Source organism: Arachis hypogaea, chromosome 14 (assembly GCF_003086295.3).
Source record: "Arachis hypogaea cultivar Tifrunner chromosome 14, arahy.Tifrunner.gnm2.J5K5, whole genome shotgun sequence".
Classification (NCBI taxonomy): domain Eukaryota; kingdom Viridiplantae; phylum Streptophyta; class Magnoliopsida; order Fabales; family Fabaceae; genus Arachis; species Arachis hypogaea.
In genome coordinates, this window is record NC_092049.1 from 36825813 (window position 1) to 36897901 (window position 72089).

The 72089-nt window shown below is 38.6% G+C and overlaps 4 non-coding genes across 4 annotated transcripts; 3 read left to right on the forward strand and 1 right to left on the reverse strand.

The window, feature by feature from the left end:
• Positions 1-8734: 8734 nt before the first annotated feature.
• LOC112745299 (small nucleolar RNA R71) lies at positions 8735-8842 on the forward strand. Its single transcript, XR_003173236.1, has one exon. It is a non-coding gene; the product is annotated as a small nucleolar RNA R71 (small nucleolar RNA).
• Positions 8843-19692: 10850 nt separating this feature from the next.
• LOC112746550 (small nucleolar RNA R71) lies at positions 19693-19800 on the forward strand. Its single transcript, XR_003174429.1, has one exon. It is a non-coding gene; the product is annotated as a small nucleolar RNA R71 (small nucleolar RNA).
• Positions 19801-31646: 11846 nt separating this feature from the next.
• On the forward strand, positions 31647-31754 carry LOC112745409 (small nucleolar RNA R71). Its single transcript, XR_003173340.1, has one exon. It is a non-coding gene; the product is annotated as a small nucleolar RNA R71 (small nucleolar RNA).
• A 23258-nt stretch (positions 31755-55012) lies between these two features.
• Positions 55013-55120, reverse strand: LOC112745678 (small nucleolar RNA R71). Its single transcript, XR_003173593.1, has one exon. It is a non-coding gene; the product is annotated as a small nucleolar RNA R71 (small nucleolar RNA).
• Between the last annotated feature and the right edge of the window lie 16969 nt (positions 55121-72089).

Sequence of the window (72089 nt, forward strand, 5' to 3'; positions counted from 1 at the left end):
GGTAGGAATTGCTTCCACCTATTTGGAAACATAATCTACAGCTAACAGTACATATAAGAAACCATCAGAGTTTGAAAATGGACCCATGAAGTCAATGCCCTAAACATAAAAAATTTCACAGAACAGCATAAGCTGTTAGGGCATCTCATCCCTCTTGGATATATTACCAAACCTCTGGTATGGAAAACAAGATTTACAGAAAGCAGTAACGTCTTTAAAAAAAGTGGGCCACCAGAATCCACAGTCTAAGATTTTTCTAGCTGTCCTTTGAGGAACAAAATGGCCACCACTCTCAGAGGAGTGGCATGCCTCTAAAATGGACTGGAATTCTGATTGAGGCACACACCTTTGAATTATCTGGTCAGCACCATACCTCCATAAATATGGGTCATCCCATCTATAATATTTGGACTCATTTTTCAGCTTGTCTTTTTTATGCTTAGTAAAATTGGGGGAGAAGGTATGACTGACTAGATAATTAGCTATAGGTGCATACCAAGGAACTATTTCAGATATTGCATGCAAGCTATCAAATGGAAAAGCATCATTGATAGGAGTGGAGTCATCCTTAATGTGCTCAAGGTGACTCAAGTGGTCTGCCACTAAATTCTGGGAACCACTCCTATCCTTAATTTCTAAATCAAATTCTTTCATCAACAATATCCAACGTATTAGCCTTAGTTTGGACTCTTTTTTAGCTAATAAATATTTTAGAGCTGCATGGTCTGAGTACACTACCACCTTAGTACCAAGTAAATAGGCTTGGAATTCATCCAGAGCAAAAACAATAGCCAGAAGCTCTTTTTTAGTGGTGGTGTAACTAGACTGAGCAGCATCTAATGTCTTAAAAGCATAAGCAATCACAAAAGGATCCTTACCTTCGCGCTGGGCCAGCGCTGCTCTTACTCAGCTTATCAAACGCTTCCATGCAGTCCTCGCTCAGCTTATCAAGGCGATCTTCAGCTTATCAAATGCTTCCATGCAGTCCTCACTCAGCTCGAACTCAACATCCTTCTGCAGCAGTCTGGATAAAGGTAGTGCTACCTTACTGAAGTCGTTGATAAATCTCTGGTAGAAACCTGCATGGCCAAGGAACGAACGGACTTTCCTCACGGAGGAGGGGTAAGGTAAACTAGAAATGACATTAACCTTTGCTGGATCTACAGAAATACCAGTATTAGAAACAACGTGTCCTAGAACAATACTTTGTTTAACCATAAAATGACATTTTTCAAAATTTAATACAAGGTTTGAACTAACACACCTGTCTAATACTCTAGCTAAACTATCCAAGCAAAGGTTGAAAGAATCACCATACACACTAAAATCATCCATAAAAACTTCCATACAGTTCTCAAGAAAATCTGAGAAAATACTCATCATGCATCTTTGAAACGTAGCCGGTGCAATACATAAGCCAAAAGGCATCCTCATGTATGCATACGTTCCAAAGGGACATGTAAAAGTAGTTTTCTCCTGATCTTCAGGAGCTATATGAATTTGAAAATATCTTGTGTAACCATTTAAAAAGCAGTAGTGTGATTTACCTGACAAACAATCAAGCATTTGATCAATGAATGGCAGGGGGTAGTGATCCTTTCGAGTGGCCTGGTTGAGGCGCCTGTAGTCAATGCAGACCCTCCAGGCGTTCTGCACTCTAGTTGCTATGAGCTCTCTTTGCTCATTCTTCACTGTAGTGACTCAAGACTTCTTGGGCACCATGATAAACTACTATTTTATGGTTTATCTTGTGCTCAATTTGAGTGGTTTTTATCAAGTTTTTGCACACTTATTCATACTAATTGCATGATTTTATATTTTTCTTCCTAATCTTGTGCTATGATTGAAAACTTGTTTCCCAAGCCTTTAAATTACCAAAAATTAATTCTCCTTTATACCATTCGATGCCTTGATATGTGTGTTAAGTGATTTCATAGTTTATAGGGCAGAAATGGCTTAGAGGATGGAAAGGAAGCATGCAAAAGTGGAAGGAATACAAGAAACTAAAGGAACTGCTAAAGCTGTCTAGCCTGACCTCTTGGTACTAAATTGACAATAACTTGAGCAACAAAGATCCAAATGAAGTGGTTCTAGTTGTGTTGGAAAGCTAACATCCAGGGCTTCGCAACGATATATAATTTGCCATAGCTTCCTAATGCACAAAATCGTGATTGTTCATTCCTTGGTAACGGCGCTAAAACTTAATACGCACGTTCATAATTTTAGTTCTCTTCACAATTTCGATACAACTAACCAGCAAGTACACTGGGTCGTCCAAGTAATAAACCTTACGTGAGTAAGGGTCGATCCCACGGAGATTGTTGGCTTGAAGCAAGCTATGGTCACCTTGTAAATCTCAGTCAGGCGGATTCAAAAGGTTATAGAGTTTTAATAATTAAAAGATAAATAAAACATAAACTAGGATAGAGATACTTATGTAATTCATTGGTGAGAATTTCAGATAAGCATATAGAGATGCTTTCGTTCCTCTGAACCTCTGCTTTCCTGCTGTCTTCATCCAATCATTCCTACTCCCTTCCACGGCAAGCTTTATGTAGGGTATCACCGTTGTCAATGGCTACATCCCATTCTCTCTGTGAAAATGGTCCAATGCGCTATCACTGCATGGCTAATCATCTGTCGGTTCTCGATCATACTGGAATAGGATTTACTATCCTTTTGCATCTGTCACTACGCCCAGCACTCGTGAGTTTGAAGCTCGTCACAGCCATCCCTTCCCAGATCCTACTCGGAATACCACAGACAAGGTTTAGACTTTCCGGATCTCAAGAATGGCCATCCATGGGTTCTAACTTATACCACGAAGACTCTAATATCTCGGACTCGGTCCCCTGTATTAGATATCTAAGAGATACTCATTCTAGCTTGTTTGCATGTAGAACGGAAGTGTTTGTCAGGCACGCGTTCATAGGTGAGAATGATGATGAGCGTCACATAATCATCACATTCATCATGTTCTTGGGTGCGAATGGATATCTTAGAATAAGAATAAGCTTGAATTGAATAGAAAAACAATAGTACTTTGCATTAATTCATGAGGAACAGCAGAGCTCCACACCTTAATCTATGGTGTGTAGAAACTCTACCGTTGAAAATACATAAGTGATAAGGTCCAGGCATGACCGAATGGCTAGCCCCCTAAACAGGATCAAAGGATCAAAAGATAATCCAAAGATGTAAATACAATAGTAAAAAGTCCTATTTATACTAAACTAGTTACTAGGGTTTACAGAAATGAGTAAATGATGCAGAAATCTACTTCTGGGGCCCACTTGGTGTGTGCTTGGGCTGAGCATTGAGCTTTACACGTGTAGAGGCTTCTCTTGGAGTTGAACGCCAGTTTGTAACCTGTTTTTGGCGTTTAACTCCACTTTGCAACCTGTTTCTGGCGTTTAACTCCAGAATGCAGCATGGAACTGGCGTTCAACGCCAGTTTGCGTCCTCTAAAATCTGGCAAAGTATAGACTATTATATATTGCTGGAAAGCCCTGGATGTCTACTTTCCAACGCAATTGAGAGCGCACCATTTGGAGTTTTGTAGCTCCAGAAAATCCACTTTGAGTGCAGGGAGGTCAGAATCCAACAGCATCTGCAGTCCTTCTTCAACCTCTGAATCTGATTTTTGCTCAGGTCCCTCAATTTCAGCCAGAAAATACCTGAAATCACAGAAAAACACACAAACTCATAGTAAAGTCAAGAAATATGAATTTTAATTAAAAACTAATAAAAATATACTAAAAACTAACTAAATCATACTAAAACTATGTAAAAATAATGCCAAAAAGCGTATAAATTATCCGCTCATCACAACACCAAACTTAAATTGTTGCTTGTCCCCAAGCAACTGAAAATCAAATAGGATAAAAAGAAGAGAATATACTATAAATTCCAAAATATCAATGAAACTTAGCTCCAATCAGATGAGCGGGACTTGTAGCTTTTTGCTTCTTGAATAGTTTTGCCATCTCACTTTATCCATTGAGGTTCAAAATGATTGGCATCTATAGGAACTTAGAATTCAGATAGTGTTATTGATTCTCCTAGTTCAGTATATTGATTCTTGAACACAGCTACTTTATGAGTCTTGGCCGTGGCCCTAAGCACTTTGTTTTCTAGTATTACCACCGGATACATAAATGCCACAGACACATAACTGGGTGAACCTTTTCAGATTGTGACTCAGCTTTGCTAAAGTCCCCAATTCGAGGTGTCCAGGGTTCTTAAGCACACTCTGTTTTTGCTTTGGACCTTGACTTTAACCGCCCAGTCTCAAGTTTTCACTTGACACCTTCACGCCACAAGCACATGGTTAGGGACAGCTTGGTTTAGCCGCTTAGGCCATGATTTTATTCCTTTAGGCCCTCCTATCCACTGATGCTCAAAGCCTTGGATCCTTTTTATTACCTTTGCCTTTTGGTTTTAAGGGCTATTGGCTTTTTGCTCTTGCCTTTTGGTTTAAAGAGCTTTTGGCTTTTTTTGCTTGCTTTTTCTTTTTCTTTTTTTTCGCCATTTTTCTTTTCTCTTTTTTTTTCTGCAAGCTTTTGTATTCACTACTTTTTCTTGCTTCAAGAATTATTTTTATGATTTTTCAGATTATCAAATAACATTTCTCTTTTTTTCATCATTCTTTCAAGAGCCAATATATTTAACATTCATAAACAACAACTTCAAAAGATATATGCACTGTTCAAGCATTCATTCAGAAAACAAAAAGTGTTACCACAACATCAAAATAATTAAACTAGTTTCAAGGATGAATTCGAAACCATGTACTTCTTGTTCTTTTGTAGTTAAAACATTTTTCATTCAGAGGGGTGATGGATTCATATTCATAACTTTAAGGCATAGACACTTAGACACTAAGGATCATGTAATAAGACACAAATATAAATAAACATAAAGCTCAAAAATCGAAAACAGGAAAATAAATAAACAAGGAGATTAAGGAATGAGTCCACCTTAGTGAGGGTGGCGTCTTCCTCTTCTTGAAGAACCAATGGTGCTCTTGAGCTCCTCTATGTCTCTTCCTTGTCTTTCTTGCTCCTCCCTCATAGCTCTTTGATCTTCTCTAATTTCATGGAGGATGATGGAGTGCTCTTGGTGCTCCACCCTTAGTTGTCCCATGTTGGAACTTAATTCTCCTAGGGAGGTGTTGATTTGCTCCCAATAATTCTGTGGAGGAAAGTGCATCCCTTGAGGCATCTCAGGGATATCATGGTGAGGAATCTCCTCATGCTCATGTTGAGGTCCATGATCTCTTGTTTGCTCCATCTTTTTCTTAGTGATGGGCTTATCCTCTTTAATGAGGATGTCTCCCTCTATGTCAATTCCAGCCGAATTGCAGAGGTGGCATATGAGGTGAGGAAAGGCTAACCTTGCCCAAGTGGAGGACTTGTCAGCCTCCTTGTAGAGTTCTTGAGGTATAATCTCATGAACTTCCACCTCCTCTCTAATCATGATACTATGGATCATGATGGCCCGATCTATAGTAACTTCAGACCGGTTGCTAGTAGGAATGATTGAGCGTTGAATGAACTCTAACCATCCCCTAGCCACTGGTTTGAGGTCATGCCTTCTTAGTTGAACCGGCTTGCCTCTTGAGTCAATTTTCTATTGAGCTCCTTCCTCACATATGTCTATGAGGACTTGGTCCAATCTTTGATCAAAGTTGACCCTTCTTGTGTAGGGGAGTGCGTTCTCTTCCATCATTGGCAAGTTGAACGCCAGCCTTACATTTTCCGGACTGAAATCTAAGTATTTCCCCCGAACCATAGTAAGCCAATGCTTTGGATTCGGGTTCACACTTTGATCATCGTTCCTAGTGATCCATGCGTTTACATAGAACTCTTGAACTATTAGGATCCCGACTTGTTGAATGGGGTTGGTGAGAACTTCCCAACCTCTTCTCTGGATCTCAAGTCGGATCTCCAGATACTCATTCTTTTTGAGCTTGAAAGAAACCTCAGGGATCACTTTCTTCTTGGCCACAACTTCATAGAAGTGGTCTTGATGGACCTTTGAGATGAATCTCTCCATCTCCCATGACTCAGAGGTGGAAGCAATTGCCTTTTCTTTCCTCTTTCTAGAGGTTTCTCTGGCCTTAGGTGCCGTTAATGGTTATGAAAAATAAAAAGCTATGCTTTTTACCACACCAAACTTAAAATATTTGCTCGTCCCCGAGCAAAAGAAGAAAGAAAAATAGTAGAAGAAGAAGAAAATGGAGGAGATGGAGGGTGAGGTGTGTTCGGCCAAGGGTGAATTTAGGGTTGTGTTGTGTGAAAATGAAGAAGGAATGAGGGGTTTATATAGGAGTGGGGGGAGGGTGAAGTTTCGGCCGTTAGGGTTGGGTTTGGGAGGGAAATTAGTTTGAATTTGAAGGTAGGTGGGGTTTTTGGGGAAGAGAGGATGGATGTGAGTGGTGAAGAGGTAATGGGGAAGTGTGATTGAGTTGATTTGTGAAGGATATTTGGGGAAGAGAGTCATGAAAAGGTGTGAAGAGGAGAGAAGAAGGGTAGGTGGGGGTCCTGTGAGGTCCACAGATCCTGTGGTGATCATGTGGGGTCCACAGATCCTAAGGTGTCAAGGGTTTTTCATCCCTGCACCTTTTAGACGTGTAAAACGCCCTATACATGCAATCCTGGCGTTTAACGCCAGACTGCTGCTTATTTCTGGCGGTAAACGCCACTTCCATGCTCTGTTCTGGCGTTTAACGCCAGGTAGATGCTGGTTTCTGGCGTTAAACGCCAGCTTGGTGCCTGTTTCTGGCGTTAAACACCAGACAGATGCTTGTTTCTGGCGTTTAAATGCCAAACTGCTCTCCTCCAGGGTGTGCTATTTTTTTCTGCTGTTTTTCATTTTGTTTTTGATTTTTAAGTAGTTTTTGTGACTCCACATGATCATCAACCTAATAAAACACGAAATAACAATAGAAGATAAATAAATATAATTAGATAACATTGGGTTGCCTCCCAACAAGCGCTTCTTTAATGTCAATAGCTTGATAGTGAGCTCTCATGGAGCCTCACAGATGTTCAGAGCATTGTTGGAACCTCCCAACACCAAACTTAGAGTTTGAATGTGGGGGTTCAACACCAAATTTAGAGTTTGGTTGTGGCCTCCCAACACCAAACTTAGAGTTTGACTTTGGGGGATTTGGTTGATTCTGCAGTGAGAGAAGCTTTTCATGCTTCCTCTCTATGGTTACAGAAGGAGATTCTTGAGTTTTAAACACAAGGCTGTCCTCATTCAGTTGAATGATCAATTCTCCTCTGTCCACATCAATCACAGCTCTTGCTGTGACTAGGAAGGGTCTTCCAAGGATGATGGATTCATCCTCATCCTTCCCAGTGTCTAGGATTATGAAATCAGCAGGGATGTAAAGGCCTTTAACCTTTACTAGCACGTCCTCTACTTGTCCATAAGCCTGTTTTCTTGAGTTGTCTGCCATCTCTAATGAGATTCTGGCAGCTTACATCTCAAAGATTCCCAGTTTCTCCATTACAGAGAGTGGCATGAGGTTTATCCCTGACCCAAGGTCACATAGAGCCTTCTCAAAGGTCATGGTGCCTATGGTACAAGGTATTAAGAATTTTCCAGGATCCTGTTTCTTCTGAGGCAATGTCAGTTGATCCAGATCACTCAGTTCATTGATGAGCAAGGGAAGTTCATCTTCCCAAGTCTCATTACCAAATAATTTGGCATTCAGCTTCATGATTGCACCAAGGTACTTGGCAACTTACTCTTTAGTGACATCTTCATTCTCTTCAGAAGAAGAATACTCATCAGAGCTCATGAATGGCATAAGGAGGTTCAATGGAATCTCTATGGTCTCTAGATGAGCCTCAAATTCCTTTGGTTCCTCAGAGAGAAACTCCTTGTTGATCACTGGACGTCCCAGGAGGTCTTCCTCACTGGGATTCACATCCTCTCCCTCCCTTGTAGGTTCGGCCATGATGGTTAAATCAATGGCCTTGCACTCTCTTTTTGGATTCTCTTCTGTATTGCTTGGGAGAGTACTAAGAGGAGTTTCAGTGACTCTTTTACTCAGCTGGCCCACTTGTGCCTCCAAATTTCTAATGGAGGACCTTATTTCATTCATGAAACTTAAAGTGGCCTTAGATAGATCAGAGACTATATTTGCTAAGCTAGATGGATTATGCTCAGAATTCTCTGTCTGTTGCTGAGTGGATGATGGAAAAGGCTTGATATTGCTGAACCTGTTTCTTCCACCATTATTAAAGCCTTGTTGAGGCTTTTGTTGATCATTCCATGAGAAATTTGGATGATTCCTCCATGAGAGATTATAGGTGTTTCCATAGGGTTCACCCATGTAATTCACCTCTACTATAGCAGGGTTCTCAGGATCATAAGCTTCTTCTTCAGAAGATGCCTTTTTAGTACTGTTGGATGATTCCTTCAATCCATTCAGACTCTGAGAGATCATATTGACTTGCTGAGTCAATATTTTATTCTGAGCCAATATGGCATTCAGAGTATCAATTTCAAGAACTCCCTTCCTCATAGGCGTCCTATTATTCATCGAATTCCTTTCAGAAGTGTACATGAACTGGTTATTTGCAACCATGTTAATGAGTTCTTGAGCTTCTGCAGGCGTTTTCTTTAGGTGAATGGATCCACCTGCAGAATGGTCCAGTAACATCTTTGATAGCTCAGACAGACCATCATAGAATATATCCAGGATGGTCCATTCTGAAAGCATGTCAGAAGGACACTTTTTGGTCAGTTCCTTGTATCTCTCCCAAGCTTCATAGAGGGATTCACCTTCTTTCTGTTTGAAGGTTTGAACATCCACTCTAAGCTTACTAAGCTTTTGAGGAGGAAAGAACTTGGCTAAGAAAGCCGTGACCAGCTTATCCCAAGAGTTCAGGCTATCCTTAGGTTGAGAGTCCAACCATATTCTAGCTCTATCTCTTACAGCAAATGGGAAAAGCATAAGCCTGTAGACCTCGGGATCAACCCCATTGGTCTTAACAGTATCACAGATCTGCAAGAATTCAGTTAAGAACTGAAAAGGATCTTCAGATGGAAGTTCATGAAACTTGCAGTTCTGTTGCATCAGAGAAACTAATTGAGGTTTAAGCTCAAAGTTGTTTGCTCCAATGGCAGGAATTGAGATGCTTCTTCCATATAAATTGGAATTTGGTGCAGTAAAGTCACCAAGCATCTTCCTTGCATTGTTATTATTTTCGGCCATGTCTCCCTCTTTTTCGAAAATTTCTGTCAGATTTTCTCCAGAGAGTTGTGCTTTAGCTTCCCTTAGCTTCTTCTTCAGAGTCCTTTCAGGTTCAGGATCAGCCTCAACAAGAATGTTCTTATCCTTGTTCCTGCTCATATGAAAAAGAAGAAAACAGAAAAGAAAATATGGAATCCTCTATGTCACAGTATAGAGATTCCTTATGCAAGTATAAGAAGAGAAGAATGTAAGGAGAAGAGGTAAAATTCGAACATGGAGAGGAAGATGGGGTTCGAATTTTGGGTGGAAGAGAAGTGTTAGTAGATGAATAAATAAATAGAAGGAGATGAGAGAGAGGGAATTTCAAAAATTAATTAAATTAAAAAATAAAATTTAAAGTTAAATTTCGAAGATTAAAATTGAAATCAAATTAAATTAAAAATTAAAACAATTAGTTAAAAAAAAGGGAATTTTGAAAAAGAGGGAAGGGATTTTAGAAAATTAGAGAGAGGGAATTAGTTAGGTAGTTTTGAAAAAGATAAGAATCAATCAAAAAGTTAAGTGGTTAATTGAAAAAGATTTGAAAATCAAATTTGAAAAGATAAGAAGTTAGAAAAGATTTTGAAATTGATTTTGAAAAAGATGTGATTGAAATTTATTTTGAAAAAGATTTGAAGAAGAAATTTAGAAAGAATTGATTTTGAAAATTAAAGTTGATTACTTGACTAACAAGAAACTAAAAGATATGATTTTAAAATTTAAAGATTGAACCTTTCTTAATAGGCAAGTAACAACTTAATATTTTTGAATCAATCACATTAATTGTTAGTATTAAATTCGAAAATATGAAATAGAAATAAAAAAAGATTTTTGAAAATCAATTTGAAATTTTCGAAAATTATGAAAGAAAAATAAAAAAGATTTGATTTTTTTGAAAAATATTTGAAAAAGATAGAGTTTTTAAAATGAAAATTTGATTTGACTCATAAGAAACAACTAATTTTGAAAAATTTTTGAAAAAGTCAACCCAAATTTTTGAAATTTTATGTAGAATAAGGGAAAGATATTTTTTTATTTTTTGAATTTTTAATGATGAAAGAGAAAAACATCAAAAAGACTCAATGCATGAAAATTTTGGATCAAAACATGTGATGCATGCAAGAACACTATGAATGTCAAGATGAACACCAAGAACACTTTGAATGTCAAAATGAACACCAAGAACTTATTTTTGAAAAGTTTTCAAGAAAAGAAAACATGCAAGACACCAAACTTAAAAATTTTTATTCTTTAGGCATTAATGTTTCAAGAATGCATATGAAAAACAAGAAAAGACACAAAACAAGAAAATATGAAGATCAAACAAGAAGACTGGCCAAGAACAACTTGAAGATCATGAAGAATGCAATGCATGAAATTTTCGAAAATAATTTTTTTTAGAAAATTAAAAAGATGAAATTGACACCAAACTTAAAACTTGACTCTAGACTCAAACAAGAAACATCAAATTATTTTTGGTTTTATGATTTTGTTAATTTTTTTGGTTTTTTCGAAAATGATTTTGGGAAAAACGAAAAAGAAGAAATATTTTTTTTGAAAATTTTTCGAAAATAAAAAGAATAAAAACAAAGACTTAAATTTAAAATAAAATTACCTAATCTGAGCAACAAGATGAACCGTCAGTTGTCCAAACTCGAACAATCCCTGGCAACGGCGCCAAAAACTTGGTGCACGAAATCGTGATTGTTCATTCCTTGGTAACGGCGCTAAAAACTTAATACGCACGTTCATAATTTTAGTTCTCTTCACAATTTCGATACAACTAACCAGCAAGTGCACTGGGTCGTCCAAGTAATAAACCTTACGTGAGTAAGGGTCGATCCCACGGAGATTGTCGGCTTGAAGCAAGCTATGGTCACCTTGTAAATCTCAGTCAGGCGGATTCAAAAGGTTATAGAGTTTTAATAATTAAAAGATAAATAAAACATAAACTAGGATAGAGATACTTATGTAATTCATTGGTGAGAATTTCAGATAAGCATATAGAGATGCTTCCGTTCCTCTGAACCTCTGCTTTCCTGCTGTCTTCATCCAATCATTCCTACTCCCTTCCACGGCAAGCTTTATGTAGGGCATCACCATTGTCAATGGCTACATCCCATCCTCTCTATGAAAATGGTCCAATGCGCTGTCACTGCATGGCTAATCATCTGTCGGTTCTCAATCATACTGGAATAGGATTTACTATCCTTTTGCGTCTGTCACTACGCCCAGCACTCGTGAGTTTGAAGCTCGTCACAGCCATCCCTTCCCAGATCCTACTCGGAATATACAGACAAGGTTTAGACTTTCCGGATCTTAAGAATGGCCATCCATGGGTTCTAACTTATACCACGAAGACTCTAATATCTCGGGCTCGGTCCCCTGTATTAGATATTTAAGAGATACTCATTCTAGCTTGTTTGCATGTAGAACGGAAGTGTTTGTCAGGCACGCGTTCATAGGTGAGAATGATGATGAGCGTCACATAATCATTACATTCATCATGTTCTTGGGTGCGAATGGATATCTTAGAATAGGAATAAGCTTGAATTGAATAGAAAAATAATAGTACTTTGCATTAATTCATGAGGAACAGCAGAGCTCCACACCTTAATCTATGGTGTGTAGAAACTCTACCGTTGAAAATACATAAGTGATAAGGTCCAGGCATGGCCGAATGGCCAGCCCCCTAAATATGATCAAAGGATCAAAAGATAATCCAAAGATGTAAATACAATAGTAAAAAGTTCGATTTATACTAAACTAGTTACTAGGGTTTACAGAAATGAGTAAATGATGCAGAAATCCACTTCTGAGGCCCACTTGGTGTGTGCTTGGGCTGAGAATTGAGCTTTACACGTGTAGAGGCTTCTCTTGGAGTTGAACGCCAGTTTGTAACCTGTTTCTGGCATTTAACTCCACTTTGTAACCTGTTTCTGGCGTTTAACTCTAGAATGCAGCATGGAACTGGCGTTCAACGCCAATTTGCGTCGTCTAAACTCGGGCAAAGTATGAAATATTATATATTGCTGGAAAGCCCTGGATGTCTACTTTCCAACGCAATTGAGAGCGCCTCATTTGGAGTTCTGTAGCTCCAGAAAATCCACTTTGAGTGCAGGGAGGTCAGAATCCAACAGCATGTGCAGTCCTTCTTCAACCTCTGAATCTGATTTTTGCTCAAGTCCCTAAATTTCAGCCAGAAAATACCTGAAATCACAGAAAAATACACAAACTCATAGTAAATTCCAGAAATGTGAATTTTAATTAAAAACTAATAAAAATATACTAAAAACTAACTAAATCATACTAAAAACTATGTAAAAACAATGCCAAAAAGCGTATAAATTATCCGCACATCACAACACCAAACTTAAATTGTTGCTTGTCCCTAAGCAACTAAAAATCAAATAGGATAAAAAGAAGAGAATATACTATAAATTCTAAAATATCAATGAAACTAAGCTCCAATCAGATGAGCGGGACTTGTAGCTTTTTGCCTCTTGAATAGTTTTGCCATCTCACTTTATCCATTGAGGTTCAAAATGATTGGCATCTATAGGAACTTAGAATTCAGATAGTGTTATTGATTCTCCTAGTTCAGTATGTTGATTCTTGAACACAGCTACTTTATGAGTCTTGGCCGTGGCCCTAAGCACTTTGTTTTCTAGTATTACCACCGGATACATAAATGCCACAGACACATAACTGGGTGAACCTTTTCAGATTGTGACTCAGCTTTGCTAAAGTCCCCAATTAGAGGTGTCCAGGGTTCTTAAGCACACTCTGTTTTTGCTTTGGACCTTGACTTTAACCGCTCAGTCTCAAGTTTTCACTTGACACCTTCACGCCACAAGCACATGGTTAGGGACAGCTTGGTTTAGCCGCTTAGGCCAGGATTTTATTCCTTTAGGCCCTCCTATCCACTGAAGCTCAAAGCTTTGGATCCTTTTTATTACCTTTGCCTTTTGGTTTTAAGGGCTATTGGCTTTTTGCTCTTGCCTTTTGGTTTAAAGAGCTTTTGGCTTTTTCTGCTTGGTTTTTCTTTTTCTTTTTTTTTCGCCATTTTTCTTTTCTCTTTTTTTTCTGCAAGCTTTTGTATTCACTGCTTTTTCTTGCTTTAAGAATCATTTTTATGATTTTTCAGATTATCAAATAACATTTCTCTTTTTTTCATCATTATTTCAAGAGCCAATATATTTAACATTCATAAACAACAACTTCAAAAGACATATGCACTGTTCAAGCATTCATTCAGAAAATAAAATGTGTTGCCACCACATTAAAATAATTAAACTAGTTTCAAGGATGAATTCGAAACCATGTACTTCTTGTTCTTTTGTAATTAAAACATTTTTCATTCAGAGAGGTGATGGATTCATATTCATAACTTTAAGGCATAGACACTTAGACACTAATGATCATGTAATAAGACACAAATATAAATAAACATAAAGCTCAAAAATCGAAAACAGGAAAATAAATAAACAAGAAGATTAAGGAATGAGTCCACCTTAGTGGGGGTGGCGTCTTCCTCTTCTTGAAGAACCAATGGTGCTCTTGAGCTCCTCTATATCTCTTCCTTGTCTTTCTTGCTCCTCCCTCATAGCTCTTTGATCTTCTCTAATTTCATGGAGGATGATGGAGTGCTCTTGGTGCTCCACCCTTAGTTGTCCCATGTTGGAACTTAATTCTCCTAGGGAGGTGTTGATTCGCTCCCAATAATTCTGTGGAGGAAAGTGCATCCCTTGAGGCATCTCAGGGATTTCATGGTGAGGAATCTCCTCATGCTCATGTTGAGGTCCATGATCTCTTGTTTGCTCCATCCTTTTCTTAGTGGTGGGCTTATCCTCTTCGATGAAGATGTCTCCCTCTATGTCAATTCCAGCCGAATTGCAGAGGTGGCATATGAGGTGAGGAAAGGCTAACCTTGCCCAAGTGGAGGACTTGTTAGCCACCTTGTAGAGTTCTTGAGGTATAATCTCATGAACTTCCACCTCCTCTCCAATCATGATACTATGGATCATGATGGCCCGGTCTATAGTAACTTCAGACCGGTTGCTAGTAGGAATGATTGAGCGTTGAATGAACTCTAACCATCCCCTAGCCACTGGTTTGAGGTCATGCCTTCTTAGTTGAACCGGCTTGCCTCTTGAGTCAATTTTCCATTGAGCTCCTTCCTCACATATGTCGATGAGGACTTGGTCCAACCTTTGAATAAAGTTGACCCTTCTTGTGTAGGGGCGTGCGTTCTCTTCCATCATTGGCAAGTTGAACGCCAGCCTTACATTTTCCGGACTGAAATCTAAGTATTTCCCCCGAACCATAGTAAGCCAATGCTTTGGATTCGGGTTCACACTTTGATCATGGTTCCTAGTGATCCATGCATTTGCATAGAACTCTTGAACCATTAGGATCCCGACTTGTTGAATGGGGTTGGTGAGAACTGATGACAAGTCATCTTAGCCTAGTTTCACTTGTCTTTTTCTTTGATTTTATTAGGTTTTATGCACTTTCTTGCATTCTAAGAAAGTAATTTGGATTAAAAATGCATAACTTTTTTGAATCAGACAACCACCGTATAATTGATACTAAATCATGAGGTTTAAGCTAAATTTAATTGATTTTTAATGATTTATAAACCTTGTGAATTTGGTAATACTTTGATTGGTTGTCTTGATTACTTGTAGGTGAGGAAAGAAGAAAAGAAGAAAAGCGTGGCCTAAGGAATGTGTCCAAAGGAAGCAGCAAGCGTGTCCAAGAGAGGAAAAGCGTGGAAAAATCAAAGAAGAATGAAAGTCAAGTTGAGAAAGCAAACTGAGCTTCACAAGAAAAAATGGGAGAAAGTAAGGCACCAAGCTAAGTTCAAATAGTTAACTGAGCACTAAAGAAAGCAAGGAAATGGCATGAAGCTTAGTTCACTAATTGAGCTTTATCGGGGGATCTCAAGAATTAATTCAAAGCAAAATTCCAAGGAATGAAGCCACCAAGTTTCGAACTCATGACCCAAGGGAAGCAAGGAACGCTCCTTGCAAGGAAAACAAGAAAAATTGGCCAAAAAGCATTCACCAAGGCTTGAAACTTGCACCTGAGGGATGAGAGGAAGGCGCTACTCCAAGGAAGCAAGGGCACTCAGTTAGTTAATTTACTTAACTGAGCGCTACATTATATTGCTATGCATAAGGAAAATTTGTTCCAAAATGCTTCCTCTAGGATTCGAACTTGGGAATTCTTTGAAACACAAGGGAGGAACGCCATTCAGCTTGCAAGGAAATGAACTAAAATGCTTGAGCCAAGTTTCGAACTTGAGAATTCTTTAAAACATAAGGAGGAGCGCCCACTCATCCAAGGAAATTAGCTTCAAGATTCCCTCCACTTGCTCCCACCAGGATTTGAACCTGGGACCTTGAGGCTAAAAGCAAGGCACCACCAAGGAAAGCTCAGTTGGTTTTTCCAACTGAGCATTACTCTCCCCAAGCCTTCCACTCTTTGGCACAACAAATGCTCACAAGAGAGCTTGTCATGCGCACCATGACACGGCCAAGGCTGGGACGCGCGCACCAAATGACACGGGCAGCACACTTGAGTGCTCAGTTGGTTTTTCCAACTGAGCTTACCCTTGGGAGGTGAAAACTTGGGCTGAAAATTGAATTAAAAATCCAACTTAATTCATTTCTTCACTAAATCAAAAGCCCATCCAAATTCCAAAATCCAAGAATAGAAAGTATATAAATAGGAGTTAGTTTGATGTAATTAGGACCTTTTTTTACCTTTTGACACCTCTAGATTTTACTTTGAATTTTTCTTTTAACTTTCATTTTCATTTTAAGCTATTATTTTTGAATTTAGATCTTAGAGAATTGGGAAGGAGAATTGATCTCTTTTCTTCCTTGTTCTTGCTTGAGCACTCTTTACTTTTCTTGCTTTGGATCTTGGGTGGAGAATTGAAGAACTTCTGTTTCAATCTCACCTTGAGATCTTGTTTAATTTTTCTGCATAATTGAATTCCAATTTCCATTTACTGCTTCATTTTCTACTCTTTCTACAATTTACTTTTCAGTTTCTTTTGCAATTGTTCTTGTTGGATCAAGGAAGGATTTGAGATCTAGACTTGTTATCTAGTCTCTTCCACTCCTGAGATCTTCAACCTCTTTTACTTTGCTACAAATTAAGCATTGCTTTCTCTGTTTTTAAATTCTCAAAGCATTTTACTCTTCTGTTTAAGATCTACTTCACTGCAATTCAATTTTCTCTTTTCTGTTTATTGCAATTTACCTTTGCTTGTTTAAATTCTACAATCTCAATTCCCAATTCCTTTTACAATTCAAGCAATTTACATTTCTTGCACTTTAAGATTCAGCCATTTACCTTTCTTGCAATCTAAGTTTCTACAATTTACATTACTTGTTCTTTAAGATTCAGCATATTTACTTTCCTGCTCTTTAATTTCCTGCAATTTCCCCTTCTCCCTTTACAATTCATGCAATTTAATTTCTGCAAATTACAAACCACTCAACCAATACTTGATTCGCTTGACTAAATCAACCACTAGACTAAAATTGCTCAATCCTTCAATCCCTGTGGGATCGACCTCACTCATGTGAGTTATTATTACTTGATGCGACCCGGTACACTTGCCGGTGAGTTTTGTGTTGGATCGTTTTCCACACATCAAGAACTTCCCAACCTCTTCTCTGGATCTCAAGTCGGATCTCCGGATACTCATTCTTTTTGAGCTTGAAAGGAACCTCAGGGATCACTTTCTTCTTGGCCACAACTTCATAGAAGTGGTCTTGATGGACCTTTGAGATGAATCTTTCCATCTCCCATGACTCAGAGGTAGAAGCAATTGCCTTCCCTTTCCTCTTTCTAGAGGTTTCTCTAGCCTTAGGTGCCATTAATGGTTATGAAAAAATAAAAAGCTATGCTTTTTACCACACCAAACTTAAAATATTTGCTCGTCCCCGAGCAAAAGAAGAAAGAAAAATAGTAGAAAAAGAAGAAAATGGAGGAGATGGAGGGTGAGGTGTGTTCGGCCAAGGGTGAATTTAGGGTTGTGTTGCGTGAAAATGAAGAAGGAATAAAAGGTTTATATAGGAATAGGGGGAGGGTGAAGTTTCGGCCATTAGGGTTGGGTTTGGGAGGGAAATTAGTTTGAATTTGAAGGTAGGTGGGGTTTTTGGGGAAGAGAGGATGGATGTGAGTGGTGAAGAGGTGATGGGGAAGAGTGATTGAGTTGATTGGTGAAGGGTATTTGGGGAAGAGAGTCATGAAAAGGTGTGAAGAGGAGAGAAGAAGGGTAGGTGGGGGTCCTGTGGGGTCCACAGATCCTGAGGTGTCAAGGGTTTTTCATCCCTGCACCTTTTAGACGTGTAAAACGCCCTATACATGCAATCCTGGCGTTTAACGCCAGACTGCTGCTTGTTTTTGGCGTTAAACGCCACTTCCATGCTCTGTTATGGCGTTTAACACCAGGTAGATGCTGGTTTCTAGCGTTAAATGCCAGCTTGGTGCCTGTTTCTGGCGTTAAACGCCAGACAGATGCTTGTTTCTGGCGTTTAAATGCCAGACTGCTCTCCTCCAGGGTGTGCTATTTTTTTCTGCTATTTTTCATTTTGTTTTTGATTTTTCAGTAGTTTTTGTGACTCCACATGATCATCAACCTAATAAAACACGAAATAACAATAGAAGATAAATAAATATAATTAGATAACATTGGGTTGCCTCCCAACAAGCGCTTCTTTAATGTCAATAGCTTGACAGTGAGCTCTCATGGAGTCTCACAGATGTTCAGAGCATTGTTGGAACCTCCCAACACCAAACTTAGAGTTTGAATATGGGGGTTCAACACCAAACTTAGAGTTTGACTTTGGGGAATTTGGTTGACTCTGCAGTAAGAGAAGCTTTTCATGCTTCCTTTCCATGGTTACAGAAGGAGATTCTTGAGTTTTAAACACAAGGCTGTCCTCATTCAGTTGAAGGATCAATTCTCCTCTGTCCACATCAATCACAGCTCTTGCTGTGGCTAGGAAGGGTCTTCCAAGGATGATGGATTCATCCTCATCCTTTCCAGTGTCTAGGATTATGAAATCAGTAGGGATGTAAAGGCCTTTAACCTTTACTAGCACGTCCTCTACTTGTCCATAAGCCTGTTTTCTTGAGTTGTCTACCATCTCTAATGAGATTCTGGCAGCTTACATCTTAAAGATTCCCAGTTTCTCCATTACAGAGAATGGCATGAGGTTTATCCCTGACCCAAGGTCACATAGAGCCTTCTCAAAGGTCATGGTGCCTATGGTACAAGGTATTAAGAACTTTCCAGGATCCTGTTTCTTCTGAGGCAATGTCAGTTGATCCAGATCACTTAGTTCATTGATGAGCAAGGGAGGTTCATCTTCCCAAGGCTCATTACCAAATAATTTGGCATTCAGCTTCATGATTGCACCAAGGTACTTGGAAACTTGCTCTTCAGTGACATCTTCATTCTCTTCAGAAGAAGAATACTCATCAGAGCTCATAAATGGCATAAGGAGGTTCAATGGAATCTCTATAGTCTCTAGATGAGCCTCAGATTCCTTTGGTTCCTCAGAGAGAAATTCCTTGTTGATCACTGGACGTCCCAGGAGGTCTTCCTCACTGGGATTCACGTCCTCTCCCTCCCTTGTAGGTTCGGCCATGATGGTTAAATCAATGGCCTTGCACTCTCTTTTTGGATTCTCTTCTGTATTGCTTGGGAGAGTACTAAGAGGAGTTTTAGTGACTCTTTTACTCAGCTGGCCCACTTGTGCCTCCAAATTTCTAATGGAGGACCTTGTTTCATTCATGAAACTTAAAGTGGCCTTAGATAGATCAGAGACTATATTTTCTAAGCTAGATGGATTCTGCTCAGAATTCTCTGTCTGTTACTGAGTGGATGATGGAAAAGGCTTGCTATTGCTGAACCTGTTTCTTCCACCATTATTAAAGCCTTGTTGAGGCTTTTGTTGATCCTTCCATGAGAAATTTGGATGATTCCTCCATGAGGGATTATAGGTGTTTCCATAGGGTTCACCCATGTAATTCACCTCTGCTATTGCAGGGTTCTCAGGATCATAAACTTCTTCTTCAGAAGATGCCTCTTTAGTACTGTTGGATGATTCCTTCAATCCATTCAGACTCTGAGAGATCATATTGACTTACTGAGTCAATATTTTATTCTGAGCCAATATGGCATTCAGAGTATCAATTTCAAGAACTCCCTTCCTTATAGGCATCCTATTATTCACAGGATTCCTTTCAGAAGTATACATGAACTGGTTATTTGCAACCATGTCAATGAGTTCTTGAGCTTCTGCAGGCGTTTTCTTTAGGTGAATGGATCCACCTGCAGAATGGTCCAGTGACATCTTTGATAGCTCAGACAGACCATCATAGAATATATCCAGGATGGTCCATTCTGAAAGCATGTCAGAAGGACACTTTTTGGTCAGTTCCTTGTATCTCTCCCAAGCTTCATAGAGGGATTCACCTTCTTTTTATTTAAAGGTTTGAACATCCACTCTAAGCTTACTAAGCTTTTGAGGAGGAAAGAACTTGGCTAAGAAAGCCGTGACCAGCTTATCCCAAGAGTTCAGGCTATCCTTAGGTTGAGAGTCCAACCATATTCTAGCTCTGTCTCTTACAGCAAATGGGAAAAGCATAAGCCTGTAGACCTCGGGATCAACCCCATTGGTCTTAATAGTATCACAGATCTGCAAGAATTCAGTTAAGAACTGAAAAGGATCTTCAGATGGAAGTCCATGAAACTTGCAGTTCTGTTGCATCAGAGAAACTAATTGAGGTTTAAGCTCAAAGTTGTTTGCTTCAATGGCAGGAATTGAGATGCTTCTTCCATGTAAATTGGAATTTGGTGCAGTAAAGTCACCAAGTATCTTCCTTGCATTGTTATTATTTTCGGCCATGTCTCCTTCTTTTTCGAAAATTTCTGTCAGATTTTCTCCAGAGAGTTGTGCTTTAGCTTCCCTTAGCTTTTTCTTTAAAGTCCTTTCAGGTTCAGGATCAGCTTCAACAAGAATGTTCTTATCCTTGTTCCTGCTCATATGAAAAAGAAGAAAACAAAAAAGAAAATATGGAATCCTCTATGTCACAGTATAGAGATTCCTTATGCAAGTATAAGAAGAGAAGAATGTAAGAAGGAGAAGAGGTAAAATTCGAACACGGAGAGGAAGATGGGGTTCGAATTTTGGGTGGAAGAGAAGTGTTAGTAGATGAATAAATAAATAGACGGAGATGAGAGAAAGGGAATTTCAAAAATTAATTAAATTAAGAAAAATAAAATTTAAAGTTAAATTTCGAAGATTAAAATTGAAATCAAATTAAATTAAAAATTAAAACAATTAGTTAAAAAAAGGGAATTTTGAAAAAGAGGGAAGGGATTTTCGAAAATTAGAGAGAAGGAATTAGTTAGGTAGTTTTGAAAAAGATAAGAATCAATCAAAAAGTTAATTGGTTAATTGAAAAAGATTTGAAAATCAAATTTGAAAAGATAAGAAGTTAGAAAAGATATTGAAATTGATTTTGAAAAAGATGTGATTGAAATTTATTTTGAAAAAGATTTGAAGAAGAAATTTAAAAAGAATTGATTTTGAAAATTAAAGTTGATTACTTGACTAACAAGAAACTAAAAGATATGATTTTAAAATTTAAATATTGAACCTTTCTTAATAGGCAAGTAACAACTTAATATTTTTGAATCAATCACATTAATTGTTAGTATTAAATTCGAAAATATGAAATAGAAATAAAAAAAGATTTTTGAAAATCAATTTGAAATTTTCGAAAATTATGAAAGAAAAATAAAAAAGATTTGATTTTTTTGAAAAAGATTTGAAAAAGATAGAGTTTTTAAAATGAAAATTTGATTTGACTCATAAGAAACAACTAATTTTGAAAAATTTTTGAAAAAGTCAACCCAAATTTTCGAAATTTTATAATAGAATAAGGGAAAGATATTTTTTTATTTTTTGAATTTTTAATGATGAAAGAGAAAAACATTAAAAAGACTCAATGCATGAAAATTTTGGATCAAAATATGTGATGCATGCATGAACACTCTGAATGTCAAGATGAACACCAAGAACACTTTGAATGTCAAGATGAACACCAAGAACTTATTTTTGAAAAGTTTTCAAGAAAAGAAAACATGCAAGACACTAAACCTAAAAAATTTTATTCTTTAGGCATTAATGTTTCAAGAATGCATATGAAAAACAAGAAAAGATACAAAACAAGAAAATATGAAGATCAAACAAGAAGACTGGCCAAGAACAACTTGAAGATCATGAAGAATGCAATGCATGAAATTTTCGAAAATAATTTTTTTTAGAAAATTAAAAAGATGCAATTGACACCAAACTTAAAACTTGACTCTAGACTCAAACAAGAAATATCAAATTATTTTTGATTTTATGATTTTGTTAATTTTTTTGGTTTTTTCGAAAATTATTTTGGGAAAAACGAAAAAGAAGAAATATTTTTTTTTTGAAAAGTTTTCGAAAATAAAAAGAATAAAAACAAAGACTTAAATTTAAAATAAAATTACCTAATCTGAGCAACAAGATGAACCGTCAGTTGTCCAAACTCGAACAATCCCTGGCAACGGCGCCAAAAACTTGGTGCACGAAATCGTGATTGTTCATTCCTTGGTAACGGCGCTAAAAACTTAATACGCACGTTCATAATTTTAGTTCTCTTCACAATTTCAATACAACTAACCAGCAAGTGCACTGGGTCGTCCAAGTAATAAACCTTATGTGAGTAAGGGTCGATCTCACGGAGATTGTTGGCTTGAAGCAAGCTATGGTCACCTTATAAATCTCAGTCAGGCGGATTCAAAAGGTTATAGAGTTTTAATAATTAAAAGATAAATAAAACATAAACTAGGATAGAGATACTTATGTAATTCATTGGTGAGAATTTTAGATAAGCATATAGAGATGCTTTCGTTCCTCTGAACCTCTACTTTCCTGCTGTCTTCATCCAATCATTCCTACTCCCTTCCATGGCAAGCTTTATGTAGGGCATCACCGTTGTCAATGGCTACATCCCATCCTCTCTGTGAAAATGGTCCAATGCGCTGTCACTGCATGGCTAATCATTTGTCGGTTCTCGATCATACTGGAATAGGATTTACTATCCTTTTGCGTCTGTCACTACGCCCAGCACTCGCGAGTTTGAAGCTCGTCACAGCCATCCCTTCCCAGATCCTACTCGGAATACCACATACAAGGTTTAGACTTTTCAGATCTCAAGAATGGCCATCCATGGGTTCTAACTTATACCACGAAGACTCTAATATCTCGGACTCGGTCCCCTGTATTAGATATCTAAGAGATACTCATTCTAGCTTGTTTGCATGTAGAACGGAAGTGTTTGTCAGGCACGCGTTCATAGGTGAGAATGATGATGAGCGTCACATAATCATCACCATTCATCATGTTCTTGGGTTCTCCAGAAAATCCACTTTGAGTGCAGGGAGGTCAGAATCCAACAGCATCTGCAGTCCTTCTTCAACCTCTAAATCTGATTTTTGCTCAGGTCCCTCAATTTCAGCCAGAAAATACCTAAAATCATAGAAAAACACACAAACTCATAGTAAAGTCCAGAAATATGAATTTTAATTAAAAACTAATAAAAATATACTAAAAACTAACTAAATCATACTAAAAACTATGTAAAAATAATGCCAAAAAACGTATAAATTATCCGCTCATCACTTCCCCGAAGATAGGTGACACGCACGCGTGGATTACTTCTTCTCAAGTTTCAGGTTCAATGTTCCTTTAATTTATGTTTCTCTTCTACTTTTATTTATTCTAATGATTTGGTTTCTCTATTTCACTTGGTAATTACTTAGCCAAATTGGCTTATGAACTCTTCATGTTAGATTTGAATATTCTATTTAATGCAATTTGAGGTATTTCAGATTTATGATTACTTTCCTCCATTTATGATATAAATAATTTAGATTTTTCTCCCTTTTGGCTTTGGTTGAGTAATTGGTGACACTTGAGTTGTCAAATTCAGCTGTTGATTGAAAATTGGAATTCTTGCTGGTTGATTTGAATCCCTCTAAAGCTAGTCTTTCCATAGGAGTTGACTAAGACTTGAGGAATCAAATTGATTAGTCCAATTGAATTTTCTTTTTTTAGTAAGGGTTAACTAAGTGGGAGCAATAACAATTCTCATCACACTTGATAAGGATAACTAGGATGGGATTTCCAGTTCTCATATCTTGCCAAGAGTTTTTATAATTATTAATTTATTTTTCTTGCCATTTAAATTACTTGTTTCTTATTTCAAAAACCCAAAAACATACCTTATTCCATAACCAATAATAAATCATACTTCCCTGCAATTCCTTGAGAAGACGACCCGATGTTTTAAATACTTCGGTTATAAATTTTATTGGGTTTTGTTACTTATGACAACCAAAACTTTTGTACGAAAGGATTCTTTGTTGGTTTAGAAACTATACTTACAACGGAAATTTATTTGTGAAAATTCTTTACTAGCAAGAGTCCTCTTGTCAAAATGGCATCGTTGTCGGGGAATTATAAACGTGTGCCTTATTATTGGTTATTGTAAATAATTTTGCTTTTTCGTTTCTTTGTTAGTGTTTCTAGTTTTAGGAGTTTATTTTCATTAATTTTTATTAATTTTTGTCTTTAATTGCTACTATGAGTTCTCACCCCTCTAGCTGTAAGTTTGGTTCCAATGTTGTTGTAAGGAATGGAAGCTATAACAGGAACATGCATCAAGGTCAAAACAATCAAAGATGGAAGGAGCCACGAGGATCTGATCAACCCTTTCGGCAACAACACCTTCCAAGGTACCATGGACAATGACCATCCTACAATGCATGCCAAGACAATAGTTATGGTGGACCTTTTCGTGACAACCAACCTCTACCAAATTACTATGGTCAAGAACCATTCCGAGGTACGTACCAAGATGATAGATATGGTGGACCCCCTTGTAGTTACCAACAAGCCCTATCATATGCCTATGAACCACCTCCTCAACATAGCTTCAAACCACCATACTCACAAGCCAATCACAACCATTCACCTCCATATGACCCTAACCCTTATCCACCCCAATTTCAATCCAATTACCCCCAAGAACCACCACTTCCATATGCACCATGTCCATATCCATCGACCCAAGAATCACAGGCTCGCCTCAAGGAAACAGTAGATCAATTTCATGCAACCCTTCATCAACTGGAGCAAGCGATAAATCAATCAGCTTCCCGACATTCGGACACTCAAGGAACCCCCATGGCTTCATGTGGAGAATCTAATGAAGAACGTAGCATGAAGGAGACACTAGAAACTCCGGTGGACAGTAAAGAGCATGACTTTGTATTGGAACAAGTGGAGGAAGCCGGAATTATCGAAGAAGAAGAAGTGGTCGAAGACTTAGGAGATGCGGAACGTCCATGGGAAAGCCCAGTCATAGAGCCCCCTTCTAAGGAGTTTGAATTTGATGTTGAGGAGGGTGTACAACCTCCAAGGCATATCATGGTTAAAGACTTTGAAGGGGATGATCAAGAGATGGATTCAATCATTGATGAATTCTTATCTACATTTGAATCCTCTCCCATTGGACTTGACATGGAGATTAAAGAAGAAGAAGCACAACCTCCCATGCCCTTGGTAAACAATGAAGAAGAGATCAAATTGGAAGAAGGCTACCAAGAGGAAGAGGTTAAAATTGAAGAATCTTGCAAGGAGGTGGAAGTTGTCAAGGAAGAGCTGGTGCACGAAATTGTGATGTCCAGGCTCAAACAATCCCTGGCAACGTGAGCAACTTGGTACGCGCAATCGTGATTACGCTTTGGTTATGTAGAATTCATGGCTCTTTCTTTCCCTGGCAATGGCACCAAGAACATGGTGCCAATACCATGGTTCACAACTTCGATACAACTAACCAGCAAGTGCACCGGGTCGTCCAAGTAATACCTTACGTGAGTAAGGGTCGAATCCCACGGAGATTGTCGGTATGAAGCAAGCTATGGTCACCTTGCAAATCTCAGTCAGGCGGATATAAAGTGATAATGGTGTTTTCGAATATTATATAATAGAATAGGGATAGAGATAGTTATGTAATTCATTGGTAGGAATTTCAGATAAGCGAATGGAGATGCTTTCGTTCCTCTGAACCTCTGTTTTCCTGCTATCTTCATCCAATCAGTCTTACTCCTTTCCATGGCTGGCTTTATGTGATACATCACCACTGTCAATGGCTACTTTCGGTCATCTCTCGGGAAAATGATCCAATGTCCTGTCACGGCACGGCTAATCGTCTGGAGGCATCACCCTTATCAATGGCTTCATCTTATCCTCTCAGTGAATAATATGCTCACGCACCCTGTCACGGCACGGCTATTCATCTGTCGGTTCTCGATCATGCTGGAATAGGATTTACTATCCTTTTGCGTTTGTCACTAACGCCCTGCAATCGCGAGTTAGGAGCTCGTCACAGTCATTCAATCATTGAATCCTACTCGGAATACCACAGACAAGGTTTAGACCTTTCGGATTCTCTTGAATGCCGCCATCATTCTAGCTTACGCCACGAAGATTCTGGTTGGGAGATCTAAGAGATATTCATTCTAGCTTATTTCATGTAGAACGGAAGTGTTTGTCAGGCACGCGTTCATAAGGGAGAAGGATGATGAGCGTCACACATAATCATCACCTTCATCACGTTCTTGGGTGCGAATGGATATCTTAGAAGCGAAATAAGAAGAATTGAATAGAAAACAGTAGTACTTTGCATTAATCTTTGAGGAACAGCAGAGCTCCACACCTTAATCTATGGAGTGTAGAAACTCTACCGTTAAAAATACATAAGTGAAGGTCCAGGCATGGCCGAGATGGCCAGCCCCCTAAAACGTGATCAAAGGATCATAAGGTAATCCAAAGATGCCAAATACAATAGTAAAAGGTCCTATTTATAATAAACTAGCTACTAGGGTTTACATGAGTAAGTAATTGATGCATAAACCCACTTCCTGGGCCCACTTGGTGTGTGTTTGGGCTGAGCCTGAGTTTTGCACGTGTAGAGGTCCTTCTTGGAGTTGAACGCCAGCTTTTGTGCCAGTTTGGGCGTTCAACTCTGGTTTTGGCTCCTTTTCTGGCGCTGGACGCCAGATTTGGGTAGAAAGCTGGCGTTGAACGCCAGTTTACGTCGTCTATTCTTGGCCAAAGTATAGACTATTATATATTGCGGGAAAGCCCTGGATGTCTACTTTCCAACGCAATTGGAAGCGCGCCATTTGGAGTTCTGTAGCTCCAGAAAATCTACTTTGAGTGCAGGGAGGTCAGAATCCAACAGCATCAGCAGTCCTTTTTCAACCTCTGAATCTGATTTTTGCTCAAGTCCCTCAATTTCAGCCAGAAAATACCTGAAATCACAGAAAAACACACAAACTCATAGTAAAGTCCAGAAATGTGAATTTAACATAAAAACTAATGAAAACATCCCTAAAAGTAACTAGATCCTACTAAAAATATACTAAAAATAATGTCAAAAAGCGTATAAATTATCCGCTCATCACAACACCAAACTTAAATTGTTGCTTGTCCCTAAGCAACTGAAAATCAAATAGGATAAAAAGAAGAGAATATACTATAAATTCCAAACTATCAATGAAACAGAGCTTTAATCATATGAGCGGGACTTATAGCTTTTTTGCCTCTTGAATAGTTTTGGCATCTCACTTTATCCATTGAGGTTCAGAATGATTGGCATCTATAGGAACTTCAGATTTCGAATAGTGTTATTGACTCTCCTAGTTCAGTATGATGATTCTTGAACACAGCTTCTTTATGAGTCTTGGCCGTGGCCCTAAGCACTTTGTTTTCCAGTATTACCACCGGATACATAAATGCCACAGACACATAATTGGGTGAACCTTTCCAGATTGTGACTCAGCTTTGCTAAAGTCCCCAATTAGAGGTGTCCAGGGTTCTTAAAGCACACTCTCTTTTTTTTTTTGCTTTGGACCTTGACTTTAACCGCTCAGTCTCAAGTTTTCACTTGACACCTACACGCCACAAGCACATGGATAGGGACAGCTTGGTTTAGCTGCTTAGACCAGGATTTTATTCCTTTAGGCCCTCCTATCCACTGATGCTCAAAGCCTTGGGATCCTTTTTATTTGCCCTTGCCTTTTGGTTTTAAGGGTTATTGGCTTTTTCTGCTTGCTTTTTCTTTTTCTTTCTATTTTTTTTTGCCTATTTTTTTTTCTGCAAGCTTTGTTCTTTGCTGCTTTTTCTTGCTTCAAGAATCATTTTTATGATTTTTCAGATTATCAAATAACATGTTTCCTAGTCATCATTCTTTCAAGAGCCAACATATTTAACATTCTTAAACAACAACTTCAAAAGACATATGCACTGTTCAAGCATACATTCAGAAAACAAGAAGCATTGTCACCACATCAATATAATTAAGCTAAGTTCAAGGATAAATTCGAAACTCATGTACTTCTTGTTCTTTTGAATTAAAACATTTTTTATTTAAGAGAGGTGATGGATTCATACGACATTTATAACTTTAAGACATAGTTACTACTACTAATGATCATGTAATGAAGACAAAAACATAGACAAGCACATAACATAGAAAACGAAAACAGAAGAAATAAGAACAAGGAATGAATCCACCTTAGTGATGGTGGCATTTCCTTATTGAGGAACCAATGATGTCCTTAAGCTCTTCTATGTCTCTTCCTTGTCTTTGTTGCTCCTCCCTCATTGCTTTTTGATCTTCTCTTATTTCATGAAGCATGATGGAGTGCTCTTGATGTTCCACCCTTAGTTGTCCCATATTGGAACTCAATTCTTCTAGGGAGGTGTTGATTTGCTCCCAATAGTTTTGTGGAGGAAAGTGCATTTGAGGCATCTCCGGGATCTCATGGTGATGAGCTTCCTGCGCCTCTTGAGCTCCATGAATGGGCTCTCTTGCTTGCTCCATCTTTTTCTTAGTGATGGGCTTCTCTTCCTTAATAGGAATGTCTCCTTCTATGAAAGCTCCAGCTGAGTAACATAGATGGCAAATGAGGTGAGGGAAGGCTAACCTTGCCATAGTGGAGGACTTGTCAGCCACCTTGTAGAGTTCTTGAGGTATAATTTCATGAACTTCCACCTCTTCTCCAATCATGATGCTATGGATCATGATGGCCCGGTCTATAGTGACTTCAAACCGGTTGCTAGTGGGAATGATTGAGCATTGAATAAACTCCAACCATCCTCTAGCTATAGGCTTGAGGTCCAATCTTCTTAGTTGAACCGGCTTGCCTTTGGAGTCAATCTTCCATTGAGCTCCTTCTACACATATGTCCATAAGGACTTGGTCCAACCTTTGATCAAAGTTGACTCTCCTTGTGTAGGGGCGTGCGTTCTCTTCCATGTATGGCAAGTTGAACGCCAACCTCACATTCTCCGGACTAAAATCTAAGTATTTCCCCCGAAACATTGTAACATAGTTCTTTGGATCCGGGTTCTTACTTTGATCATGGTTCTTGGTGATCCATGCATTGGCATAGAACTCTTGAACCATTAGGATGCCGACTTGTTGGATGGGATTTGTTAGAACTTCCCAACCTCTTCTTTGGATTTCATGTCGGATCTCCGGATACTCATTTCTTTTGAGTTTAAAAGGGACCTCAGGGATCACCTTCTTCTTGGCCACAACATCATAGAAGTGGTCTTGATGGGCTTTGGAGATGAACCTTTCCATCTCCCATGACTCGGATGTGGAAGCTTTTGTCTTCCCTTTCCCTCTTCTAGAGGATTCTCCGGTCTTAGATGCCATCAATGGTAATAGAAAAACAAAAAAGCTATGCTTTTACCACACCAAACTTAGAATATTGCTCGCCCTCGAGCAATAAACAAAAGAATAGAAGAAGAAGAAGAAGAAATATGGAGAGGGAGAGGGAGATGTGGTTTCGGCCAAGAGGAGTGTAGAGGGATGTGTTGTGTGAATTTGATGAAGAATGGAGGTCTTTATATAGGGAAGGAAGGGGGGGTTAAAGTTCGGCCATATGGGTGGGTTTGGGTGGGAAATTGGTTTTGAATTTTGAAGGTAGGTGGAGTTTATGAGGTAGGTTTATGGGGAAGAGTGGATGGATGTGAGTGGTGAAGAGGTGATGGGGAAGAGAGTTTGAGGTGATTGGTGAAGGGTTTTTGGGGAAGAGTGTTTATGGGGTTGTGTGAAAGAAAGTGGTGAGAAGAAGTGAGTGGAGGTAGGTGGGGATCCTGTGGGGTCCACAGATCCTGAGGTGCTCAAGGATTTACATCCCTGCACCCATTAGGCATGTAAAAATGCCTTTGTACCCAACTCTGGGCGTTCAGCGCCAGGTTGGTGGCCATTTTGGGCGTTCAACGCCCATTTGTGTGCCATTTCTGGCGTTGAACGCCAGAACCATGCTCTGTTCTGGCGCTGAACGCCAGACAGATGCTCCTCCAGGGTGTGATTTTTCTTCTGCTGTTTTTGATTCCGTTTTCAATTTTTATATTTATTTTGTGACTCCACATGATTATGAACCTAAGAAAACATGAAAAACAATAAAAATAAGAATTAGATAAACATTGGGTTGCCTCCCAACAAGCGCTTCTTTAATGTCAATACCTTGACAGTGGGCTCTCATGGAGTCTCACAGATGTGTAGAGCTTTGTTGAGACTCTCCAACACCAAACTTAGACTTTGGATATGGGAGTTCAACACCAAACTTAGAGTTTGGTTGTGGCCTCCCAACACCAAACTTAGAGTTTGACTGTGGGGGCTCTGGTTGACTCTGCTTTGAGAGAAGTTTTTTCTGCTTCCTCTCTATGGTTGCAGAGGGAGATCTTTGAGTTTTAAACACAAGGGAGTTCTCATTCCATTGAAGGACTATTTCACCTCTGTCAACATCAATCACAGCTCTTGCTGTGGCCAGGAAAGGTCTTCCTAGGATGATGGATTCATCCTCTTCCTTTCCAGTATCCAGGACTATGAAATCAGTAGGTATGTAAAGGCCCTCAACCTTTACTAATACATCTTCTACTTGTCCATAAGCTTGTTTTCTTGAGCTGTCTGCCATCTCTAGTGAGATTTTAGCAGCTTGCACCCCATAGATTTCCAGTTTCTCTATTACAGAGAGGGGCATGAGGTTTATTCCTGAACCAAGGTCACACAGAGCCTTAAAGATCATGGTGCCTATGGTACAGGGTATTATGAACTTTCCAGGATCCTGTCTCTTCTGAGGTAATATCAGTTGATCCAGATCACTTAGTTCATTGATGAACAACGGAGGTTCAACTTCCCAAGTATCAATGCCAAATAATTTGGCATTCAGCTTCATGATTGCACCAAGAAACTTGGCAGTTTGCTCTTCAGTGACATCCTCATTCTCTTCAGAAGAGGAATACTCATCAGAGCTCATGAAGGGCATAAGGAGGTTCAATGGAATCTCTATGGTCTCTAGATGAGCCTCAGAGTCCTTTTGTTCCTCAGAGGGAAGCTCCTTATTGATCACTGGACGTCCCAGGAGGTCTTCCTCCTTGGGATTCACGTCCTCCTCTCCCTCATTGGGTTCGGCCATTTTGCTTATGTCAATGGCCTTGCACTCTCCTTTTGGATTCTCTTCTGTATTGCTTGGGAGAGTACTGGGAGGGATTTCAGTGATCCTTTTACTCAGCTGGCCCACTTGTGCTTCTAAATTTCTAATGGAAGACCTTGTTTCATTCATGAAACTTACAGTGGCCTTGGATAGATCAGAGACTAAGTTTGCTAAATTAGAAGCATTTTGTTCAGAGTTCTCTGTCTGTTGCTGAGTTGATGATGGAAAAGGCTTGCTATTGCTAAACCTGTTTCTTCCACCATTATTAAAGCCTTGTTGAGGCTTTTGATCCTTCCATGAGAAATTTGGATGATTTCTCCATGATGAGTTATAGGTGTTTCCATAAGGTTCACCTAAGTAATTCACCTCTGCTATTGCAGGGTTCTCAGGATCATAAGCTTCTTCTTCATAAGAAGCCTCTTGAGTACTGTTGGATGTAGCTTGCATTCCATTCAGACTCTGAGAGATCATATTGACTTGCTGAGTCAATATTTTATTCTGAGCCAATATGGCATTCAGAGTATCAACTTCAAGAACTCCCTTCTTCATAGGCGTCCCATTACTCACAGGATTCCTTTCAGAAGTGTACATGAACTGGTTATTAGCAACCATGTCAATGAGTTCTTGAGCTTCTGCAGGCGTTTTCTTTAGGTGGATGGATCCACCTGCAGAAGTGTCCAGTGACATCTTTGATAGCTCAGATAAACCATCATAGAATATATCCAGGATGGTCCATTCTGAAAGCATGTCAGAAGGACACTTTTTGGTCAACTGTTTGTATCTTTCCCAAGCTTCATAGAGGGATTCACCTTCTTTCTGTCTGAAGGTTTGAACATCAGCTCTAAGCTTGCTCAGCTTTTGAGGAGGAAAGTACTTGGCTAAGAAAGCCGTGACCAGCTTATCCCAAGAGTTCAGGCTGTCTTTGGGTTGAGAATCCAACCATAATCTAGCTCTGTCTCTTACAGCAAAAGGGAAAAGGATGAGCCTGTAGACTTCAGGATCTACTCCATTAGTCTTAACAGTATCACATATCTGCAAGAATTCAGTTAAGAACTTAAAAGGATCTTCAGATGGAAGTCCATGAAACTTGCAGTTCTGCTGCATCAGAGAAACTAATTGAGGTTTCAGCTCAAAGTTGTTTGCTCCAATGGCAGGAATGGAGATGCTTCTTCCGTGTAAATTGGAATTTGGTGCAGTAAAGTCACCAAGCATTCTCCTTGCATTGTTGTTGGGTTCGGCTGCCATCTCCTTTACTTGTTCGAAATTTTCAATTAAGTTGTCTCTGGATTGTTGTAATTTAGCTTCTCTTAATTTTCTCTTCAGAGTCCTTTCAGGTTCTGGATCAGCTTCAACAAGAATGCCTTTTTCTCTGTCCCTGCTCATAAGAAAGAGGAGAGAAAAAGAAAAAAAGAGGAATCCTCTATGTCACAGTAAAGAGGATCCTTATTGTTAGTAGAAGAAAAGAAGAAGAAATTCGAACACAGATAGAGGAGGGGGTTCGAATTTGGTGATGATGTGAGGAAGAGATGTTAGTAGATGAATAAATAAATAAAATAAGATGAGAGAGAAGGAGGGAATTTTCAAAAATTAATTTTGAAAAGGAGTTAGTGATTTTTGAAAATAGTTTTTGAAAAATGTTAGTGATTTTCGAAAATTAAGATTTAAAAAATAAAATAATTAATAAATTAAAAAAGAAATTTTGAAAAAGGGGGAAAATATATTCGAAAATGAGAGAGAGAGAGTTAGTTAGGTAGTTTTGAAAAAGTTAAGAAACAAACAAAAAGTTAGTTAGTTAGTTGAAACAAATTTTGAAAAGATAGGAAGTTAGGAAGTTAGAGAAGATATTTTGAAATCAAATTTTTTGAAAAAGATAAGATAAGAAGATATTTTTAAAAAGATATGATAAAAATTAGTTTTTGAAAAAGATTTGAATTTTTAAAATCACAATTAATGACTTGATTCACAAGAAATCACAAGATATGATTCTAGAACTTAAAGTTTGAATCTTTCTTAACAAGTAAGTAACAAACTTGAAATTTTTGAATCAAAACATTAATTGTTTATGTTATTTTCGAAAATTTAATACAAAAATAAGAAAAAGATTTTTAAAAAATATTTTTGGAATTTTTGAAAATAACTAAGAATTTTGAAAAAGATTTGATTTTTGAAAAAGATTTTGAAAAAGATAAGATTTTCAAATTGAAAATTTGATTTGACTTCATGAGAAACAATTTGATTTTAAAATTTTTTGAAAAAGTCAATTCAAATTTTCGAATTTGATGAGAGAAAAAGGGAAAGATATTTTTTTGATTTTTTTTGAAATTTTTATGAAAAACATGAAAATTATGCAATGCATGAAATTTTTAGATCAAAACAATGAATGCATGCATGAATGATATGAATGTCAAGATGAACACCAAGAACACTTTGAATGTCAAGATGAACATCAAGAACATATTTTTGAAAAATTTTTAATGCAAAGAAAACATGCAAGACACCAAACTTAGAATTCTTTAATGCTTAGACACTAAGAATTCAAGAATGCATATGATAAACATGAAAAGACACAAAACAAGAAAACATCAAGATCAAACAAGAAGACTTACCAAGAACAACTTGAAGATCATGAAGAACACTATGAATGCATAAAATTTTCGAAAAATGCAAGATGCATATGCAAGTGACACCAAACTTATGATATGACTCAAGACTCAAAACAAGAAACACAAAATATTTTTGATTGATTTTTTTTTTTGATTTTCTAAAAATTTTTTTGGATTTTTTTTTCAAAAATTATATGAAAGAGAAAAAAATAAGGATTCCAAAATTTTTAACATGAATTCCAGGAATCTTGCATTCTTAGTCTAAAGCTTCAGTCCAGGAACTAGACATGGCTCACTAGCCAGCCAAGCTTTCAATGAAAGCTCCAGTCCAAAACACTAGACATGGCCAATGGCCAGCCAAGCTTCAGCAGATACCTCTCATGCATACAACAGCAAATTTTATTGGCAACAACTAGCTTGCTCTTGTGATGATGATTAGGAAGCCTCAGTCCAAAAGAATTTAGACATGGCTTTACAGCCAGCCAGGCTTCATATGCTTCATGAAACACTAGAATTCATTCTTAAAAATTTTGAAGCCATAGAATAATTTATTTTTGAAAACATTATTTTTATTATTAAATAATTTTTTTTTTCGAAAACAGATGAGAAAATTTTAGAAATATTTTTGAAAAAATTTTTGAAAATAAAATAAAAAGAAAATTACCTAATCTGAGCAACAAGATGAACCGTCAGTTGTCCAAACTCGAACAATCCCCGGCAACGGCGCCAAAAACTTGGTGTTGTTGCCGGGATTGGGATCTCAGACGATTCTTGGCGCCAAACAGGAACAATTAAGTCTCCGGCAACGGCGCCAAAAACTTGGTGCACGAAATTGTGATGTCCAGGCTCAAACAATCCCTGGCAACGTGAGCAACTTGGTACGCGCAATCGTGATTACACTTTGATTATGTAGAATTCATGGCTCTTTCTTTCCCTGGCAATGGCACCAAGAATATGGTGCCAATACCATGGTTCACAACTTCGATACAACTAACCAGCAAGTGCACCGGGTCGTCCAAGTAATACCTTACGTGAGTAAGGGTCGAATCCCACGGAGATTGTCGGTATGAAGCAAGCTATGGTCACCTTGCAAATCTCAGTTAGGCGGATATAAAGTGATAATGGTGTTTTCGAATATTATATAATAGAATAGGGATAGAGATACTTATGTAATTCATTGGTAGGAATTTCAGATAAGCGAATGGAGATGCTTTCGTTCCTCTGAACCTCTGCTTTCCTGCTATCTTCATCCAATTAGTCTTACTCCTTTCCATGGCTGGCTTTATGTGATACATCACCACTGTCAATGGCTACTTTCGGTCATCTCTCGGGAAAATGATCCAATGCCCTGTCACGACACGGCTAATCGTCTGGAGGCATCACCCTTGTAAATGGCTTCATCTTATCCTCTCAGTGAATAATATGCTCACACACCCTGTCACGGCACGGCTATTCATCTGTCGGTTCTCGATCATGCTGGAATAGGATTTACTATCCTTTTGCGTCTGTCACTAATGCCCTGCAATCGCGAGTTAGGAGCTCGTCACAGTCATTCAATCATTGAATCCTACTCGGAATACCACATAAAAGGTTTAGACCTTCCGGATTCTCTTGAATGCCGCCATCATTCTAGCTTACGCCACGAAGATTCTGGTTGGGAGATCTAAGAGATATTCATTCTAGCTTATTTCATGTAGAACGGAAGTGTTTGTTAGGCACGCGTTCATAAGGGAGAAGGATAATGAGCGTCACACATAATCATCACCTTCATCACGTTCTTTGGTGCGAATGGATATCTTAGAAGCGAAATAAGAAGAATTGAATAGAAAACAGTAGTACTTTGCATTAATATTTGAGGAACAGCAGAGCTCCACACCTTAATCTATGGAGTGTAGAAACTCTACCGTTAAAAATATATAAGTGAAGGTCCAGGCATGGCTGAGATGGCCAGCCCCCTAAAACGTGATCAAAGGATCATAAGGTAATCCAAAGATGCCAAATACAATAGTAAAAGGTCCTATTTATAATAAACTAGCTACTAGGGTTTACATGAGTAAGTAATTGATGCATAAACCCACTTCCTGGGCCCACTTGGTGTGTGTTTGGGCTGAGCCTGAGTGTTGCACGTGTAGAGGTCTTTCTTGGAGTTGAACGCCAGCTTTTGTGCCAGTTTGGGCGTTCAACTCTGGTTTTGGCTCCTTTTCTGGCGCTGGACGCCAGATTTGGGTAGAAAGCTGGCTTTGAACGCCAGTTTACGTCATCTATTCTTGGCCAAAGTATGGACTATTATATATTGCTGGAAAGTCCTGGATGTCTACGTTCGAACGCAATTGGAAGCGCGCCATTTGGAGTTTTGTAGCTCCAGAAAATCCACTTTGAGTGCAGGGAGGTCAGAATCCAACAGCATCAGCAGTCCTTCTTCAACCTCTGAATCTGATTTTTGCTCAAGTCCCTCAATTTCAGCCAGAAAATACCTGAAATCACAGAAAAACACACAAACTCATAGTAAAGTCCAGAAATGTGAATTTAACATAAAAACTAATGAAAACATCCCTAAAAGTAACTAGATCCTACTAAAAACATACTAAAAATAATGTCAAAAAGCGTATAAATTATCCGCTCATCAAGAGCTCAAGGGAATGGAGCTAGAAATCACCTTGCCAAGGTTGTTGGAGACCTCTCCCCCAAAGCCATCACCATCCATCCTTTCATTCAAGTGGGTAAATCTTTCATCTCTAAGCTTAATTAGCTCACTTGAATATGCTTTGCTTGAGACGGATGGGCAACTTAGAGCTCTTTGTGGCTATAAGAGTAAGAGGGAGATGGTTAGTGGTAAAAATTGTCATGCAAGGTTCAATATGGTTGCATGCTCCAAATTGGAGTATAAGGGTTAGTATAATTCTCAATTGAATGGGTCTAGAAAATTATTTGGATGTCTCGGTAAGAATTCCAACTGTTCACCACCCAAGTGGAAAAATGATGATCAACAAGAAGACGGGTGCAAAAGCAAGGTTTGGGACCCCAGAATTCATTCTGGCAATCAACACTCTTGGGGCATTGTCACTTGCTTTAACTTGCTTGAAGGATTTATGCAACTAGTGTGGGATCTCGGAGGATATTGGAATTGCAAACATTGGTGGGGATTCCTAGATGAGTTCAAGCACAAGCCACCATAACAGGGAGCTCATCAAATGTCCAACTTAAGGACTTTAACTAAAAGTGCTAGGTGGGAGACAACCCACCATGTTATGATCGTTCTTTTTTAGTATTAGTTTTATTTCATTTTCTTCTATTCTTAGTTTTATTTTATTCTATTTTTCTTAGTGTTCATGCATACAGTCTGCATTTGCATCTGCATTTTGCATAAAAGAAAAAATGCACGCGACGCACGAGGGTCGCTGACGTGTACGCGTCATAAGTGCTTTCGAAACAAAGAAGAAAAGAAGCAGAGAGTCACACGGGAGCATGGCTGGAGGCGTGCCTTAGGCACAAACACGCCCACGCGAACGCATCCCTGACGCGTCTGCGTCGCTTGCGAAATCAGCCATCCATGCGTGCGTGATGAGCGGATAATTTATACGCTTTTTGGCATTGTTTTTAGGTAGTTTTTAGTATGATTTAGTTAGTTTTTACTATGTTTTTATTAGTTTTTATGAAAAATTCACATTCCTAGACTTTACTATGAGTTTGTGTGTTTTTCTGTGATCTCAGGTATTTTCTGGCTGAAATTGAGGGACCTGAGCAAAAATCTGATTCAGAAGCTGAAAAAGGACTGCAGATGCTGTTGGATTCTGACCTCCCTGCACTCGAAGTGAATTTTCTGGAGTTATAGAAATTCAATTGGCGCGATCTTAATTGCGTTGGAAAGTAGAGATTTAGGGCTTTCCAGCAATATATAATAGTCCATATTTTGCCCGAGTTTTGATGACGCAAACAGGCGTTCAAACGCCAACTTCCTGCCCTATTCTGAAGTTAAACGCCAGAAACAGGTTACAAACCAGAGTTAAACGCCACAAACAGGCTGCAACCTGGTGTTTAACTCCAAGAGAAGCCTCTACACGTGTAAAGCTCAATGCTCAGCTCAAGCACACACAAAGTGGGCCCCGGAAGTGGATTTCTGCACTATCTGTACTTAGTTACTTATTTTCTGCAACCCTAGCTACTAGTTTAGTATAAAAACAACTTTTAGAGACTTACTATGTACCTCATGACATTTTTACACTTTACATTGTATTTCTGACGGCATGAGTCTCTAAACCCCATGGTTGGGGGTGAGGAGCTCTGCTGTGTTTCGATGAATTAATGCAATTACTACTGTTTTTCATTCAATCACGCTTGTTTTTATTCTAAGATATTCACTCGGACTTCACCCTGATGAATGTGATAATCCGTGACACTCATCATCATTCTCACCTATGAACGCGTGCCTAACAACCACCTCCGTTCTATCTGCATTAGCTTGAGTGTGTATCTCTTAGCCTCCTGGTTCACGATCAGAGTCTTTGGGGTATAGGCTAGATTATTGGTGGCCATTCCTGAGATCCGGAAAGTCTAAACCTTGTCTGTGGTATTCCGAGTAGGATCTGGGAAGGGATGACTGTGACGAGCTTCAAACTCGCGAGTGTTGGGCGTAATGACAGACGCAAAAGAATCAATGGATTCAATTCCAACATGAGTGAGAACCGACAGATGATTAGCCGTGCAGTGACAGCGCATTTGGACCATTTTCACTGAGAGGATGGATGGTAGCCATTGACAATGGTGATCCACCAACATACAGCTTGCCATGGAAGGAGCATTGCGTGCGTGAAGAAGAAGACAGTAGGAAAGTAGAGATTCAGAAGACAGAGCATCTCCAAAACCTCAATCTGTTCTCCATTACTGCATAACAAGTATTATTTATTTTATGTTAATTACTTTTCATAAACCCAACCATTTTTATTATTAATTTCCTGACTGATAATTACAAAATAACCATAGCTTGCTTCAAGCCGACAATCTCCGTGGGATCGACCCTTACTCACGTAAGGTATTACTTGGACGACCCAGTGCACTTGCTGGTTAGTGGTACGAGTTGTGAAAAGTGTGATTTACAATTCGTGCACCAAGTTTTTGGCGCCGTTGCCGGGGATTGTTCGAGTTTGGACAACTGACGGTTTATTTTGTTGCTTAGATTAGGAAAAATTTTTCTTTTTGGTTTAGAGTCTTCTATTATTGTTTTTGGTTAAAATTTTAAAATCTTTATTTTATTTTTCTAAATTATTTTCGAAAATTTCAAAACTAATAACTTCATGATTTAGTCTTCTGTTTGAGTTTAGTTTCATATTTTAAGTTTGGTGTCAATTGCATAAGTTTATTTTTCTTTCATTTTTTTCGAATTATTAATGCTTAAAGTACAAAAATTTTTAAGTTTGGTGTCCTTTGTGTTTCTGTTTTCTTAAAAATTTTTCAAAAGTTACTTTTGGTGTTCATCTTGATATTCAAAGTTTTCCTGTTTATTTTCTCTGTTTTGATCTAAAAATTCTAAGTTTGGTGTCATTTTATTGTTTTTCTCTTTCCTCATTAATTTCAAAAATATCTTTTCTCTCTATCTAGTTGAATTTTCGAAATTCTCATTCAAAAATTCAGATTTCTATTTTAAAATTTTTATTTTTTTTCTATTTTAGTTTTAAAATTTCAAAATTCAAAATCTTTTTCAAAAATCATATCCAAAGTTTTTCAAATCTTCTTAATTAAGCAATTAATTTGGTTTTCGAATTTATTTTTCCTTTTTCTCTTACTTTTCGAAATCTATATTTTAATTTCTAATTATTTTATCTTATTTTATTTTTTTATTTATTCATTTTTTTTATAAAATAAAAATAAAAATATATTTTATTTACAATTCATATCAATTCCCTTTTCTCCATCATGGACTTAAGTGGAAATGAACAGTCCAGAAGGACTCTAAGGTCATATGCTAACCTCATTACTGCTGCATATGGGAGTAGCATCTGTATACCTCCCATCAAGGCAAGCAGTTTTGAGTTAAATCCTCAGCTCATTGTCATGGTGCAGCAAAATTGCCAGTATTCTGGTCTTCCACAGGAAGAACCTACTGAGTTTCTGGCGCAGTTCTTGCAAATTGCTGACACAGTGCGTGACAAAGAGGTAGATCAGGATGTATACAGGCTGTTACTGTTTCCATTTGCTATAAAAGATCAAGCTAAGAGGTGGTTAAATAACCAACCCACAGCAAGTATAAGAACATGGAAACAGTTATCAGACAAATTCCTGAATCAATATTTCCCTCCAAAAGGATGACACAGCTAAGGCTGGACATCCAAGGCTTTAAACAAGAGGATCATGAATCCCTTTATAACGCCTGGGAGAGGTACAGAGGGATGCTAAGGAAATATCCCCTCTGAAATATTTTCAGAGTGGGTGCAATTAGACATCTTCTACTATGGACTTACAGAAAAAGCTCAGATATCTCTAGACCACTCAGCTGGTGGGTCTATACACATGAGAAAGACTATTGAAGAGGCTCAAGAGCTTATTGATATAGTTGCTAGAAATCAGCATCTGTACATAAGTAATGAGTCCTCCATGAAAGAAGAAGCTAAGGCAGTATCAACTGACTTTAGTCCTCAGGAACAAGTTGCTGAACTCAATTAACAACTATCTTCTATAACAAGGCAGTTAGCAGAATTTAAGGAGATGCTACAAGAAACCAAAATTGCTAACAAGGATATGGAATCACAATTGAATCAGACAAAACAGCAGTTATCAAAATAGATAACAGAGGAGTGCTAAGCAGTTCAATTAAGAAGTGCAAAAATGTTAAATACCTCAACTCAAAGCAGCAGAAAGCCAAGAAAAGAACAGCTGACCGAGGATGAGTGACCTGCTACCCAAAATCCCTCTGAGGACAATAAGAGCCCAGAGAGGAATAAGTCTGGCATTCAAACGCCAGAAACGGGTGAAAAACTGGCGTTAAACTCCCAATCCATGTCCAGTTCTGGCGTTAAACGCCCAATCCACGTCCAGTCCTGGTGTTCAAATGCCAGTGAGGGATCAGACACCTGCAAGTGCTGATAATAACTCCCTCAAGAAGGCTTCTCAACCTGCCTCTATAGGAAATAAACCTGCAGTAACTAAGGTTGAAGAATATAAAGCCAAAATGCCTTATCCTCAGAAACTCTGCCAAGCGGAATAGGATAAACAATTTGCCCGCTTTACAAACTATCTCGGGACTCTTGAAATAAAGATTCCATTTGCAGAGGCACTTGAGCAAATACCCTCTTATGCTAAGTTCATGAAAGAGATCTTAAGTCATAAGAAGGATTGGAGAGAAACAGAAAAAGTTTTTCTCACTGAAGAATGCAGTGCAGTCATTCTGACAAGCTTACCAGAAAAGCTTAAGGATCCCGGAAGCTTTATGATACCATGCACATTAGAGGGTACTTGTACCAAGACAGCTCTATGTGACCTTGGGGCAAGTATCAATCTAATCCCTGCATCCACTATCAGAAAGCTTGGCTTGACTGAAGATGTCAAACCAACCCGAATATGTCTTCAACTTGCTTATGGCTCCAATAAATATCCATCAGGCATAATTGAGGACATGATTATCAAGGTTGGGCCATTTGCCTTTCCCACTGACTTTATAGTGCTGGAAATGGAGGAGCACAAGAGTGCAACTCTCATTCTAGGAAGACCTTTCCTAGCAACTGGACGAACCCTCATTGATGTCCAAAAAGGGGAAGTGACCTTAAGAGTCAATGAGGATGAGGTCAGGCTGAATGCTGTTGAGGCAATGAAGCATCCAGACACATCAAAAGACTGCATGCATGTTGATATTATTGACTCCCTGGTAGAGAAGATCAACATGGCTGAGAGTCTCGAATCAAAGCTAGAAGACATCTTTAAAGATGTTCAGCCTGATCTGGAGGAATCAGAGGAAATAAAAGAGCCTCTGAAAATTCCTCAGGAAGAGGAGAAACCTCCTAAACCCGAGCTCAAACCACTAACATCATCCCTAAAATATGCATTTCTGGGAGAAGGTGACACTTTTCCGGTGATCATAAGCTCTGCTTTAAATCCACAGGAAGAGAAAGCACTACTTCAAGTGCTAAGGACACACAAGGCAGCTCTTGGGTGGTCCATAAGTGAACTTAAGGGCATCAACCCAGCAAGATGCATGCACAAGATCCTATTGGAGGACGATGCTAAGCCAGTGGTTCAACCACAGAGGCGGCTAAATCCAGCCATGAAGGAGGTGGTGCAGAAAGAGGTCACCAAGTTACTGGAGGCTGGGATTATTTATCCTATTTCTGATAGCCCCTGGGTGAGCCCTGTCCAAGTTGTCCCCAAGAAGGGAGGCATGACAGTGGTTCATAATAAAAAAATGAACTGGTTCCTACAAGAACCGTTACAGGGTGGCGTATGTGTATTGACTACAGAAGGCTCAATACAGCCACCAGGAAGGATCACTTTCCTTTACCATTCATAGACCAGATGCTAGAGAGACTAGCAAGTCATGAATATTACTACTTTTTGGACGGCTATTCAGGTTACAACCAAATTGCAGTAGATCCTCAGGACCAAGAGAAAATAGCATTCACATGTCCTTCTGGAGTGTTTGCCTACAGAAGGATGCCTTTTGGTCTGTGCAATGCACCTGCAACCTTTCAGAGGTGCATGCTCTCTATCTTCTCTGATATGGTAGAGAAAATTCTAGAAGTCTTCATGGATGACTTTTCAGTATTTGGAGACTCATTCAGCTCCTGCCTTGACCATTTAGCACTTGTTCTGAAAAGATGCCAAGAGACCAACCTAGTTTTAAACTGGGAAAAATGTCACTTTATGGTGACTGAAGGAATTGTCCTTGGGCATAAAATTTCAAACAAGGGAATAGAGGTGGATCAAGCTAAAGTTGAAGTAATTGAAAAATTACCACCACCTGCCAATGTTAAGGCAATCAGAAGCTTTCTGGGGCATGCAGGATTCTATAGGAGGTTTATAAAGGATTTTTCAAAAATTGCAAAACCTCTGAGAAATCTGCTAGCTACTGACATGCCATTTGTGTTTGACACAGAGTGTCTACAGGCATTTGAAACTCTGAAAGCTAAGCTGGTCACAGCACCAGTTATTTCTGCACCAGACTGGACATTACCATTCGAACTAATGTGTAATGCCAGTGACCATGCCATTGGTGCAGTATTGGGACAGAGGCATAACAAGCTTCTGCATATTATTTATTATGCTAGCCGTGTTTTAAATGATGCCCAGAAAAATTACACAACCACAGAAAAAGAATTGCTTGCAGTGGTTTATGCCATTGACAAGTTTAGATCATACTTAGTAGGATCAAAAGTGATTGTGTACACCGACATGCTGCTCTTAAATATCTACTCATAAAGTAGGATTCAAAACCCAGGCTCATAAGATGGGTGTTACTTCTGCAAGAGTTTGATATAGAAATAAGAGACAGAAAATGGACAGAGAACCAAGTGGCAGATCATCTGTCCCAGATAGAACCAGTAGAAGGAGCGTCCTTTCCCTCTATTGAGATCTCTGAAACCTTTCCGGATGAGCAATTGTTTGCCATTCAGGAAACACCATGGTTTGTAAACATTGCAAACTATAAAGCTGCAAGATTCATACCCAAAGAGTACAGCAGGCAACAAACAAAAAAATTAATTACTTTTGCAAAGTACTACTTGTGGGATGAAGCATATCTCTTTAAGAGATGTGCAGACGGAATAATCCGTAGGTGTGTGCCTAGAGAAGAAGCACAGAAGATCCTATGGCATTGTCATGGATCACAATATGGAGGACATTTTGGAGGTGAGCGAACAGCCACAAAAGTCCTCCAATGTGGCTTCTACTAGCCTACTCTCTATAAAGACTCCCGAGAGTTTGTGCGTAATTGTGACAGCTGCCAGAGAACTAGTAATCTGCCTCATGGTTACGCCATGCCTCAGCAAGGGATCTTAGAGATTGAGTTGTTTGACGTATGGGGTATTGACTTCATGGGGCCTTTCCCACCATCATACTCAAACACTTATATTCTGGTGGTGGTCGACTATGTATCCAAATGGGTAGAGGCCATTGCAACACCCACTAATGATACTAAGACAGTGATGAAGTTCCTCCAGAAACATATCTTCAGCAGGTTTGGTGTCCCTAGAGCACTAATCAGTGATGGGGGCACTCACTTCTGCAATAAACAGCTTTACTCTGCTATGGTCCGATATGGAATTAGCCACAAAGTAGCAACTCCATATCATCCACAGACAAATGGGCAGGCTGAAGTCTCTAATAGAGAATTAAAAAGAATCCTGGAATGGACTATAAATATCCGTAGAAGGGATTGGGCAAGAAGCTTGGATGAGGCTCTGTGGGCATACAGAACAGCATTCAAGACTCTTATAGGGACCTCTCCATACCAGCTTGTGTATGGTAAGGCCTGTCATTTGCCCGTGGAACTGGAGCATAAGGCCTACTGGACAACCAGATTCCTAAACTTTGATGCCAAATTAGCTGGAGAGAAAAGATTGCTCCAGCTGAATGAGCTAGAGGAATTCCGACTCAATGCTTTCGAAAATGCTAAGATTTACAAAGAGAAAGCAAAAAGGTGGCATGATAAGAAATTGTCATCCAGAGTCTTTGAACCAGGACAAAAGGTTCTGCTGTTTAACTCTAGGCTCAGATTATTCCCCAGGAAACTGAAATCCCGGTAGAGGGGACCATATGTGATTATAAGTGTGTCACCATATGGCTATGTGGAGCTTCAAGACATTGATTCTAATAAGAAGTTCATTGTTAATGGATAGAGAGTCAAGCATTATCTTGAAGGCAATGTTGAGCAAGAATGCTTAAAGCTGAGACTAGATTAAAAGCTCAGTAAGGTCCAGCTAAAGACAATAAAGAAGCGCTTATTGGGAGGCAACCCAATTTTTACTTATCTATGTTAATTTTCTATTTTCCATTTTTATTTTATGTTTTCTTTAGGATGATGATCATGTGGAGTCACAAAAATCAAAGCAAAATAAAAAATAGCATTAAAAATAGCTCACCCTGGAGGAAGAGCTTACTGGCGTTTAACGCCAGAAACAAGCTACAGTCTGGCATTTAACACCAGAAACAAGCACCAACTTGGCGTTAAACGCCAATAAAGGGAGAAAAGCTGGCGTTAAATGCCAGAAACAAGCAGCAACCTGGTGTTTAACGTCAGGATTGCACTCTATGGGCGTTTTTCACGCCTAAATGGAGCAGGGATGATAAGTCCTTGACCCATCAAGATTTGTGGACCCCACAGGATCTCCACCTACCCCACCTCTCTCTCTCTCTTTCTCTCTCTCTCTCTCTCTCTCTCTCCCACCTTTTCATAACACTCTTTCCTAAATACCCTTCACCAATCACTCCCCCTACCCCTATATAAACCCCTCACCACTCCTTCATTTTCACACATTACAACCACTACTTCTACCCCTTGGCCAAACCACATATCTCCCTCTGTCTCCTCCATTTTCTTCTTCTACTACTACTTCTTTCTTCTTTTGCTCGAGACGAGCAAACCTTTTAAGTTTGGTGTGGTAAAAGCATTACTTTTTGTTTTTCCATAACCATTAATGGCACCAAAGGCTGGAGAAACCTCTAGAAAGAGGAAAAGGGAAGACAATTGCTTCCACATCCGAGTCATGGGAGATAGAGAGATTCATCTCACAAGCCCATCACTAAGAAAAGGATGGAGCAAACAAGAGATTCCACTCATGGACCTCAAAAAGAGAGCCCACTCATGGACCTCAACAAGAGCATGAGGAAATTCCTCATCATGAAATCCCTGAGATGCCTCAAGGGATGTACTTTCCTCCACAAAACTATTGGGAGAAAATTAACACCTCCTTAGGAGAATTGAGTTCTAACATGGGACAACTAAGGGTGGAGCACCAAGAGTATTCTATCCTCCTCCATGAAATTAGAGAAGATCAAAGAGCTATGAGGGAGGAGCAATAAAGGCAAGGAAGAGACACTGAGGAGCTAAAGCACTCCATAAGATCTTCAAGAGAAAGAACTAGTCGCCATCACTAAGGTGGACCCGTTCTTTAATTTTTTTGTTCTTTATTTTTTTGTTTTTTTTACTATGCTCTATGTTTATTCGTGTTTGTGTCTTTATTACATGATCATTAGTGTTCAAGTGTCTATGTCTTAAAGCTATGAATGTCCTATGAATCCATCACCTTTCTTAAATGAAACATGCTTTAATTACAAAAGAATAAGAAGTACATGAATTTTGAATTCATCCTTGAGATTAGTTTAATTATTTTGATGTGGTGACAATACTTTCTGCTTTCTGAATGAATTCTTGAACAGTGCATATGTCTTTTGAATTTGTTATTTATGAATGTTAAAATTGTTGGCTCTTGAAAGAATAATGAATAAGGGAAAATGTTATTGATAATCTGAAAAATCATAAAATTGATTCTTGAAGTAAGAAAAAGTAGTGAAAAATAAGGCTTGCAAAAAAAATGGCGAAAAAAAAAGAGAAAAAAAAAAGAAAAAGCAAGCAGAAAAAGCCAAGAGCTCTTTAAACTAAAAGGCAAGAGCAAAAAGCCAATAACCCTTTAAACCAAAAGGCAAGGGTAAAATAAAAAGGATCCAAGGCTTTGAGCATCAGTGGATAGGAGGGCCCAAAGGAATAAAATCCTGGCCTAAGCGGCTAAACCAAGCTGTCCCTAACCATGTGCTTGTGGCGTGAAGGTATCAAGTGAAAAGCTTGAGTCTGAGCGGTTAAAGTCGTGATCCAAAGCAAAAAAAAGAGTGTGCTTAAGAACTCTGGACACCTCTAATTGGGGATTTTAGCAAAGCTAAGTCACAATCTAAAAAGGTTCACCCAGTTATGTGTTTGTGGCATTTATGTATCCGGTGGTAATACTGGAAAACAAAGTGCTTAGGGCCACGGCCAAGACTCATAAAGTAGCTGTGTTCAAGAATCAACATACTGAACTAGGAGAATCAATAACACTATCTGGATTCTGAGTTCCTATAGATGCCAACCATTCTGAACTTCAAAGGATAAAGTGAGATGCCAAAACTGTTCAGAGGCAAAAAAGTACTAGTCCCGCTCATCTAATTGGAGCTAAGTTTCATTGATATTTTGGAATTTATAGTATGTTCTCTTCTTTTTATCCTATTTGATTTTCAGTTTCTTGGAAACAAGCAACAATTTAAGTTTGGTGTTGTGATGAGCGGATAATTTATACGCTTTTTGGCATTATTTTTAGGTAGTTTTTAGTATGACTTAGTTAGTTTTTACTATTTTTTTATTAGTTTTTATGAAAAATTCACATTTCTAGACTTTACTATGAGTTTGTGTATTTTTCTGAGATTTCAGGTATTTTCTGGCTGAAATTGAGGGACCTGAGCAAAAATCTGATTCAGAGGCTGAAAAATGACTGCAGATGCTGTTGGATTCTAACCTCCCTACACTCGAAGTGGATTTTCTGGAGCTATAGAAACCCAATTGGTGCACTCTCAATTTCGTTGGAAAGTAGACATCTAGGGCTTTCCAGAAATATATAATAGTCCATACTTTTCTCGAGTTTTGATGATGCAAACTGGCGTTCAAATGCCAACTTCCTACCCTATTCTAAAGTTAAACGCCAGAAACAGGTTACAAACCAGAGTTAAACGCCACAAACAGGCTGCAACCTGGCATTTAACTCCAAGAGAAGCCTCTACACATGTAAAGCTCAATGCGCAGCCCAAGCACACACCAAGTGGGCCCCGGAAGTGGATTTCTGCACTATCTACACTTAGTTACTTATTTTCTGTAACCCTAGCTACTAGTTTAGTATAAAAATAACTTTTAGAGACTTACTATGAACCTCATGACATTTTTACACTTTACATTGTATTTTTGACAGAATGAGTCTCTAAACCCCATGGTTGGGGGTGAGGAGCTCTGCTGTGTTTCGATGAATTAATGTAATTACTACTGTTTTTCATTCAATCACGCTTGTTTCTATTCTAAGATATTCACTCGCACTTCACCCTGATGAATGTGATGATCCGTGACACTCATCATCATTCTCACATATGAACGCGTTCCTGACAACCACCTCCGTTCTATCTGCATTAGCTTGAGTGTGTATCTCTTAACCTCCTAGTTCATGATCAGAGTCTTCGTGGTATAGGCTAGAATTATTAGCGGCCATTCCTGAGATCGGAAAGTCTAAACCTTGTCTGTGGTATTCTGAGTAGAATCTGGGAAGGGATGACTGTGACGAGCTTCAAACTCACGAGTGTTGGGCGTAGTGACAGACGCAAAAGAATCAATGAATTCTATTCCAACATGAGTGAGAACCGACAGATGATTAGCCGTGCGGTGACAGCGCATTTGGACCATTTTCATTGAGAGGATGGATGGTAGCCATTGACAACGAAGATCCACCAACATACAGTTTGCCATGGAAGGAGCCTTGCGTGCGTGAAGAAGAAGACAGTAGAAAAGCAGAGATTCAGAAGACAGAGCATCTCCAAAACCTCAATCTGTTCTCCATTACTGCATAACAAGTATTATTTATTTTATGTTAATTACTTTTCATAAACCCAACTATTTTTATTATTAATTTCCTGACTGAGAATTACAAAATAATTATAGCTTGCTTCAAGCTGACAATCTCCGTGGGATCGACCCTTACTCACGTAAGGTATTACTTAGACGACCCAGTGCACTTGCTGGTTAGTGGTACGAGTTGTGAAAAGTGTGATTTACAATTCGTGCACCAGTGCGCGTCACCCACGCGCACGCGTGACACTGCAAAATCGACGCAAATGGGTGTATGGCAGAGAGTTATGATGGAATGGGGCTGGAATGGTGCTAGAAGTACAAACCCCATCACGCGTACGCGTGGGTGACGCATATGCGTCATTTTTCAAAATAAGGCCAACCACGCATGCGTGTCACCCTGAAATTTGGAATGAGCGTATGAAACAGAGAGTTGCGCATATGCGAGGCTGCACTCGCGCCAATGGCACAAATCAGGTCACGCGTCCGCGTCCCTGACGCGTCCACGTCACTTGAAAATAGCCTAACCCACGCGCAGCACGTGTCCGCGTCGCATGCGACACACAGTTTAACTAGATCTGCGCCAGAATTTCTTATCTTTTCTTCCCCAATCCTAGTTATCTTTCTATTATCATTCTTCCTTCTTTCTTCTTCCTTCTTTCTTCTTCCTTTCTTTCTTTTTTCTTCATCTTTTTAACTTCTCATTCTTCTTCACTTTCATTCTGTTTTACTTAATATATTTGCATACTTTCATCCATTGTATTTTAATTTTGTGCATATTTTTATTTTCTTTTCTAAATTTATTATTTTTCCATTGGTGTTAAATTTTCTTATTCAATTGTTACATCTTTTCTTGCTTTCTTTTGGTGCTTCATGACTTGTTTTATTCTGATTGGGTATTATTATTTATAAGTCAATGCTATTCTTTTATGATACTTGCATTCCATTTGCATTGATATGCACTTATACTATCTTGCATCACCCACACCCTCTCCCCCATTGTTGCAATTCTTGCACTATTGATATGCCACTTGCTTCTATTATTTTCTCACTTGCATGTTGTAGCTACCATGTAGTTGGGACCCTCATTATTTGGCATTAACCCAACCATATTTTATTTGATTTTTTATCTTTATTCCTGGGTTACTTTTATTCTTTTTTCTCTTCTTTTAGGATGGCCACCGAGAAGGAAAATGAGAAGCTTTTCAATAGGGGCAACAGACAAGTCCATCTTCACAATCTATGGAGAAAAGCGTCAGTTGGAGCAACCCGTCCACTTGTACATCTTAGCATACACTGAGAAAGGTGCAATCTTTAAGTGTGGGGAGGTCGATACTGATCTCCATGGGTTAGTTATTTTCTTCTCAACACCAATATTTTACTTTATTTGTTAGTTCATTGTTGCATTTGCATGTTTAATTGCATGATTATTTGATTTTTCTTTTTTTGCATTTAGTTACTACTTGGTTGAAGTAATATTTTCTTTTTCAAGATCCTTTTTATGGTATTTCACTAATTTAAATTTAAAATTTTTATTGAACTTGTTTGAAGAAATATTATATTGAAACATGGTTTAGAGCTCGAACACACAAAACCAGTGAGATTTTGTGCCTAATTGATTAGTTGCATCTTATCAACCAATATTTTATTTTTGGTGTGTGTTGTTCTCTCTAAAATTGTGATATTTGTCTTGCTTGATTCTATATTTCCATTGTTTGATGTATGCATGCACTTATATGATTGAGGCATTTGTTTCACTGAGCTTACATATCCATATGGCCTTAACCTTTCATTATCCTTTGCAAACCAATTTGAGCCTATTTTACCCCTTTTATTCTGTACTTTAGCTCATCATTAACTCTAAGCGGAAAATAATAATGTCCTTAATTTGAATCCTTGGTTAGTTTAGACTAGTGAGAGTGCTTATGATTTAAGTGTGGGGAAATTGGGTTTGGAAACATTTGGTTTGAGAATTGAGTATGTTAGAATTTTCTGAAAATGTGAAAGAATGTTGAGAATATGTTCATGCATTTAATACCTTAATCATATGCCTTAAGAAAAGAAAAAAAAGAAAAATTATGAAAAAAAAAGAGAAAAAGAAAAAAAATAAAGGAGAAAAAGAAAAGAAAGAGAGCAAATAATAAAAGGGGACAAAATGCCCCAAAGTAAATGGTGATAGCAAGGCATATGAACTGCACTCGAATCAGGATGCATGAATATGTGGAAAACACGGTTAATGGATAGTTAGGTTTTGTACTTTGATTACATGGATTGTCTTAAGTTAGGTGGGAAAAGTTTAAGTTAATTAAGGATTCAAATTTTAGTCCACTTGACCAAATACAATCCTACCTTGACCCTAACCCCATTACAACCCTTAAAAGACCTCTTGATTTGTGTATTTGTGCATTAAACTTTTGTTGATTGGTAGAAGAAGAGCAAGCCTTAGAAAGCAAGATTAGTAGAGGATTGAGAGAATCGAACCTCAAACACCTGAGCGATTAGAGTGTATACAAAAGAGTGATGGAGCGAGGGTTACTGGTGAAGCCGAATGCGAGAATAAGCATAGTGGAGTGGAATTAGGCCAAGAGGGACATGAGGCGGATAGTGACAATGTTACCAGTGGCGAAGACAGTGATGACCCAACATACTTACCATCTAATAAAGAGAAAAATAGTATAGAAGACATCCACTTCACTGACAGTGATGAGGTCTACGACTATGAAAGTGGATTCGGTGAAGATAATGCTGTGCCGAAGGACTGTAATGCAGAGAAGGGCAAAAAGGTTGTCACAAGTGATTTCGATGATAAGGATGCAGTTGACAGTGATGAATTGGAGCAGGACCATTGATGAGCGAATAATTTATACGCTTTTTGACATTGTTTTTAGTATGTTTTTAGTAGGATCTAGTTACTTTTAGGGATGTTTTCATTAGTTTTTATGTTAAATTCACATTTCTGGACTTTACTATGAGTTTGTGTGTTTTTCTGTGATTTCAGGTATTTTCTGGCTGAAATTGAGGGACTTGAGCAGAAATCAGATTCAGAGGATGAAGAAGGACTGCTGATGCTGTTGGATTCTGACCTCCCTGCACTCAAAGTGGATTTTCTGGAGCTAAAGAACTCAAAATGGCGCGCTTCCAACTGCGTTGGAAAGTAGACTTCCAGGGCTTTCCAGCAATATATAATAGTCCATACTTTGGCCAAGAATAGATGACATAAACTGGCGTTCAACGCCAGCTTTCTACCCAAATCTGGCGTCCAGCGCCAGAAAAGGAGCCAAAACCAGAGTTGAACGCCCAAACTGGCACAAAAGCTGGCGTTCAACTCCAAGAAAGACCTCTAAACGTGCAACACTCAAGCTCAGCCCAAACACACATCAAGTGGGCCCCGGAAGTGGATTTATGCATCAATTACTTACTCATGTAAACCCTAGTAGCTAGTTTATTATAAATAGGACCTTTTACTATTGTATTAGGCATCTTTGAATGCATTGTTCTTAGACCAGAGGGGCTGGCCATCTCGGCCATGCCTGGACCTTCACTTATGTATTTTCATACGGTGGAGTTTCTACACTCCCTAGATTAAGGTGTGGAGCTCTGCTGTTCCTCAAAGATTAATGCAAAGTACTACTGTTTTCTATTCAATTCATCTTATTTCGCTTCTAAGATATCCATTCGCACCCAAGAACGTGATGAAGGTGATGATTATTTGTGACGCTCATCATCATTCTCCCCTATGAACACGTGCCTGACAAACACTTCCGTTCTACATGAAATAAGCTAGAATGAATATCTCTTAGATCTCTTAATCGGAATCTTCGTGGCGTAAGCTAGAATGATGGCGGCATTCAAGAGAATCCGGAAAGTCTAAACCTTGTCTGTGGTATTCCGAGTAGGATTCAATGATTGAATGATTGTGACGAGCTTCAAACTCGCGATTGCTGGGCGTTAGTGACAGACGCAAAAGGAGGGTGAATCCTATTCCAGCATGATCGAGAATCGACAGATGAATAGCCGTGCCGTGACAGGGTGCGTGAGCATATTATTCACTGAGAGGAGGGGATGTAACCACTGACAACGGTGATGCCCTTGCATAAAGCCAGCCATGGAAAGGAGTAAGACTGATTAGATGAAGATAGCAGGAAAGCAGAGATTCAGAGGAACGAAAGCATCTCCATTCGCTTATCTGAAATTCCTACCAATGAATTACATAAGTATTTCTATCCCTATTTTATTATATTAAATTCGAAAACACCATTATCAATTTATATCTGCCTAACTGAGATTTGCAAGGTGACCATAGCTTGCTTCATACCAACAATCTCCGTGGGATTCGACCCTTACTCACGTAAGGTATTACTTGGATGACCCAGTGCACTTGCTGGTTAGTTGTATCGAAGTTGTGAACCATGGTATTGGCACCATGTTCTTGACGCCATTGCCAGGGAGAGAAAGAGCCATGAATTTTACATAATTAAAGTGTAATCACGATTACACGTACCAAGTTGCTCACGTTGCCAGGGATTGTTCGAGCCTGGATATCACAATTTCGTGCACCAAGTTTTTGGCGCCGTTGCCGGGGATTGTTTAAGTTTGGACAACTGACGGTTCATCCTGTTGCTCAGATTAGGTAATTTTCTTTTGTTTTGTTTTCAAAAATTTTTCTTTTGTTTTCGAAAAATTTTAGATTCAAAATTTTTAAGAATGAATTCTAGTGTTTCATGAAGCATGTAAAGCCTGGCTGGCTGTAAAGCCATGTCTAAATTTATTTGGACTGAGGCTTGCAATTTGTTATCAAGAGCAATATACTCTGGTGTTAAATGCTGAAGCTTGGCTGGCCATTGGCCATGTCTAGTGTTTTGGACTGGAGCTTTCTTTGAAAGCTTGGCTGGCTAGTGAGCCATGTCTAATTCCTGGACCGAAGCTTTAGACTAAGAATGCAAGATTCCTGGAATTCATATTAAAAATTTTGGAATCCTTATTTTTATTTTTCACAAAAATTTTCGAAAAAAAATCTAAAATACAAAAAAAATTAGAAAATCATAAAAATCAAAAATATTTTTTGTGTTTCTTGTTTGAGTCTTGAATCATGTTATAAGTTTGGTGTCATTTGCATGTGCATCTTGCATTTTTCGAAAATTTCATGCATTCATAGTGTTCTTCATTATCTTCAAGTTGTTCTTGGTAAGTCTTCTTGTTTGATCTTTGTATTTGCATGTTTTGTGTCTTTTCTTGTTTTTCATATGCATTCTTGAATTCTTAGTGTCTAAGCATTAAAGAATTCTAAGTTTGGTGTCTTGCATGTTTTCCTTGCATTAAAAATTTTTCAAAAATATGTTCTTGGTGTTCATCATGATCTTCATAGTGTTCTTGGTGTTCATCTTGACATTCATAGCATTCTTGCATGCATCACATGTTTTGATCTAAAATTCTCATGCATTGCATCATTTTTCTTGTTTTTCCCTTTCATCATAAAAATTCAAAAAATCAAAAAAATATCTTTCCCTTTTTCTCTCATCAAATTCAAAAATTTGGATTGACTTTTTCAAAAATTTTTAAATCAATTTGTTTCTTATGAGTCAAATCAAATTTTCAATTTGAAAATTTTATCTTTTTCAAAAGTCAAATCTTTTTCAAAATTCTTAGTTATTTTCGAAAATTCTAAAAATATTTTTCAAAAATCTTTTTCTTATTTTTATACTAAATTTTCGAAAATAACAATAGCAATTAATGTTTTGATTCAAAAATTTCAAGTTTGTTACTTACTTGTTAAGAAAGGTTCAAACTTTAAGTTCTAGAATCATATCTAGTGATTTCTTATGAATCAAGTCATTAATTGTGATTTTAAAAATTAAATCTTTTTCAAAAACAATTTCAATCATATCTTTTCAAAAATATCTTCTTATCTTTTTCAAAAAATTTTGATTTCAAAATATCTTCTCAAACTTCCTAACTTCTTATCTTTTCAAATTTGTTCCAACTAACTAACTAACTTTTTGTTTGTTTCTTAACTTTTTCAAAACTACCTAACTAACTCTCTCTCTCTCATTTTCGAAAATATCTTTCCCCTTTTTCAAAATTTCTTTTTAATTTATTAATTATTTTAATTTTTAATTTTTAAATCTTAATTTTCGAAAATTACTAACATTTTTCAAAAACTATTTTCAAAAAATCACTAACTCTTTTTCAAAAACTATTTTCGAAAATTCCTTCTCTCTCATCTTATTCTATTTATTTATTCATCTACTAACATCTCATCTCACATCTCTGCCATCCTCACAGTTGTGTTTCTTCCATTACATTACATTCTTTGTCTCCCCCTCTTCTTCTACTCACACAGGGATCCCTATACTGTGGTATAAAGGATCCATATTATTATTATTATTATTTTTCTGTGCCCTCTTCTTTGTCATATGAGCAGGAGCAAGGACAAGAACATTCTTGTTGAAGCAGATCCAGAACTTGAAAGGACTCTGAAGAGAAAATTAAGAGAAGCTAAATTACAACAATCCAGAGATAACCTTTCAGAAATTTTCGAACAGGAAGAGGAGATGGCAGCCGAAAATAATAATAATGTAAGGAAGATGCTTGGTGACTTTACTGCACCTAATTCCAATTTACATGGAAGAAGCATCTCCATTCCTGCCATTGGAGCAAACAACTTTGAGCTGAAACCTCAATTAGTTTCTCTGATGCAGCAGAACTGCAAGTTTCATGGACTTCCATCTGAAGATCCTTTTCAGTTCTTAACTGAATTCTTGCAGATATGTGATACTGTTAAGACTAATGGAGTAGATCCTGAAGTCTACAGGCTCATGCTTTTCCCTTTTGCTGTAAGAGACAAAGCTAGATTATGGTTGGATTCTCAACCCAAAGACAGCCTGAACTCTTGGGATAAGCTGGTCACGGCTTTCTTAGCCAAGTACTTTCCTCCTCAAAAGCTGAGCAAGCTTAGAGCTGATGTTCAAACCTTCAGACAGAAAAAAGGTGAATCCCTCTATGAAGCTTGGGAAAGATACAAACAGTTGACCAAAAAGTGTCCTTCTGACATGCTTTCAGAATGGACCATCCTGGATATATTCTATGATGGTTTATCTGAGCTATCAAAGATGTCACTAGACACCTAAAGAAAACGCCTGCAGAAGCTCAAGAACTCATTGACATGGTTGCAAATAACCAGTTCATGTACACTTCTGAAAGGAATCCTGTGAGCAATGGGACGCCTATGAAGAAGGGAGTTCTTGAAGTTGATACTCTGAATGCCATATTGGCTCAGAATAAAATATTGACTCAGCAAGTCAATATGATTTCTCAGAGTCTGAATGGAATGCAAGCTACATCCAACAGTACTCAAGAGGCATCTTCTGAAGAAGAAGCTTATGATCCTGAGAACCCTGCAATGGCAGAGGTGAATTACTTAGGTGAACCTTATGGAAACACCTATAACTCATCATGGAGAAATCATCCAAATTTCTCATGGAAGGATCAAAAGCCTCAACAAGGCTTTAATAATGGTGGAAGAAACAGGTTTAACAATAATAAACCTTTTCCATCATCCACTCAGCAACAGACAGAGAACTCTGAACAAAATACTTCTAATTTAGCAAACTTAGTCTCTGATCTATCTAAGGCCACTGTAAGTTTCATGAATGAAACAAGGTCTTCCATTAGAAATTTGGAAGCACAAGTGGGCCAGCTGAGTAAAAGGATCACTGAAATCCCTCCCAGTACTCTCCCTAGCAATACAGAAGAGAATCCAAAAGGAGAGTGCAAGGCCATTGACATAAGCAAAATGGCCGAACCCAATGAGGGAGAGGAGGACGTGAATCCCAAGGAGGAAGACCTCCTGGGACGTCCAGTGACCAATAAGGAGCTTCTCTCTGAGGAACCAAAGGAATCTGAGACTCATCTAGAGACCATAGAGATTCCATTGAACCTCCTTATGCCCTTCATGAGCTCTGATGAGTATTCCTCTTCTGAAGAGAATGAGGATGTTACTGAAGAGCAAACTGCCAAGTTTCTTGGTGCAATCATGAAGCTGAATGCCAAATTATTTGGCATTGATACTTGGGAAGTTGAACCTCCCTTGTTCATCAATGAACTAAGTGATCTGGATCAACTGACATTGCCTCAGAAGAGACAGGATCTTGGAAAGTTCATAATACCCTGTACCATAGGCACCATGATCTTTAAGGCTCTATGTGACCTTGGTTCAGGAATAAACCTCATGCCCCTCTCTGTAATAGAGAAACTGGGAATCTATGGGGTGCAAGCTGCTAAAATCTCATTAGAGATGGCAAACAGTTCAAGAAAGCAGGCTTATGGACAAGTAGAGGACGTGTTAGTAAAGGTTGAAGGCCTTTACATCCCTGCTGATTTCATAGTCCTGGATACTGGAAAGGAAGAGGATGAATCCATCATCCTAGGAAGACCTTTCCTGGCCACAGCAAGAGCTGTGATTGATGTTGACAGAGGTGAAATAGTCCTTCAATGGAATGAGAACTCCCTTGTGTTCAAAACTCAAGGATCTCCTTCTACAATCATGGAGAGGAAGCATGAAAAGCTTCTCTCAAAGCAGAGTCAACCCAAGCCCCCACAGTCAAACTCTAAGTTTGGTGTTGGGAGGCCACAGCCAAACTCTAAGTTTGGTGTTGAACTCCCATATCCAAACTCTAAGTTTGGTGTTGGGGAGTCTCAACAAAGCTCTGCACACCTGTGAGGCTCCATGAGAGCCCACTATCAAGCTATTGACATTAAAGAAGCGCTTATTGGGAGGCAACCCAATTTTTATTTATCTAACTATATTTTTCTTAGTTATATGTCTTTATAGGTTTATGATCATGTGAAGTCACAAAATAAATATAAAAATTGAAAACAGAATCAAAAACAGCAGAAGAAAAATCACACCCTGGAGGAGCATCTGTCTGGCGTTCAGCGCTAGAACAGAGCATGGTGCTGGCGCTGAACGCCCAAAATGGGCAGCTTCTGGGCGCTGAACGCCAGAACAGGCATGGTTCTGGCGTTCAACGCCAAAAATGGCACACAAATGGGCGTTGAACGCCCAAAATGGCCACCAACCTGGCGCTGAACGCCCAGAGTTGTGTGCAAAGGCATTTTTACATGCCTAATGGGTACAGGGATGTAAATCCTTGAACACCTCAGGATCTGTGGACCCCACAGGATCCACTCAGGACCTGTGGACCCCACAGGATCCCCACCTACCTCCACTCACTTCTTCTCACCACTCTCTTTCACACAACCCCATAAACACTCTTCCCCAAAAACCCTTCACCAATCACCTCAAACTCTCTTCCCCATCACCTCTTCACCACTCACATCCATCCACTCTTCCCCATAAGCCTACCTCATAAACTCCACCTACCTTCAAAATTTCAAAACCAATTTCCCACCCAAACCCACCCATATGGCCGAAACCGTTCCCCCCACCCCTTCCCTATATAAAGCCCTCCATTCTTCATCAAATTCACACAACACACCCCTCTACACTCCTCTTGGCCGAAACCAATCTCCCTCTCCCTCTCCATATTTCTTCTTCTTCTTCTTCTATTCTTTTGTTTATTGCTCGAGGGCGAGCAATATTCTAAGTTTGGTGCGGTAAAAGCATAAGCTTTTTGATTTTCCATTACCATTGATGGCACCTAAGACCGGAGAATCCTCTAGAAAGGGGAAAGGGAAGACAAGAGCTTCCACATCTGAGTCATGGGAGATGGAAAGGTTCATCTCCAAAGCCCATCAAGACTACTTCTATGATGTTGTGGCCAAGAAGAAGGTGATCCCTGAGGTCCCTTTCAAACTCAAAAGAAATGAGTATCCGGAGATCCGACATGAAATTCAAAGAAGAGGTTGGGAAGTTCTAACAAATCCCATCCAACAAGTCGGCATCCTAATGGTTCAAGAGTTCTATGCTAATGCATGGATCACCAAGAACCATGATCAAAGTAAGAACCCGGATCCAAAGAACTATGTTACAATGGTTTGGGGAAAATACTTGGATTTTAGTCCGGAAAATGTGAGGTTGGCGTTTAACTTGCCCATGATGCAAGGAGATGAACGCCCCTACACTAGAAGGGTCAACTTTGATCAAAGGTTGGACCAAGTCCTTATGGACATATGTGTAGAAGGAGCTCAATGGAAGATTATACCTCAAGAACTCTACAAGGTGGCTAACAAGTCTTCCACTATGGCAAGGTTAGCCTTTCCTCACCTCATTTGCCACCTATGCAATTCAGCTGGAATTGACATAGAGGGAGATATCCTCATTAAAGAGGACAAGCCCATCACTAAGAAGAAGATGGAGCAAGCAAGAGAGCCCAGTCATGGAGCTCAAGAGGCACAAGAAGCTCATTTCCATGAGATCCCTGAGATGCCTCAAATGCACTTTCCTCCACAAAATTATTGGGAGCAAATCAACACCTCCCTAGGAGAATTGAGTTCCAATATGGGACAACTAAGGGTGGAACATCAAGAGCACTCCATCATGCTTCATGAAATAAGAGAAGATCAAAAAGCAATGAGGGAGGAGCAACAAAGACAAGGAAGAGACATAGAAGAGCTCAAGGACATCATTGGTTCCTCAAGAAGGAAACGCCACCATCACTAAGGTGGATTCATTCCTTGTTCTTCTTTCTTCTGTTTTTCGTTTTCTATGTTATGTGCCTATCTATGTTTGTGTCTTCATTACATGATCATTAGTAGTAGTAACTATGTCTTAAAGTTATAGATATCCTATGAATCCATCACCTCTCTTAAATAAAAAAATGTTTTAATTCAAAAGAACAAGAAGTACATGAGTTTCGAATTTATCCTTGAACTTAGCTTAATTATATTGATGTGGTGACAATGCTTCTTGTTTTCTGAATGTATGCTTGAACAGTGCATATGTCTTTTGAAGTTATTGTTTAAGAATGTTAAATATGTTGGTTCTTGAAAGAATGATGACTAGGAGACATGTTATTTGATAATCTGAAAAATCATAAAAATGATTCTTGAAGCAAGAAAAAGCAGCAAAGAATAAAGCTTGCAGAAAAAAAAATAGGCGAAAAAAAATAATAGAAAGAAAAGCAAGCAGAAAAAGCCAAAAGCTCTTAAAACCAAGAGGCAAGAGCAAAAAGCCAATAACCCTTGAAACCAAAAGGCAAGGGCAATAAAAAGGATCCCAAGGCTTTGAGCATCAGTGGATAGGAGGGCCTAAAAGGAATAAAATCCTGGTCTAAGCGGCTAAACCAAGCTGTCCCTAACCATGTGCTTGTGGCGTGTAGGTGTCAAGTGAAAACTTGAGACTGAGCGGTTAAAGTCAAGGTCCAAAGCAAAAAAAGAGTGTGCTTAAGAACCCTGGACACCTCTAATTGGGGACTTTAGCAAAGCTGAGTCACAATCTGAAAAGGTTCACCCAATTATGTGTCTGTGGCATTTATGTATCCGGTGGTAATACTGGAAAACAAAGTGCTTAGGGCCACGGCCAAGACTCATAAAGAAGCTGTGTTCAAGAATCATCATACTGAACTAAGAGAATCAATAACACTATCTGAACTCTGAGTTCCTATAGATGCCAATCATTCTGAACCTCAATGGATAAAATGAGATGCCAAAACTATTCAAGAGGCAAAAAGCTATAAGTCCCGCTCATTTGATTAAAGCTATGTTTCATTGATAGTTTGGAATTTATAGTATATTCTCTTCTTTTTATCCTATTTGATTTTCAGTTGCTTGGGGACAAGCAACAATTTAAGTTTGGTGTTGTGATGAGCGGATAATTTATACGCTTTTTGACATTGTTTTTAGTATGTTTTTAGTAGGATCCAGTTACTTTTAGGGATGTTTTCATTAGTTTTTATGTTAAATTCACATTTCTGGACTTTACTATGAGTTTGTGTGTTTTTCTGTGATTTCAGGTATTTTCTGGCTGAAATTAAGGGACTTGAGCAGAAATCAGATTCAGAGGTTGAAGAAGGACTGCTGATGCTGTTGGATTCTGACCTCCCTGCACTCAAAGTGGATTTTCTGGTGCTAAAGAACTCAAAATGGCGCGCTTCCAACTGCGTTGGAAAGTAGACTTCCAGGGCTTTCCAGCAATATATAATAGTCCATACTTTGGCCAAGAATAGACGACGTAAACTGGCGTTCAACGCCAGCTTTCTACCCAAATCTGGCGTCCAGCGCCAGAAAAGGAGCCAAAACCAGAGTTGAACGCCCAAACTAGCACAAAAGCTGGCGTTCAACTCCAAGAAAGACCTCTACACGTGCAACACTCAAGCTCAGCCCAAACACACATCAAGTGGGCTCCGGAAGTGGATTTATGCATCAATTACTTACTCATGTAAACCCTAGTAGCTAGTTTATTATAAATAGGACCTTTTACTATTGTATTAGGCATCTTTGAACGCATTGTTCTTAGACCAGAGGGGCTGGCCATCTCGGCCATGTCTGGACCTTCACTTATGTATTTTCATACGGTAGAGTTTCTACACTCCCTAGATTAAGGTGTGGAGCTCTGCTGTTCCTCAAAGATTAATGCAAAGTACTACTGTTTTCTATTCAATTCATCTTATTTCGCTTCTAAGATATCCATTCGCACCCAAGAACGTGATGAAGGTGATGATTATGTGTGACGCTCATCACCATTCTCCCCTATGAACACGTGCCTGACAAACACTTCCGTTCTACATGAAATAAGCTAGAATGAATATCTCTTAGATCTCTTAATCGGAATCTTCGTGGCGTAAGCTAGAATGATGGCGGCATTCAAGAGAATCCGGAAAGTCTAAACCTTGTCTGTGGTATTCCGAGTAGGATTCAATATGATTGAATGACTGTGATGAGCTACAAACTCGCGATTGCTGGCCGTTAGTGACAGACGCAAAAGGAGGGTGAATCCTATTCCAGCATGATCGAGAACCGACAGATGAATAGCCGTGCCGTGACAGGGTGCGTGAGCATATTATTCACTGAGAGGAGGGGATGTAGCCACTGACAACGGTGATGCCCTTGCATAAAGCCAGCCATGGAAAGGAGTAAAACTGATTGGATGAAGATAGCAGGAAAGCAGAGATTCAGAGGAACGAAAGCATCTCCATTCGCTTATCTGAAATTCCTACCAATGAATTACATAAGTATTTCTATCCCTATTTTATTATATTAAATTCGAAAACACCATTATCAATTTATATCTGCCTAACTGAGATTTTCAAGGTGACCATAGCTTGCTTCATACCAACAATCTCCGTGGGATTCGACCCTTACTCACGTAAGGTATTACTTGGATGACCCAGTGCACTTGCTGGTTAGTTGTATCGAAGTTGTGAACCATGGTATTGGCACCATGTTCTTGGCGCCATTGCCAGGGAGAGAAAGAGCCATGAATTTTACATAATTAAAGTGTAATCATGATTACACGTACCAAGTTGCTCACGTTGCCAGGGATTGTTCGAGCCTGGATATCACAATTTCGTGCACCAACCATGTAATTTCAGGAGTAGGGACGGGTGCTGATGATGGGGAGGATGCTGCTGAGGATGAAGGGCAGAGGTTTCCAGTGCATAAGACTCAAAAGGACATGGAAAAGTACCAATGAAAGGTGGGCACATTGTATGAATCTCGGCAAGAGTTCAAGGATACAGTGGCAGCCTATGCAGTCTACACAGCTAGGAACATTAAATTCAAGAAGTGTGACTTGGTGAGGGTCCGGGCTGTTTGTTAGAAAGGCTGCCCCTTTTGGTTATATGCACACAGGGTCAGTGAGGAATCCACTTGGCAACTAAGAAGCATGAATCTCCAACATACATGTATGCAGACACACCGGGTTCGAATTATGCACAGCAAATGGTTGGGTAGCCAGTTTAAGAAGAAAATTGAATCCAACCCAAAGATCAAGGTGAAGGAGCTGGTTGCAAGGGCTCACAAAAAATGGAACCTGACCATTACCAAGGCAATGGCAGCTAAGACAAAACAGGAGGCTTTGAGTCAGATACAGGGCGCCTTTAGGGAGCAGTACAAGTGAATAAATGACTACTGCCATGAACTCCTAAGAACAAACCCAGGTTCCACAGTGATTCTGAAGGTAATTCGATCACCAGATTTTGCTCAAGAGAGACAGAACGCAGAGCTAATGAACTATTGTGTTTTCCAAAGACTATATGTATGCTTTGATGCTTGTAAGAAAAGTTTTCAACACTGTAGAAGGTTCATTTGGCTGGACGGGTGCTTCTTGAAAACCCCCAAAGGAGGACAACTTTTGACTGCAGTTGGAAGAGACCCAAATAACCAGATTCTTCCAATTGCGTATGCGGTTATGGAGGCTGAGACTAAGGCTCTTGGGTCTGGTTTCTGCGTCACTGATAAACCACTATTTCATGGTTTATCTTGTGCTCAATTGAGTGGATTTTATCTACTCTTTACCTACTTATTCATATTATTTGCATGGTTTTACATTTGCCTTCTTAATTTTGTGCTATGATTGAAAACATGCTTCTTTGATCTTATATTTGCTTATTATTAATCCTCTCTTATTACCATTAGATGCCTTAATATGTGTGTTAAGTGTTTTCAGATATTATAAGGCAGGAATGGCTTGGAGGATAGAAAGGAAGCATGCAAAAGTGGAAGGAATACAAGAAGTTGGAGAAATTGCTAAGCTGTCCAGCCTGACCTCTCTGCACTCAAACGGTTATAACTTTAGCTACAGAGGTCCAAACAATGCGGTTCCAATTGCATTGGAAAGCTAACATCCGGGGCTTCAATTTGATATATAATATATTATAGTTCCCCTGACACTAGGCAACGCGACCACGTGATCCATGCGGCCGCATCGCAGTGACGGAAATCCAGCGTGGCAAAAATTCGAAACCAGCGAATTCTGGACTGTTTCTGAGCCAGTTTGCGGCCCAGAAAACACAGATTAGAGGCTATAAAGTGGGGACTGCACCCATTCATAGGGGGCTCTCACAATTTACAATTTTAGGAGTAGATGTAGTTTTTAGAGAGAGAGGTTCTCTCCTCTCTCTTAGGATTAGGATTTAGGATTTCTCTTAGTTTTAGGAGTGACTCTCAATCCCAGGTTCTTTATTTTTATTTATTTTGCCCAATTGGCTTATGAACTTTTCATGTTAAGATATGTATATTTTATTTAATATTATTTGAGGTATTTCAGATTTAAGATTGCTTTGCTTTATTTATAAGTGCTTTCAATTTAACTTACACATTTTCTTCCTTTTGGCTTTGGTTAAATAATTGGTAACTCTTGAGTTATCAAACTCATTGTTGATTGAGAATTGGAATTCTTCAAGAATTAATTCATCCACTTAACTTACCTTCATAGTTAGAGGTTAATAAAGTGGGAGAAAAATCCAATTCTCATTACAATTGATAAGGATAACTGGGATAGGACCTCCAGTCTTCATACCTTGCCAAGAGTTTATTATTACTATTTTATTTTATTCTTTTTGTGCAACATACTAAGAACATACCTCCCTGCAATTCCTTGAGAAGACGACCCGAGGTTTAAATACTTCGATTATCAATTTATTTAGGGGTTTGTTACTTGTGACAACCAAAACGTTTGTACGTAGGGATTTTTGTCGGTTTAGAGACTATATCTACAACGCGACTGTTTTTATGACATTCTTTACTGGCAAAAATCCTAACGTCAAAATGGCGCCGTTGCCGGGAAATTACAAACGTGTGCCTTATTATTGGTTATTGTAAATATTTCTTTTTTTTTTAATTTTTGCTTGTTTATTTGTTTTTATTTTTGTTTTTATTTTTGCTTTTTCATAAATTAAGAGGTTATTTGTTTTTATTTAGTTATTAAAAAAAAAATTTTTCAAAAAATTTGTTCTTAGTGTTCATCTTGATCTTCAAGTTGTTCTTCACGTTCATCTTGACCTTCAAACTGTTCTTAGTTGTTTTCTTCGTTTTGATCTAAAAATTTGAAATTTGGGTGTCATTTTATTGTTTTTCTCTTTCTTCATTAAATTCAAAAATATTTTTAATTAATTTTTTTCGAAAAAAAAATTTTCAGATTTTTATTTTTAAAATTTTTTATCTTATCTTTATTCAAAAATCAAATTTCAAATTTCAAAATTTAATTTTCAAATTCAAAATTTAAATAACCTTTTAATTTAAATTTATTTTTATTTTCATTTTTAATTTTTATTTACTACTATGAACTCTCACCCCTTTGGCTATGAGTCTAGTTACAATAATGTTGCAGGAAGAAGAAATTACAATGAGAACAGGCATCAAGGTTGGAACAATCAAAGATGGGAGGAGCCACAAGGATTTGATCAACCCTCATGGCAACAACTACCTCCAATAGACTATCAACAACCACCACCATATGCCTATGAACCCTTTCCTCAACATAACTTTGGACCACCACACTCACAAGCCCCTTTCCGCCATTCACCTCCATATGACCCTAACCCTCAACCACCATACCAACCACCTTATGAGCCATATGAACCATATATAGAACCACCCCAATTCCAACTCAATTACTCACAAGAACCACCATTTCAATATTCACCATCTCCATATCCATTAATCCAAGAGCATTATGATCCTATTTATGAAAACCGAGTGCATCAAGAGGCAAAGGATCGTCTCAAGGAAACAATGGATCGATTTCAGGCAACCACTCAACAACTGGGGCAAGCATTAATTCAATGGGCTTCTAGGCGCTTAAATACACAAGGATCAGCCACAGCCCCATGTGGACAGTCTAGTGAAGAGCATAGCATGAAGGAGATACCAGAAACCCCAGTGGACAAGACAGAGAATGAATTCATACTAGAACAAGTAGAAGAAACTGTCATTGTTCAAGAAGAAGAAGAAGTGGTTGAAGACTTAGGAAATGCAAAACCTCCATGGGAAAGTCAAGACATAGAGCCTCCTTCCAAGACGGTTGTAATTGATGCTGAGGAGGGTGTACAACCTCCAAAGCATATCATAGTTGAAGACTTGGAAGAGGTTGATCAAGAGAAGGAGATTCAAGAAGAAGAAGCACAACCTCCCATGCCCTTGGAAAGCAATGAAGAGGAGATTGAATTGAAAGAGAGCTACCAAGAGGAAGAGGTTGAAATTGAAGAAGCTTGCAAAGAGGTGGTAGTTATCAGAAAAGAGCACAAGGGAGTGGAGCTCGCAATTTCATTAAAAATACCTCCCCCTAAGTTGCCATTATCCTTCACAACATTCAAGTGGGCAAAATTCATATCCCATAGCTTTCTAATCCCACTTGAATATGGGCTACTAGAGATGGATGGTCAACTTAGAGCTCTTTGTGGCATTAAGAGTAAGAGGAAGATAGCCAGTGATAAGAATTGTCAAGCAAGGTTCATCATGGTTGGAAGCTTTAAGTTCAAACGCAAAGGTTGGTATAAAGCTCAACTGAATGGGTCTAGGAAGCTGTTTGGTCGCTGCAGTGAGAATTCAGATCACCTTTCACCCGGCTGGAAAAATATAGATCCCGACAAGGATGGGTGTAAAAGCAAGATTTGGGATCCTGGAATCTGCTCTGACACTTGTTACCCCGGGAGCCTAAGAATCTTTTTGAAGCTGCTCAAGGGTTTTACATGCCTAGTTTGGGACCCCGGAGGTTACTGGAAATACAAATATTGGTGCAGATTCCTGGATGAATACAAGCATAAGCCACCATAATAGGAAGCTCACCAAATGTCCAACTTAAGGACCCTAACTAAAAGTGCTAGGTGGGAGACAACCCACCATGGTATGATCGTCCTTTTTCATTTTTTTAGTTTTATTTATTTTTGAGTTTTATTTTATTTTATTGAACCTGGAGTTTTGCATCACATTCATATTAACACTGCATTCTGCATTTTTCAGATTATAAAAAAAAAAGTGAGCACGCGACGCGACCGCATCAGCGACGCGTCCGCGTCGCAAGGAGATGAGAGAATAATAAATTGAACAGAAAGTTACGTAGGAGCAGCGCTGGAGGCGTGCCAATGGCACAAATCACCCCACGCGACCGCGTCATATGGGATTAATGGCCTCCCACGCGACCGCGTCACCCACGCGGCCGCGTGACCTGAAATCGACGTCAACCGGGTGCATGGCCGAAAGTTGAGCTGGAGTTGGGCTGGAATCGTGTGGGAAGCCCAAGCCTCACCCACGCGATCGCGTCACCCAGAATTTTGGCAATACTGAGTTTTAAACAGAGAGTTATGCGATCGCGAGGCTGCACTCGCGCCACTAGCACAAATCAAGTCACGCGATCGCGTGCCCCACGCGTCCGCGTCGCCTAACCTTATTTGTGCACCACGCGACCGCGTCACCCACGCGACCGCGTCGCCAGCGTCGCACAACCTATCCAGATTAGTGCCAATTTTCTTATCTTTTCTTCTCCGAATCCTTATTCTTCTTATCTTTTCTTAATTCTATCTTCTTCCTTTCTTATTTTCTCTCACTTCCATTCTATTTTATTTAATTTATTTGCATACTTTCATTCATTGCATATTTTTATAAAAGTATTATTGGTGTTCAATTGTTCTTATTCAACTGTTACATCTTTTCTGGTATTTTCTTGGTGCTTAGTGACTTGTTTCATTCTTATTGAGTAATATTATTTAAATCAATGCCAATCTTTTATATCTATATTACTCTTGCATTGACATGAATTTATATTATCTCTCCTTCCCCATTCTCTTCTCCATTGTTGCAAATTTTTGCACCACTGGTATGCCATGTGCTTCTATTGTTTTCTCACTTGCATGTTGTAGCTACCATGTAAATGAGACCCTTATCATTTGGCATTAACCCACCCATACTTCTTTTATTTTCTTATCTCTATTTCTGGGTTACTCTTCTTCCCTTTTTCTTTCAGGATGGCCACCCGGAAGGGAAGCGGAAGACATTTTACATGGGGAGATAGACAAGTCCATCTGCACAATCCTTAGAGAAAAGCAACAGTTGAAACAACCCATCCACCTGCAAATCTCAGCATGCACCGAGGACGGTGCAATCTTTAAGTGTGGGGAGGTCGATACCGATCTCCATGTGTTAGTTATTTCCTGACTCAACACCAAAATTTTTATTTTATTTGTTTGTTCATTATTGCATTTGCATGTTTGATTGCATGATTATTTGATTTTCTTGCATATTTTACCACTTGGTTGAAGTAATATTTTCTTTTTCAAGAAAATTTTTAGAAAATTTTACTAATTTGAATAAAATTTAATGTTACACTTGTTTGAAGAGATATTATACTGGAACATGGTTTAAAGCTCGAACACACAAAACCTGTGAGATTTTGAGCCTATTTGAATTGGTTGCATTTTTCAACCAATATTTTATTTTTGATGTGTGTTTTTCTCTCAAAAAAATGTGATCTTTGTCTTGCTTAATTCTATATTTCCATGGTTTGATGTATACATGCACTTATATGATTGAGGCCTTCGTTTCACTTAGCTTACATACCCATATGGCCTTAACCTTTTTATTATCCCTTGTAAACCAACTTTGAGCCTATTTTACCCCTTTGTTCTTTACTTTAGCTCACCACTAACTCTAAGCAGAAAAACAATAATTTCCTTAATTTGAATCCTTGGTTAGCTTAGACTAGTGAGATGCTTATGATTTAAGTGTGGGAAAAAGTGAGTTTGGAAACATTTGGTTTGAGAATTGAGTATGTTAGAATTTTCTGAAAATGTGAAAGAATGTTGAGAATATGTTCATACATTCAATACTTTAATCATATGCATTGAGAAAAATAAAAGAAAAAAAAGAAAAAAATGAAATAAAAAAAAGAGAGAAAAATAAAGGAGAAAAAGAAGAGAAAAAGAGCAAATAAGTAAAAGGGGACAAAATGCCCCAAAGTAAGTGGTGAAAGCAATGCATATGAGTTGTACTTGAAATTAGAATGCATAATATGTGGGAAACATGATTAAATGGATGGTTAGATGTTGTATTATGATTACATGGATTGTCTTAAGTTAGGTGGGAAAAGTTTAAGTTAATTAAGGATTCAGATTTTAGTCCACTTAACCAAATACAGTCCTACCTTGACCCTAACCCCATTACAACCCTTAAAAGACCTCTTGATTTGTGTATTTGTGCATTAAATTTATGTTGATTGTTAGATGAAGAGCAAGCCTTAGAAATCAAGGTTAGTAGAGAATTGAGAGATCGAACCTTAAACACTTGAGTGATTAGAGTGTATACACTACCAGTAAGGGTTCGATGCTCAATTCCTTGTTCCCTGCTTTCATGAGCTATTTTCTTCTTGCAAGTCTATTTGTACTTCATTCTTATGATTTGAATTAGTGAAATCCAGTTCATATTTCCTCTTGAAAGATTTGTTTACTTTTAACTAAGTAGGTAGAATCATTTTGCATGTAGTTGCATTCATAGGATTGCATTTCATACATTCTACCATTCATTTTCATCCTTATAGCTTCTCTTGAGCTTAGCATGAGGACATGCTAGTGTTTAAGTGTGGGGAGGTTGATAAACTACTATTTCATGGTTTATCTTGTGCTCAATTGAGTGGATTTTATCTACTCTTTACCTACTTATTCATATTATTTGCATGGTTTTACATTTGCCTTCCTAATTTTGTGCTATGATTGAAAACATGCTTCTTTGATCTTATATTTGCTTATTATTAATCCTCTCTTATTACCATTAGATGCCTTGATATGTGTGTTAAGTGTTTTCAGATATTATAAGGCAGGAATGGCTTGGAGGATAGAAAGGAAGCATGCAAAAGTGGAAGGAATACAAGAAGTTGGAGAAATTGCTAAGCTGTCCAGCCTGACCTCTCTGCACTCAAACGGTTATAACTTTAGCTACAGAGGTCCAAACAACGCGGTTCCAATTGTGTTGGAAAGCTAACGTCCGGGGCTTCGATTTGATATATAATATATTATAGTTCCCCTGACGCTAGGCGACGCGACCGTGTGATCCATGCGGCCGCGTCGCAGTGACGGAAATCCAGCGTGGCAAAAATTCGAAACCAGCGAATTCTGGACTGTTTCTGACCCAGTTTGCGGCCCAGAAAACACAGATTAGAGGCTATAAAGTGGGGGACTGCACCCATTCATAGGGGGCTCTCACAATTTATAATTTTAGGAGTAGATGTAGTTTTTAGAGAGAGAGGTTCTCTCCTCTCTCTTAGGATTAGGATTTAGGATTTCTCTTAGTTTTAGAAGTGACTCTCAATCCCAGGTTCTTTATTTTTATTTATTTTGCCCAATTGGCTTATGAACTTTTTATGTTAAGATATGTATATTTTATTTAATATTATTTGAGGTATTTCAGATTTAAGATTGCTTTGCTTTATTTATAAGTGCTTTCAATTTAACTTACACATTTTCTTCCTTTTGGCTTTGGTTAAATAATTGGTAACTCTTGAGTTATCAAACTCATTGTTGATTGAGAATTGGAATTCTTCAAGAATTAATTCATCCACTTAACTTACCTTCATAGTTAGAGGTTAATAAAGTGGGAGAAAAATCCAATTCTCATTACAATTGATAAGGATAACTGGGATAGGACCTCCAGTCTTCATACCTTGCCAAGAGTTTATTATTACTATTTTATTTTATTCTTTTTGTGCAACATACTACTTTCTTACTTCCAAAACCCCCAATTTACAATCTTCATAACCAATAATAAGAACATACCTCCCTGCAATTTCTTGAGAAGACGACCCGAGGTTTGAATACTTCGGTTATCAATTTATTTAGGGGTTTGTTACTTGTGACAACCAAAACGTTTGTACAAAGGGATTTTTTGTCGGTTTAGAGACTATATCTACAACGCGACTGTTTTTATGACATTCTTTACTAGCAAAAATCCTAACGTCAGTCACCTGTCCAATGACTTAGGCCCACATAATCTTGCAAAGTGCACGTTTATGTCTGATCAGCAAAAGGTAATTCACCATATATCAGCCTATGCAATCTTGTCCATTTATACATTTATAAATGCACTAAGCATATGAAATCTTACCTTCTGTAAATAGGGCTTATTGCCGACGTTTGAAGAGGTTATTCCAGGGGTGGATAACAGGTTCTGTGTCAGGCATCTATACAGCAACTTCAGGAAGAAGTTTCCTGGTTTAGAGCTAAAGAACAAGATGTGGAGGTGTGCTAAAGCAAGTTATTGGCAGAGCTAGGAGAAGGAGATGAAATCTTTACGAGGCCTGAATGAGGGAGCATTTAGACATCTGAATGGCATTCCACCAAGGTTCTGGTCAAGATCCAGGTTTACCTTTCTATCTAAATGTGACAGCCTTGTTAATAATATGAGTGAGAGTTTCAATGCTGTGTTAATAGAAGCAAGAGAGAAACCAATTGTGACCATGTTAGAGGATATTAGGGTTTATATGATGACTAGATGGACTGCAAATAGGGAAAGGGTTCTTAATTATCCAGGAAATATTATGCCAATGATTAGGAAGAAATTAGAGAAATGGGCAAGCTTAGCTAGGGACTGGAGGCCATACTGGTCATCTGCTAGCAAGTACGAGGTTATGTGTGGTCTAGATAAGTATGTTTTGGATCTGGCTGCTGGTGAATGTTCTTGTAGGAAATGGCAAATGAGTGAGATTCCTTGTCCTCATGCCATCAGCTGCATCACCTTCAAGGGCCTTAATTTTGAGTCATATGTCGATGACTGCTACAAGAAGGAGGCCTACATCATGTGCTACCAGGAGGTCATCCACCCTGTAAATGGCCCGGAGCTATGGGAGAGGACTCAATATGATGATGTCATCCCACCTCCATACAGGAGGCCAAGCCACAGACCAGTGAAGAAGAGGAAACGAAGGGCTGCAGATGAAGACAACAGAAGCCAGACTCATCTGTCATGGAGGGGACAAGTCCAAAGATGCTCTAACTGTGGTGGAGAGGGACACAAGAAGAGCGGCTGCAGCCAGCCTAAGAAGAGGGTTTGTGATATGATATTCTAGGGTTCACTTACCATTATGATTGCCATCTATTTAATTTAACTACTATATGATATGTGTGTAACTATCTCTATGATATACATTTTGTTTGTAGGCCCAAAGTTTAACTAAAAGAGCTAAGAAGAATACACCTAAGCTGGCACCTGGTCAGACAGTTTGGGGAGGGAGAAAGAGGAATACTACACCATCACCAACCAATCTGCCAGTATCTCAGCACAGAAAAACCACCCCAAAGCCCAAGAAATGTGAAGCCCGGCCCACCACAGAAGCACCTCAGCCCAAGAAAGCTTTCACTCAGCCCAACATCCTGGCCCAGCCTAAGAACAAGGCTGCATCAGCTGCAACCTCCACCAGCAACAAACAATCCCTTAGCCAGCCATCTGTGAGGAAGAGACAATTTTCTGTCATTCAATGCAGTGCACCTCATCTACCCCTGCAGAAGCTGAGGTTGATGGCCAAGTTACCTCCATCTCAGTGGGGAAATCTTTAGGATTTTCATGTGAAATCTTTTGTGACTCATGTGTTAATGTTTTGCAAGCAGTGTTTTTAATTTTGGTACTGGCTATTTGTGACTCATGTGTTAGTGTTTTGCAAGCAGTATTTTGATTACTGTATTTTGGTATTAAGTGCCTGAGGACACTTGAAGTGTTGCTTCTCTGTTTTTTGGTACTAGGCATGTGGAGGCAAACAGTTTAATTGTGTATGTTTTAACTAGTCATCAAATGAAATATGCCATTACTAATTACTGAATTTTCAGATCTTGTATTCAATGCTTTTCTGCTTTACTCAAAAACTACATTTACATTACAAAATAACACAACTCCACCATTAAAGAAGGTGACAATTTGGGCAATATTAAACAGCACTTTCCTTCAATAATTCAAACAGTTTCAAACATGCTACACACCAAAACCACTGTAACATAACAGAATACCCTCAAACTCTACCCACACAACACAAGAAACCTCATAACATTCCCTACCAAATCATCTATAACCTAGGTGCATTCCATTCGGGTGCTTTAAGTTGTAATGATTCTACAAAAATAAGAACAAAAACCCCACCCACCCAGCAATACA